Consider the following 72,089-nt stretch of genomic DNA (forward strand, 5'->3'; position numbering starts at 1 on the left):
GAATTATTGATGCTTTTTCCATAAAACATCTGTTAATAAACACTAGAGCTGTAGAATTGATGTATAAAATTTTTAATAAAGATAATACGCAAATCGATAATGAGCACTAGAGGAACTCGTGGAAGGGGTATGAGAGGTCGCGACGGAGGCCATGGAGGTGCTCGGGCTGGATCTTCGGCATCAGGCCATATGCCTAATGTTGAAGCAAGGGAGGCACCGACTTCACTTGTGACTGAGACTGGGTCACACAATCGTCCAGCTGGGGATGACGCACTATCCCAAGCTATGCTGTGAATTCTGGAAAGGGTCACTGGGCCTAATACTGGTACTGTGGGTCGTGGGTCAAAAACGGAACGACTCAGGTCTAATGGGGCTGAGATCGTCAGGGGTATCGCTAGGGTTACCCCTAATGTGGCTGAATATTGGATTGAGGCTATAGAGAGGATCATGGATGACCTCGACTGCACCCTAGAGTAGAAACTAAAGGTGCAGTATTATTGTTGCGAGTGAAGCCTATCAATGGTAGCTTACTGTAAATGAGGGTACTCAGCCCGATTGATTGACATTGGAGTTTTTCAAAAATGCATTCCAAGGGAAATATGTGGGCTCTAGCAACGTGGATGCCCGTAGGTGGGAGTTTCTGAATCTTACTCAGGGGGATAAGTCCGTGGTTGAATATGAGGCAGAATTTTTGCGATTTAGCCGGTATGCGCGAGGCATGGTGGCAACTGAGTATGAGCGCTGTGTGTATTTTGAGGACAGTCTCAGAGATGATCTACGAGTTTTGATAGCTCCACAAAAGGAGCAAAATTTTTTTGTGTTACAGGAAAAGGAAAAAAATACCGAGTATGTGAAACTCGCTGAGCGCCAGAATCGTAAGTCAGACAGGGGAAGGAACAAGAGGGTTTGGGAGCCCTCAAGTTCAGTTTGAGGCCTAAACAAAAGGCCAAAGTTGATAGGCCGATCAGAGTTGGGCCCCCTATTGCTACTTATAGGTCGCAGCCATGTGCTGTTTGTGAGAAACGCCATCAAGGCGAGTGCTGGGTACGAATAGGGGCATGTTTGAGGTGCGGATCTATGGAGCACCGTATCAGGGACTGTCTACAGAGGCCCGATCAAATGTAAGCTACTGGTATTGGAATTGTTCAGTCGCAGAGAGGTTTTCAGTAGCCATCGAGAGGCCGTGGTCAGGCCAGAGGTGGAAATGGCACGAGCCGTGGTTGTGGAGCACTGAGCAGAGGTGCTGGTCATACTGTGGTGAGGCAGTCAGCGTTGGTTTATACTGCACGTCGATGAGAGGATGGAGATGCCCCGGATGTTATTACAGGTACGTTCTTTATTCATAATGTACCTTATACTGCATTGATTAATGTTGGATCTACTCACTCTTATATTGCATGCACTATGTCTGAGACTTTGGGTATAATGGTTGAAAACACTACGAGTGAGGTTATTGTGTTGAGTCTATTAGGGCAGTCAGTAAGAGTGAATAAATTTTTTAAGGATGTACCTTTGGAGGTTCAAGGAGTGATCATTTTAGCGGACTTAATGGAACTTTCTTTTGGGGAAATCGGCATAATATTGGGTATGGACTGGCTGGTTAAGCATCAGGCAATTTTGGACTGTGCTGCAAAGTGGATGATACTGAGAATTGAAAAGAATGATGAGGTAATTGTGATTGGGGAGCGTCAGAATTATCTATCAAATGTGATTTTTGTACTTAGGGCCGAGAAGTTGGTGCATAAGCGTTGTGAGGCTTTTTTAGCCTATGTCAGTGCTTCGAGCTCTAAGGTTTTATCTGTGAGAGATATTAGAATAGTTAAGGATTTTTTGGATGTCTTTCCCGATGAGTTACCAGGGTTACCTCCTAACCGTAAAGTTGAGTTCGGGATAGAGCTCTTGCTTGGTATAGCTCTGGTGTCTATCGCCCCTTATAGAATGGCACCAAAGGAGCTTGAGGAGTTTAAAGTGCAGATTTAAGAGTTACTAGATCAGGGGTTTATTCATCCTAGTGTGTCTCCATGGGGGGCACCGGTTTTATTTATGAAGAAGAAGGATGGAACCATGCGTATGTGCATTGACTATTGATAACGGAACAAATTGACTATAAAAAATAGGTACCCCTACCAAGGATTGACGATCTATTTCACCAGCTTTGAGGAGCTTCATTCTTCTCTAAGATTGATCTCTGATCGGGGTACCATCAACTGAGGGTCAAGAAGAGATATGTTTACATGACATCCTTTAGGACTCGTTACGGTCATTACGAGTTTCTGGTGATGCTGTTTGGACGGACAAATGCACCAATAGCTTTTATGGATATGATGAACCGAGTGTTCCAACCCTATCTGGATCGGTTCCTAGTGGTGTTTATAGATGACATTCTAGTGTATTCGAGGACTGAAGAGGAACAATTGTATGCTAAATCAGTAAGTGTGGATTCTGGCTACGAGAGGTAACTTTTGATCCTCAGAAAGTTGAGGCTATATTGGATTGGAAACAGCCTAAGTCGATATCTGAGATTCAGAGTTTTTTGGGTTTGGCAGGGTATTATAGACGCTTTGTTGAGGGGTTTTCGTTGATTGCTGCACCTCTGACTAAGTTGTTGCCTAAAGGAGTACTGTTTAACTGAACTGATAAACAACAAGAAAGTTTTGAGAAACTCAAGAAAGTTCTGACTGAGGCCCCTGTCTTAATACAGCCAGAGTCTGGAAAGGAATTCACTGTCTACTGTGATGCATCACATGTTGGTTTAGGATGTGTGTTGATGCAAGGGGGTAAGGTAGTGGCTTATGCATCTCATCAGCTTAAGACGCATGAGGCGAGCTATCCGACATATAACTTGGAGTTGGTTACAGTGGTGTTTGCACTAAAAATTTTGAGGTATTACATATACGGAAAAAAGTGTATTATTTACGCAGATCACAAGAGCCTCAAGCATCTCCTCACTCAGAAGGAGATAAACCTTAGGTAGCACAGATGGATTGAGTTTCTTAAATATTATGACTGTTCAATTGAATATCACCCTAATAAGGCTAATGTGGTAGCTGATGCACTAAGCTGTAGGGCTGTTACTGATTTGAGGGTGATGTTTGCTCGTCTCAGTTTATTCGACAATGGTATTTATTGGTCAAACTTCAAGTTAAACTGAGGTGGATTAAACAAATTAAAGGTAAGCAGGTAGAGGATGACTCACTGGGTTCTCACTTCTGACAAATAGAGAATGGGGAAATGTCAGATTTTGGACTAAATAGTGAAGGGGTACTTTGTTTCCATGGGAGAATTTGTTTATCGAAAGATATTGATTTGAGGCAATCTATATTGCAAGAGGCACCTAGTAGCCCTTACGCTATGCATCGTGGTAGGAATAAGATGTACCGAGACCTTCGGTAATTATATTGGTGGCCAAGTCTTAAGTGGGAAGTTACCGACTTTGTGAGTAAGTGCCTGACTTACCAGCAGGTTAAGGCGGAACATCTGTTGCCTTCGGGGTTGCTTCAACCAGTTAAGATTCTATTTTGGAAGTGAGAAAATGTAACTATGGACTATGTTAATGGGCTAGCCCTAACGTCTTCTAAGAAAGATTCGGTGTGGGTCATTGTGAATTGGTTGACCAGGTCTGCCCATTTTATACCTATTCGTTCTAATTACTTGTTTTAGAAACTGCCTAAGCTGTATGTGTCTGAAATTGTGAGACTGCATGGGGTATCGATTTCCATCATATCCGATAGAGATCTTCGCTTCATGTCTCGTTTTTGGAACAAGTTACATGAAGCATTGGGTACAAGGTTGGACTTTAGTACTATGTTCCATCCTCAACTAGACTGTAACACCCCTTACCCGTTACTGTCGCCGAAATAGGATATATGGTATTACCAGAACATAACACATACCATTAAACATAACCGAGATATAAATGTCATCCAATTTGATAGTGCATCGTATAACATATGTCTTGAACAGTATTAGCCAACTTTAATGGCTTGTACAAAGTAGCTGGTTGAGTATTGTAACTAATATTTTAAACCTAGACAAATATGACACGTAACAAAATAATTAAGCCTACTATACATGCCATAATTCAAAACGTTTAGTTCAAATACCCTAAAGTATGATAGTGCGGGTAGATCTTCACGATCCTTAACTCCTGAGCAAGCCGAAGAACACTATAAGACAAAAGAGAGAAACAAAGTAAGCTTATAGCTTAGTAAGTAAGTATGTAAATACTAATTAAAAAAAATCTAACATGTTTACACAACAATTCAAGTATATCTACTTTAACTTCACTATTCATTCCACTTTGATTAATTTGTCTCTGCTGCGTCATATTAACTAAATAAATCATAACTCGAGTTACAAAACTCAAAATTCAAATCCGTAAAATTTCCCTGAATCTAGACTAATAAAGCTTTTTGCTAATTTTTTCTATAATTTTGGTTCAGCCGATTAGTACAGTTTATTAGTTAAAGTTTCCCTGTTACACAGCTCGACTGATCTGACCTCTGTTCACTACGAATTGAATTTCTCTCAATACACAATTCAAACAACCCTGATGTCTATTTCATTTAAAACTAGTCTCAATAAGGAATTTAGGCATGTAAACTATATTTCTTAATTTGCTTTGTACAATTTTTAATGATTTTTCAAAGTTGGAACAGGGATCACGTATTCATCCTGAGCAAGTCACATACAATTGTAAATATCTCAAAATATAGAATTCCTTTACTTGCTCTATTTCTTTTATATGAAAGTAGACTCATTAAACTTTAATTTCACCTCTCATTCAACCTCTAATTATATTCCTCCTATTTTGGTGATTTATCAAAATCACGTCACCGCTACCATCTAAAACAGTTTTAATGCTAATTTCACTCTTTCACAAATTCTTTATGCTAACCTCATTTTATCTTATATATGTATATACCACAAATCATTTTCACCACATTTCATTCACCATAAGTGTAGGTCCAAACCACAATATCACCACAAAACCATCCCGTTGAACAATTCGGATCAATCCTCGATATTTAATGGTTTGAAGACACCCCACCATCATACTTCGTTTAGTTCGGCTCTCTTGTACACATGGTGAACACTTAGTACCACTCATGCGACCTAGCCGATTTGTCTCGTAGCTCTCTTGTCTACATGGTGTCCGTCACTTGGAATCACGCATGCGACCCAGCTACATTTATCTTTCACGTAGCTCTCTTGTCTACATGGGATACATCCCGTATCACACATGTGACCTAGCTACTACATGGTGTCTCGTAGCTTTCTTGTACACATGATGTGCACTCAGCATCATACATGTGACCTAGCTACGCTCCCTCTATTTCATTCGATCTCTCAGAATGTTCAACAGGATCTCTCTCTATATTTATTTCCATTCTTCCAATAGTCGATTTATATTTTAACATCAGCTAGTGTATTTATATAATAGGCTGAAATATAAGAATGTACATGAAATTATTGTAATATTTACATACAAACTTACCTTGGTGCAAAATGTGGAAATTTTGCAATTTAGTCCAAAACTTTTTCCTTCCCCGTTCAAGATCAATTCGCGTCTTTCTTGATCTATAATAACACATTTAGCTCATTTAATACTCATACTATTTATTTCAATCCAAAATCACATCATGGAAAAATTACATTTTGCCCCTAACTTTACAAAATTACAATTTTGCCCCTAGGCTCGGAAATTTAATTTCAGCCCTTATTCTTATGTTTTATGATATGCTGAACATTTTCTCTTCTACAACAACATCAAATTCTCACTCTATCATATAGTTTTGAACAATAGGTATTTTTACCGATTATCTTGGTTTTACTCGTTTTCACTTAAAACCGAGTAGCACAAGTTATTTAACATAATTTAAAACCTCATATTCTATCATAAAACATCAAAATACACAAATTTCACCTATGGGTATTTTTCCAAATATGAACCCTAGGTTAAATTATTACTAGCATAAGCTTAATCGAGCTTCCGGATTCCAAAAACGTAAAGAACATTAAAAGCGGGCTTGGAATCACTTACTATGGAGCTTGAAAATTGAAGAAACCCTAGCTATGGAGAGAGGAGAATTGGCAGCAACTAAGGAGGATGATGATCAATTTTGTGTTATTTTTCCTATTTTATTTCATTTAATATCCAAATGACCAAAATGCCCCTCCTTACTAAACTTTCAAAAATTCCTTCCATGTCCAAATTTTGTCCATGAACTTAAAATTGGTCAAATTGCTATTTAAGACCTCCTAATTAATATTCCAAAACAATTTCATACTAAAACTTCGGGATGCAAATTTTGCAACTTATTCGATTTAGTCCCTACTTTCAATTTAAGCACTTTAGGTATAGAATTCCATCACGAAATTTTCACACAATCATGCAATCATATCATAAACCCCAAAATAATTATAAAACAATTATTTCTATCTCGGATTTATGGTCACGAAACCACTATTCGATTAGGCCCTAATTCGGGTTGTCACAATTCTCCCCCTTTTGAGATTTTCGTCCCAGAAAATCTTACCGATAAAGAGGTTTGGGTCTTGTTTCCTCATAGCTTCCTCGGGTTCCCACGTAGCCTCTTCTATCCCATGTCCGTGCCACAATACTTTCACTAAAGCTATATTTTTATTTCTTAAGCTGTTTAACCTCTCGAGCCAAAATCTTTATTGGTTCCTCCTCATAGGTCATATCCGATCGAATCTCAATTTCGTTGGGAAATCACATGTGAAGGATCGAACGATAACGTCGCAACATTGATACATGAAACACGTTATGAATTCTTTCTAACTCTGCGGTAAGGCCAACCGATATGCCTGCTTGGTCCAATTCTCTCATTAATCTAAATGACGGGCCAATAAAACGCGGACTCAACTTGCCTTTTCGACTAAATCTCGAATCTTTTTCCATGGTGACACCTTCAAGAACACTTTATCACTCACCGAAATTCAATCTCTTTTCTTTTTAAATCTGCATATGACTTTTGTCGATCTGAAGCGACTTTCAAGCAATCCCGAATTACTTTTATTTTCTCTTGGTTTCTTTAACTAGATCAACTCCATGAATCATTTCTCACTAAGCTCGGTCCAATATAAAGGAGTCCGACACTTACGACCATACAAGGCTTTCATGCGGTGCCATTTGTATACTTGATTGATAAGCTGTTATTGTAGGCAAACTCAATCAAAGATAGATATTTCTCCCAACTACCTCCAAATTCTAAAACACAACATCTAAGCATATCTTGAGTACGGATTACTCTTTCCGTTTGACCATCTGTTTGTGGATGAAATGCGGTACTAAAGTTCAATTTTGTACCCAAAGCTTCTTGTAACTTTTTCCAAAATCTCGAGGTAAATCTTGCATCTCTATCGATATTATAGACATAGGTACTCCGTGCAACTTCATAATTTCAGCAATATATAATTCGCTAATTTATCAAGTGAGTAATCGGTGCGTCTTTGGTATAAAGTGGGCTGACTTTGTTAATCTATCAACCACTACCAAACAAACATCCTTCTTTTTAGGAGTTAAAGGCAAACCGGTTACAAAATCCATGGTAATCTTGTCCCATTTCCACTCGGTACCATTACCGGTTGAAGTAATCTGAAGGCACTTGATGTTCAACTTTTACTTGTTGATGATCAAACACTTGGTTACAAATTCGAAATGTCCTTTTCATACCGCCACCAATCTGACTTCTTTAAATCATTATACATTTTGTGCTACCGGGATGAACGATAAATGCCATTGTGCGCCTCATGTAATATTTTACGAATCAATTTATCGTTTTTCGGCACACATATCCTGTCTCGAAACATCAAACAGTCATCTGGTCCAACTCGAAAATCTGAGTCGTAACCTGATTCGCATTGAGTTCTCTTGATCCGTAACTCACTATCATTCTTTTGAGCATCACAAATCAACTGGAGAAATAACGGTTTAGCTCTCATCTCTGCTAAGATTGACCCATCATCAGACAATGCTAACATCGTGTTCATGGCTCTCAAAGTAAAAAGAAATTTTTTGCTCAAGGCGTCAGCAACTACATTTGCTTTTCCCGGATGATAATCAATCACTAGATCATAATCCTTTAATAATTCAAGCCATCTTCGCTATCGTAGATTCAGATCCTTTTGATTCATCAAGTACTTCAAACTTTTGTGATCGGTAAAATTCGGCATTTTCACCGTACAAATAATATCGCCAAATCTTCAAGGCAAAAACAACAATGACCAGCTCCAAATCATGTGTAGGATAGTTCTTCTCATGCGGTTTTAAGCTGTCTCAAGCATAAGCTACCACTTTACCCTCTTGCATCAACACACATCCAAGGCCTGTCAATGATGCATCACTATAAATTACGAACTCCTTTCCTGACTCGGGCTGTACTAAAATTGGTGCTTCAGTCAATCGTGCTTTCAACTTTTCAAAACTTTGTTGACATTTATCAGTCCATTCAAACTTAACATTCTTTTGCAACAACTTAGTCATAGGAGAGGCAATCATCGAAAATCCTTCAACAAAACGTCTATAATACCCGGCTAAGCCTAAAAAGCTTCTAACCTCGGATACATTCTTGGGCGGTTTCCAATCAACGATCGCAGAAATCTTGCTTGGATCCACCCGAATACCATCACCTGAGACTATATGCCCCAAAAATCCGACTTCACGAAGCCAGAACTCACTTTTACTAAACTTGGCAAGTAGTTTCTTTTCTCTCAAGATCTGCAATATAGTTCTCAAGTGTTCGGCATGTTCAGACTCATCTCGAGAATAAATTAAAATGTCATCTATAAACACTACTACAAACTTATCCAAATATGGCCGGAAGATCCGATTCATTAAGTCCATAAATATAGCTGGAGCATTTGTTAAGCCGAAAGGCATCACAAGAAACTCATAATGTCCATACCTTGTCCTAAAGGCGGTTTTCGGCACATCTGACTCCTTAACTCTCAGCTGGTAGTAACGGACCTCAAATCAATCTTTGAAAACACTTGTGGCCCTTTAACCGATCGAATAAATCATCAATCCTCGGCAATGGGTACTTGTTCTTTATAGTCACCTTATTGTCGTAGCGGTAATCAATGCAAAGTCTCATTGAACCATCCTTCTTCTTCTGAATAATATAGGAGCACCCAGGAGAGAAACTCGGTCTCACAAATCCCTTGTCTGTTAACTCCTGCAATCGAGCCTTCAATTCTTTTAATTCATCGGAGCCATTCTATATGGAGCAATCGAGATCGGTGCGATGCCGGCAACAAATCAATGGCAAAATCTATCTCTCGTTCGGAGGCAACCTAGGCAATTCCTCCGAAATACATCCGAAACTCACGGACTATCGATCGATTCAAATTTCAGTTGAGGCAACTCAATATTCATTACATAAGCGGATAAGCTTCACACCCTTTTCTCATGTATTTACGTGCAGACATATGCGAAATCACCATAGGCAATTTATTTGATTCATCTGTTTCAACCCACGAATTTCTCCATTTTCACATTTCAACTCTAGTGTCTTTTGTTTACAATCTACCTTAGCATCATACAATATTAACGGTCCATTCCCAAGATAACGTCAAACTCACCAAATGGTATGACATCAAGTTGGCCGGAAAAGCAGTGACCTTGAATCATTAATGGGCAATTCTTGCAAACCTTGTCAACTAGCACATATTGGCCTAAGGGGTTCGACACTTTAATCGTAAACTCGATAAATTCAACAGCAACTTTTATTGGATACTAAATTCATGCAAATATAGGAATGAGTGGACCCGGATCAATCAATGCAATAACAATAGTATCATAGAGAGAAAATGTACGAGAATGACATCGGAGATGATGCATCTTCTCGGCACGTATAGCATAAGCTCTAGCGGTGCTCTAGCTTACGATCTTGCCGTTAAATCTTTCATCACGGTTTTACTACTAGTCCCACCTCCAGTATTCTCGGTGGTCTACCTCTACTAGCGGTGGTATTCATCTAGCACTCAAATCTTTCTTCTTTAACTTTCTCCGGACAATCTCTAATAAAATGCTCACGAGAACCGCTTTGAAACAAGCTCGCTCATTCCCCAACACTCACCATAATGTTGCCTACCACATTCTCGACACTCGGGCTTTCTAGGTCGCACATTACCCACACTTGCCACAAGTACCTTGAGCTTTAGACCCGAATATGCTCTACCACGATCTCTGTGTGAATCCCCAATTGAAACTGTCATTCGAGGGTTTGTCTCTTTGGACCTCTTTGGTTGAGATTGAAATGGCTTGCTTATCTGTCTTTTTCGACATCTCGAGCCTCAATAGCGACTTTTCTTCTTTCTTTGTTCAATTCTTGACTTTAAGAGCTCGATCAACCAATACTACAAATTCTTTCAACTACAAAATTCCTACAAGCACTTTAATGTCTTCATTCAGCCCATCTTCAAATCTTCTACACATAATGGCCTCGGTGGACACACATTCCCGGGCATACTTCTTTGAGTCTTACAAATTCGCGTTCATACTGCTACAGACATTTTCCCTGCTTCAATTCAAGGAACTCCTTCCGTTTTTGATCAATAAATCGCTGACTTATGTATTTCTTTCTAAATTCTTCTGGAAGAAATCCCAAGTAACTTTTCTTTTGGCACCTCTGAACGAAAGTCTTCCACCGGTGGTAAGTCGAATCTCTCAAAAGTGATACAAGACACTTTAAGTATTCCTCGGGTGTACATGAGAGCTCATCAAATACACGGGTAGAATTTTCAAGCCGTAATTCCGCTTTCTCGGGATCATCATCAACCTTTGCTCTAAACTCTTGCCCCTTGTTTTGAATCTTGTCAACCGGAGGCTTGTTCATTCTTACCAAATCTATACCTTGAGCACTCTGAGAATCGCCCGAGGTATAGGAGGGGTGGAGGAGGTTGAGCATTTGGATTTGCTCGAATAAATTTAGTATACCAATTGTTTATCATTTGGAGAAAGGCATCCGAGCCTCATCTCCTTGTCTCAATGTCTCAGTCTACTTTCCACAAAGTGCGGTCCCTTGTGCGGAGCGGCGCATTACTAGCAAACATCATCACCGCAGTTCCTTGGGATCCATTACTATATTAAAACAAAACACGCTTTAGAATAATCGAGTCACCACACTATCACAATATTTTTATGGCATGTATAGCTAGACTTTTACACACACTTTATTAGTCCGAGAACCGACTAAACCATAGCTCGATACCACTAAATGTAACACCCTTACCCCATTCGTTGTCGTGGGAATAGGATACAAGGTATTACCGAACATAACACATACCATTAAACATAACAGAGATATAAATATGTCATCCAATTTGATAGTGCATCGTATAACATATGTCTTGAACAGATTAGCCAACTTTAATGGCTTGTACAAAGTAGCTGGTCGAAATCTTTGTAACTAATATTTTAAACCTAGACAAATATGACACGTAACAAAATAATTAAGCCTACTATACATGCCATAATTCAAAACGTTTAGTTCAAATACCCTAAAGTATGATAGTGCGGGTAGATCTTCACGATCCTTAACTCCTGAGCAAGCCGAAGAACACTATAAGACAAAAGAGAGAAACAAAGTAAGCTTATAGCTTAGTAAGTAAGTATGTAAATACTAATTAAAAAAAATCTAACATGTTTACACAACAATTCAAGTATATCTACTTTAACTTCACTATTCATTCCACTTTGATTAAGTTGTCTCTGCTGCGTCATATTCACTAAATAAATCATAACTCGAGTTACAAAATTCGAAATTCAAATACGTAAAATTTCCTGAATCTAGACTCATAAAGATTTTTGCTAATTTTTTCTATTATTTTTGGTTCAGCCGATTAGTACAGTTTATTAGTTAAAGTTTCCCTGTTACACATTTCGACCGATCGACCTCTGTTCACTACAATTGAATTTCTCTCAATACACAATCAAACAACCCTGATGTCTGTTTCATTTAAAACTAGTCTCAATAAGGAATTTAGGCATGTAAACTATATTTCTTAATTTGCTTTGTACAATTTTTAATGATTTTTCAAAGTTGGAACAGGGGATCACGTATTCATCCTGAGCAAGTCACATACAATTGTAAATATCTCAAAATATAGAATTCCTTTACTTGCTCTATTTCTTTTATATGAAAGTAGACTCATTAAACTTTAATTTCACCTCTCATTCAACCTCTAATTATATTCCTCCTATTTTTGGTGATTTATCAAAATCACGTCACTGCTACCATCTAAAAACAGTTTTAATGCTAATTTCACTCTTTCACAAATTCTTTATGCTAACCTCATTTTATCTTATATATGTATATACCACAAATCATTTTCACCACATTTCATTCACCATAAGTGTAGGTCCAAACCACAATATCACCACAAAACCATCCCGTTGAACAATTCGGATCAATCCTCGATATTTAATGGTTTCAGCACACAGCCCCACCATCATACTTCGTTTAGTTCGGCTCTCTTGTACACATGGTGAACACTTAGTACCACTCATGCGACCTAGCCGATTTGTCTCGTAGCTCTCTTGTCTACATGGTGTCCGTCACTTGGAATCACGCATGCGACCCAGCTACATTTATCTTTCACGTAGCTCTCTTGTCTACATGGGATACATCCCGTATCACACATGTGACCTAGCTACTACATGGTGTCTCGTAGCTTTCTTGTACACATGATGTGCACTCAGCATCATACATGTGACCTAGCTACGCTCCCTCTATTTCATTCGATCTCTCCGAATGTTCAACCGGGATCTCTCTCTATATTTATTTCCATTCTTCCAATAGTCGATTTATATTTTAACATCAGCTAGTGTATTTATATAATAGGTGAAATATAAGAATGTACATGAAATTATTGTAATATTTACATACAAACTTACCTTGGTGCAAAATGTGGAAATTTTGCAATTTAGTCCAAAACTTTTTCCTTCCCCCGTTCAAGATCAATTCCGCGTCTTTCTTGATCTATAATAACACATTTAGCTCATTTAATACTCATACTATTTATTTCAATCCAAAAATCACATCATGGAAAAATTACATTTTGCCCCTAACTTTACAAAATTACAATTTATCCCCTAGGCTCGGAAATTTAATTTCAGCCCTTATTCTTATGTTTTATGATATGCTGAACATTTTTCTCTTCTACAACAACATCAAATTCTCACTCTATCATATAGTTATGAACAATAGGTATTTTTACCGATTATGCCGCTTTACTCGTTTTCACTTAAAACCGAGTAGCACAAGTTATTTAACATAATTTAAAACCTTATATTCTATCATAAAACATCAAAATACACAAATTTCACCTATGGGTATTTTTCCAAATATGAACCCTAGGTTAAATTATTACTAGCATAAGCTTAATCGAGCTTCCGGGATTCCAAAAACGTAAAGAACATTAAAAACGGGGCGTGGAATCACTTACTATGGAGCTTGAAAATTGAAGAAACCCTAGCTATGGAGAGAGGGAGAATTCGGCAGCAACTAAGGAGGATGATGATCAATTTTGTGTTATTTTTCCTATTTTATTTCATTTAATATCCAAATGACCAAAATGCCCCTCCTTACTAAACTTTCAAAAATTCCTTCCATGTCCAAATTTTGTCCATGAACTTAAAATTGGTCAAATTTCTATTTAGGACTTCCTTATTAATATTCCAAAACAATTTCATACTAAAAACTTCCGGGATGCAAATTTTGCAACTTATTCGATTTAGTCCCTACTTTCAATTTAAGCACTTTAGGTATAGAATTCCATCACGAAATTTTCACACAATCATGCAATCATATCATAAACCCCAAAATAATTATAAAACAATTATTTCTATCTCGAATTTATGGTCACGAAACCACTATTCCGATTAGGCCCTAATTCGGGTTGTCACATAGACGGTCAGTCAGAGAGGGTAATTCAAATATTAGAGTATATGTTAAGGAGTTGTGTGATTGACTTTGAGGGCACTTGGAAGGATTATTTGTCATTGGCAGAGTTTATGTACAATAATGGTTACCAGTCCAGCATACAGATGGCACCTTATGAGGCATTATATGGTCGTAGGTGTCGTACTCCTATGTGTTGGACTGAGTTGAGCGAGTGGCGTGTTCTGGGTCCTGAATTGATTTTTGATACAGAAGATAAACTTAGATTGATTCAGGATCGACTGAAGGTGGCATCTAACAGGAAGAAGTCATATACAGATTTGAAGCATAAAGAGATTGAGTATTCTGTGGGGGACTTGGTGTTTTTTAAGGTCTTGCCATGGAAGAAGGTACTGCGATTTGGTCGGAAGGGCAAGCTAAGCCCTTAGTTCATTGGGCCTTACCGTATAGTGAAGTGCGTGGGACCAGTTGCCTATCAACTTGACTTACCTCTAGAGTTGGATCGGAGTCATGATGTGTTCCATGTCTCTATGTTGAGGCGATATCGCTCTGATCCTGCACACATCATCTCGACAGAGGAGATTGAGGTTAGGCGTGATCTGTCTTTTGAGGAAGGGCCGGTTCAGACCTTAGACAGTGATATGAAGGTCCTGAGGAGAAAGTCTTTTCCACTAGTTAAGGTACTTTGGCATAATCACAGTTCTGAGGAAGCCACTTGGGAACCTGAGGAGGGGATGCGACAACAATACCCTCATCTGTTTTGACTAGGTAAATTTCGAGGCTGAAATTTTCTTTTAAGGGGTTGAGTTGTAACGCCCTAAATTTTTAGTGATTAAATTGTGTGTTATGTTGCATGTTTGGCTTGCTTGCTTGATGTATAAGGGTCTTAAGAGGTGTGAGAAGTCCGATTTCGTGGGCTTAGGTCGTTTTGGCCCACGTTGGGCTGAAATGGGTTGTGTGGGCCCTACGGGCTCGTGGGCCCTGCACGGGTGAACCACACTGTTGTGTGGAGATAATCAAGCTGGCTATGTACTATACACAGCGAAGGCCATTATTTGGGCTTATTGGGCCACACGAGCGTGTGGGCCCACATGGGTCGTATTATGGGCTTTTGGGCCCATTTTCACTGTTTGACTGTTAAGGTCGCATGGGTCGCCTAAGATGACTGTGGGCCTATTGATGGGTCAGTAAGTACACTTAGACCCCATATTGATAAGATGACTTGTAACACCTCCTTACCTGAGACCGTCACCAGAGTCGAGCATGAGGCATTAACAGACTTAAATTACCACTTAAACAATTTCAAACAATTTATTTCACCTTTCGTAATAAACTGCCCATCTACGTCACAGTCTCTAAAAAAAATCATATCTTGGGTTAAGAAACTCAAAATTAAAATCCATAAATTTTCCCTGAAACTAGACTCATATATCTATTTATTAATTTTTTCCAGAAGTTTTGGTCGAGCCAATAGTACATTTTATTAGTTAAAGTTTACCCTGTTTCAGTGTTTGACTGCTCTGACCTCTATTCACTACGAATCACTTTTCTCTCTGTACAGAATTTAAATGACTATAACCTTGATTTCTATCAAAATTATACTCAATAAGGAATCTATACATATAAAGTATGACTCCTAATTATTTTTGTACAAGTTTTAGTGAATTTATAAATTAAGAATAGGGGATTCAGAAATCGCTTTGACCCTATTTCACTAAAACTCAAATTTCTCATAACATACAACTCATTTACCTGTTTTGTGTCTTCCATATGAAAATAGACTCAATAAGATTCAATTTCATATATTATTCATTGTCTAATTATGTCTCTACTATTTTTAGTGATTTTCCAAACTCACATCATTATTGTTGTATGATATCGTTTTATAGCAAATTTCACCTTTTTATGAATTTCCATGGATTAGATAGCACATTAAGTATACATAACACCAAATATGATCTTGATTAGCCGTTCCAATGACTAATCATTACTAAACATTTCCTTACCACCCAATAGTCATATCATAAGATCATATACACAAAATGATTATAATGCTATACATGCCATACTCAAAATATACAAGCCACTATACCAAAATGTCCACGGATAGTGTAAGCGAGCCTCCGACCGTTCCCAATTTTTGAGCTGGCTTGTCAAAATTATAAAGAATGGAAAGGAGGGAGTAAGCATAAATGCTTAGTAAGTTCACATGTAAATAGCAAGTAACATAATCATGCAATCCAACATAAAACATCATTTGTATAAATATCACCAAGACATCCATGTTACATTTGCATTTACTATCTCACCTCGATTTCATCATACCAAGTTCTCAACCCGAGGGTTTAAGTGCATACCTGTCCAAATTTTCTCATTCACCACACTTACCGACATGTCACCTTCGTCTTAAGTATTCTTGTTATTCACTTAAGATTCACCCGTTGAACACATCAGAATATAATTTGGATACATGGATTGCATGCACATAAGTGCCATACCCGTAGCTAGACAAACTCAATAGCCTGTGGAAATTATGTAGCCAAGCTACCATGTAACCTGCCCATAAGTGAACTCAGACTCAACTCAACGAACTCGAGCGTTCGCATACATAAGTGAACTTGGACTCAACTCAACCAGTTCGAATGCCTAGTTACATCTCACGAACTCGGACTCAACTCAACGAGCTCGGAACTCAAATATCCTAGTGACATGTCACTTGTATCCTAATCTATTCCCAAGGTTCAAATGGGATTTTCCTCAATCAAACATCTTTGCCATCTTCCAAGGAATGTCGAAATCGATACTTGGTAGCATTTCATATTTATCAAGTAGCTCACATAATTTGCATATTACTCAATTTTAACCACAAAGCATAATATTTCATCATAATAATCATCATATCATATAAATAACATTAAATTACTTTAAATGACAATTATTTTACTACATTTACACATGAGCTTACCTCGGTAGAAAATGGTAGAAATCGAGCCTATTCCTCATAAACTTTATTTTTCCCTCGATTACGACTCGAATCTTGTTTCTCTTGATCTAAAATAAAAAATTTAGCTTATTTAATACTCACATTTATTAAAACAGTCATTGACTCAAACTTTGGAAAAATTACATTTTTGCCCCTAAATTTTTACATATTTACACTTTTTCCCCAAGGCTCGGAAATTAAAATTCATCCTATTTTCTATTGTTTTATGACACGCTGATCATTTTTCCATTGTATGACAACATCAAATTCTCACTCTAACATGTACTTATGAACATTAGGTATTTTTACCGATTATGTCGTTTTACTCGTTTTCACGTAAAATAGCTTAGCAAAAGTTGTTTAACACAATTTCAAGCTTTATATTCTACCATAAAACATCAAAATAAACACATTTCACCTATGGGTATTTTTCCAAATATAAACCCTAGGATAAATTATTGCTAGAATAAGCTTAATCAAGTTACCAGGACTCCAAAAACGTAAAGGACATTAAAAAAACGGGGCTAAAATGGACTTACAATTGAGCTTGGAAGCTTGAGAAACCCTATCTATGTCTTCCTCATGTGAAATTCGGCCACGAGGTTGAATATGGACAAAAATTGGCTTTTAATTTTATTTTTAATTCATTTTAATGACTAAATGACCAAAATGCCCTTAATTAAAAACTATGGTGCTTTATCTTCCTTTAGGTATTTTTTTCCAAACTTGTATAATGGTATAATTACTATCCAAGGACCTCCACTTTAAAAACCCATTACTCACAAGTACTTAGTACCTTTTGTGAACTAGAACACACATTTTAAAACTTTTACAATTTAGTCCTAAATATCAAATCAGACCCTCTATCGTTAAAATTTCTAAACGAAATTTTCACACAATCATGAAATCATGCCATAGACCTTGAAATGATAACGAAATAATTATTTCTATCTCAAATTTATGGTCCCAAAACCACTATTCCAATTAGGCTCTCATTCGGGATATTACATAACTGATATACCCCTATGCTATATTTGACTGTAATCGAGCATGACATATTGCATACACTTATATATTATGACATGACATGTTGCATAGGGGTGGGTTAGCAATATTTGGAGGAAGTGTACTATACTGCAGCTCTGCTGCATATATTGTTTAGTGCCGCAACTGGTGCAATATTTTGGAGTGTAAGGATGGGTGGGTCGATTTTATCCCCACATGGAGTGTAGAGGATGGATGGGTAGGACAATTGCTTGCATCTCTATTACTGTACTGAATTGGGCTAAGGCCCACACTAATACTGTTACCGTAATGGGCTGAGGTCCACACAGATAGTACTATTGATAAGGGCCTAGGCCCAGACTATTTACACTGCATGATTTTCTATCTGAAAAAATAGGGATTACACACTGAGTTTTAATAAACTCACTCTTTTGATTATCTGTGCAGGTAATCTTTAGGCGGGTCAGTGCTACAAGGAACTCGGAGGTGACCACACCACTGTTTACGTTTTAGTTTTTGATTTCTAGTAAAGGCAGTTTTATTTGGGTAAATTTTATGTAATAAGGCCATTTTAAGTTTTATTTTTATTTGGGGATTTATTTCAATTTACTTAAACCTATTAGCAGTAGGACTCGGGTTTTCAAAAAGTAAATGATTTTCAGCTACCATACTATGTAACTTGTTTTAAAAGCTTCACAACGAAAAAAAAAGTTTTAAAGTGTAATTAGAGTTTAGTATAGAGCATGCTTTGCTAGACAAACTTGTAATCTAACAAGTGGATAAAATAAGTTAGCTTCTCATAAAGATTAGAAGTGAGGTTTTACTCAAATGGACTTTTCTAATAGAACTTTGTTTTTCAAACTCACTCCAATGTGACATCATAAATTCGGACATAACGTTTAGGCTGGGTTTAGGTTGTTATAGAAATAAGGCATCTTAAATTTTTAACTTTTAATTTGGGATTTTTTTATTATGATGCATATTTTCTAGAAGTAGGACACGAGTTTTCAAAATGATAAATGCTTTTCAAAATACTGCAAGTACGTATTCTATTTCAAAAAGCTTCCACAAGCAAACAAATAACTACGATCTAATTGATTAACTATTTTGCTAAAACAACTTGTGTTTTAACACTGAACAAGACGACCTAGATACTAGCTAAGATTTTGAAGAGGGTTAATATAGAATGGGTCTTTTTCAAACGAAATTTCATCTTATGAAAAAGACTTTCATGTGGCACCGCCAGACTCGGCCATAACATCTAGGCCGGGTTTAAGGTGTTACAACATGTGTGGCTGGCCAAGGGAGGGCTCTTCGGCTGATAATTTTAGCTATTTTTAGTAGCATTCTTCAACTACAAAACCCCTTAAGCTAATCATTTGAATCACATCCCATTCATTCATATCTTTTCTCTCTTCTCTCCACTTTCTCTCATTTTCCCATTCGAAGTTCCTTGCTCTTTTGCCGATTTCTCCTCTTGAGAAAGGGATCTTCTTTAGCCATTTTGGAGTAGGAATTGAGTGTTCCTAGCAGCCCTGATCAACGAGAACAATAAAGAAGGAAGAACTGAGCAACCTAGTCAAGGCACGGAAAAACACCAGATTTGATTCTTGTTCCCTATCTCTTTAAATTTTGTTGTTTTTGTGATGAACACATCTATTAATATTTATGTTGTTGGATTGGTTAATTTAATTATCTTATCTTGAATTTAATTGTGTTGGGTTCATTGCATTTCGTGCTCTTAAATTATTAAAATTGTGTTTATGCTATTATAGGCCTTGGTAAAATTCTTGACTAAGTAAAATCATTTCTAAGTTATTCTTTCATTATAATTGTGAGGGAACTAATGAATTAATTATTTAAACGGATTGAAATTGTAATTAATTGACACAATACTTAATTAGTCCATGTTTATTCTTCTAAGGTAACTGATGGCTAAATTAGCATTGTATCTGGCGATATATTTGTCTTGCATAACATGCAAGATTATTGTGATTAAACTATTTCAAGGTAAGGATACCTTGTTACCTCACATAGTCTTTTATGTGCTTATTAGACTTAATTAAATTTTTGAATTAACATAGGAATATGCAAGAGATTTGTTCAATTGAATGAGTATGTATGTGCAATAACATGTTTGCTTATTAGAATCTGTTTAATTGATTGAATTAAATAGGGATATGTTAAGAGATGAATGGATTTGTGTAGGTGAGTATGTTCATAAGTTAGCAAACTACCGAGTTGTCGTGAATTTATTTGTAACAACATAAACATGAGTTTAATAATTCTAAGTTAAAGAAATGTAATTAATCCAACACAATTATGTAATCTTGATTAAATCATATTTTGAAATCATGCATTAGAACTTTTATTTTTATTCAGTTTAAAATCTTATATTTTTAATCACCCTTTTTGAAAACAAAATATTTTTTTTTACCAAAGTGTTTTAAATTGTATTCATAAATAATTCTTTTCACAGTCTCTATGGGTACAATAACTCGAAATTTACTTGTCATTTTGTGGTTGTGTACACTTGCACATTTCCGTCGTTCCAAGTCTTTGGCGCCATTGCCGAGGACTGTTTTAGAAGACATTATTTGTGAAATTGTTAATTATGCATTTTGGTCTACTTTTTTTTGTTAAATTTTAATTTCATTTTTTATTTTTTGTGTTTGTTTCAGGTGTTAATGAGTATTTATCAAACCACTGACTTACTCCACGTAAACCTTGAAACTGAAAGGAATTTCTAAGAAAGGAGAAGACAAGTGAACCAAAGAAGGATCGAAGGTATGAATTTCAAAATTCCAAACCAAAATCTAGGAGGAACATTCACTTATAATATTCACAATCCGATTATTGTCGCCGATGATAGAAACTGTGCCATTCAAACAATATGCCATTCCTCTATTCAACGAGCTCAATCCGAGTATTAAGATACCTGAAATTGAGGCACAACAATTCAAGCTGAAGCCAGTCATGTTCCAAATGTTGCAAAGTATGGGTCAATTTAGTGGGATTCCTACTGAAGATCCACATTTTCATCTTCAACTATTCATGAAAGTGAGTCATTCATTTAAACTAGTCGGGGTGACTGAAGACGTCTTGAGATTGAGATTATTTCCAAACTCCTTAAGAGATAGAGCACGAGCGTGGTTGAGCTCCCTACTGTCCGGTTCCATAACTACATGGCAAGAGTTGGTTGAACGATTCTTAATGAAATATTTCCCTCGATCTTTAACTACCAAGATCCGAAATGAAAACACTTCATTTCAACAACTTGATGAAAAATCTTTATTTGAGGCATGAGAGCTGTTCAAGGAATTACTATGAAATTGCCCTCATCACGGCTTTCTTTGTTGTGTTCAAATAGAGACTTTCTATATTGGTCTCAATATTCATACTAGAATGATGGTGGATGTTTCGGAAAATAGAGCCTTTCTTTCTAAGTTTTATAACGATGCTTACGAGATTATTGAAAGAATTGCCAGCAATAATGGCCAGCCAACTGAGTAGCCTCAGAAAGATGAGTAGTAGAAGTACATAAAGCAGACACACTTGCTTCTTTGGCAGCCTAGGTATCCCTTATGTATTCTATGCTTAAGAACATAACTGTTAATGGTTTCAATAGTAATCTAACAGGTCAGCAATTGAACCAGTTCAAGAATATTTCTTGTGAATACTATGGAGATGGCCATTTCTTTGAAAATTGCCCATCGAATCAAGAGTCAACTTATTACATGGGAAATCAGAATTGGAATGGTCCGCAATCAAATTTTTACAACTCTTCATGGCAGAATCATCCAATTTATACATGAAGTAATCAATGGGCAGACTATAGCGACTTTGTTATTCCATTTCGACCAAATTATCCGTCGAAATTTTCTCTGTGACAGCCCAAAATTGACCCTAGTCGGAAGGTGGTCTCGGGACCACAAAACCGAGGCATAAAAATATTTAAAAATTTACTATAAATTATCCAGAAATAATTAGGAGACATACCTTATATGTACAGATTCCATTTTGAGTCTAGTTTCATTAGAAACAAACGGCACCAGCATTAAAGCCCTGTACAGAGATATATTCAAGTTATACCGCGCGAAGGTCGAGCAGTCGATCCCTGTAACATGGGTGACTTTAACTAATAAACTGTACCAATTGGCCCGACCAAAATTCTAGAAATAAATCCATGGATGGATATATGAGTCTAAATTCAGGAAAATTCTGAAACCAGTTTCCGAGTTTTTAAACTCGAGATATGATTTTAAAGGCGACAGTGACGCAGTTTTTCCATTGACCGAAATGTCCAATGGATGGGCAAAACAAGTGAACTTGGCTTGCTAACCCCTCGTGTCCGATAACGGCGATGGTCTCGGGTTCGGGTGTTACAATTTTATTGGTATCGAGCCACGGTTTAGTCGATTCTAGGACTACCGTGAGGTGTTTGGGGTCTAGCTATACATGCCATTAAATGATGAATCGATAGTGTGGTGATTTCGACAATTTGACTTTGAGTTTGTTTATAGCAATGGATCCCGATCCCAACCGAGCAATAGCTGATGATGTGGAGAGTATGGCGCTGCTCCAAGACAAGGGACAAGTGGCCATGGACTCTCAACCTATGGCCGACAATCCGAATGATGAGGCTAGGCAAGCCTTTTATAGTGTGATGAGCGAATGGTTTAATCAATACATTCGAACTAACACGGTTGTCCCACAACCTCCATTCCCGACAAATGCAACCCCGCACCTACAATACCTCCGTGAATCGACCAAATAAGGTCAAGTAAGCCCCAATCGATAGGATTCGAAAACATGGGGCCCTTTGAATTTAAAGCTACGGATGATGATGATGCGAACGAGCTGAATTTTGGTTGGACAACACTATCCGGTGCTCGATGAGCTATCTTGTACACCCGATGAGTGCTTAAAGTGTACCATCTCCTTGCTACGTGATTCCACCTACTATTGGTGGAGTACTCGACTTCGTGGTACCTAGAGAGCAAGTGACTTGGGAATTCTTTCAAACCAAGTTAGAAAAAAAAAAAAGTATATCATCGAGATTCATCGACCAAAAGCGAAGGAATTTCTTGATCTTAAGCAAGGTTCTATGTCGTTTACCGACTATGAACGAAAATTTGTGAGGCTTAGCGATACACGCGAGAATGCATTTCGTCCGAAGCTATTATGTGTAAACGCTTCGAGGATGGGCTGAATGATGATATAAGGATGTTCGTTGGCATTCTCGAAATACGAGATCGTAGTACTTGTTGAAGCGAGACATCTCCGACTTTGTTTGAGATGTTTAATATGTCAACAAGTGAAAGCGGAACATCGGTGCCTTGAGATTACTTGACCAATCACGATACCGAGTGGAAATGGGATCGAGTCACAATGGACTTTGTATCCGGACCGCCATTGTCGACAAGTAAGAAGGATGCGGTTTGGGTCGTCAGAGATCGATTGACTAAGTCGGCCCACTTTGTCCCCGTCACGCACGGATTTTTCAATTGACAAATTAGCTAAATTATGCGTTTCTCGGTTGTGAGATTACACGGGTGCCTATTTCCATCGTGTCGGATAGAGATCCGAGATTTACCTCGCGATTTTGGAAAAAGTTGCAAGAAGCTTTGGGTACCAAGTTGCATTTCAGCACCGCCTTTCACCCCCAAACCGATGGTCAATCCGGCGGATAATTCAGATACTTGAGGATATGTTAAGATGTTGCGTCCTCGGGTTTAGTGGTTTATGGGAGCGGTATTTGCCGTTGATTGAATTCGCTTACAACAACGACTTTCAATCAAGTATTAAGATGGCACCCTACGAGGCCTTATGCGATTCGTAAATGCCGTACACCATTGTTTTGGATGAGCTCGGTGAAAGCAAGATTTTCGGGTGGATTTGATTAGGGATGCTGAAGCAGAAAGTGAAAGTAATCCGTGAAAGTCGAAGATAGCCTCCGATCGTCGAAGTCGTGACGCGGACCTAAAGCGTAAGGATATCGAGTATCGGTGGGTGATAAAGTGTTTCTCAAGGTATCGCCTTGGAAAAAGATACTCGATTCTACCGTAAGGGCAAGTTGAGCCGAGGTTCGTTGGGCCATATGAGATATCCGGCGAGTCGATCCGGTGGCATATCGTTTGATTTTGCCCCCTGAACTCGAAAAGGTTCACGATGTCTTTCACGTTTCGATGCTTCGACGCTATAGATCCGATCCATCGCACATGATTAGTCCATCAGAAATTGAAATTCAAGCTAATATGAGTTATGAGGAAGAACCGATTCGTATCCTATCACGAGAAGTGAAAGAGTTGTGAAACAAGCGGGTTCCGCTAGTAAAAGTGTTATGGCTCAAGCACGGATAGAAGAAGCTACTTGGGAGACCGAGAACTCTATGAAAGAGCGATATCCAAACCTATTTACGGTAAGATTTTCGGGACGAAAATTTCTTAAGTGGGGAGAGTTGTGACAGCCCAAAATTGACCCTAGTCGGAAGGTGGTCTCGGGACCACAAAACCGAGGCATAAAATAATTAAAATTTATTTTGATGCCTATAATATATGTGTGCTCATGTATGACATTTTATGATGATTGATTTAGTGTTATAAGGGTGAATTCCACAAGAAAGGACTTAGTAATGAACTTTGAAAGTATGATAGGAAATGTGTGATGACTAATTAAAGCATGCATGCAAAATAATGGACTTGCATGTCAAATTCCCCTTTATAGGTGGTGGCCGGCCATGACAAGGAGGATGGGCTAAACATGTCATGAAACATGTTTTGTTGGTGCATTAGGGTGAAATAATAAACAAAGGTGTATGGGTGATAAAAATGAAAAAAATGTGTGTGAGTGTGGTAATCCCCCCATTGCCGTGAGTTGTAGAGAAGGAAAGAAAAAATTTTGTTCATCCTTTCTTTGAGCCAAAACTAAGGAAGAAGGAGGATTTTTGCTTCATGCTTGGTTTGGAAGAGATCTAGAAGGAGATTTGGCTAAGTTTGCATCAAGATTAAGGTATGTATGAGGTTGTGTTAGGAGTTTCATGCATGTTTTGGTTGCTAACTTGATGTGCATGTTAGCCATGGCTCAAATCTTTGTTAAGCCATGGAAATGGTATTTGGCCAAAGTTGTTATGGTGATAAAGCCATTGCATGCTAAGTGTGAAGCTTGATGATGATGCATGCAATGATGGATTGTCTACTCTTGAGTAAGATTTTGAGCTTTCTTTTGTTTTATCATGATTGAAGTTGAAAAGGAGCATGATTGTCATATTCGCCATGATGCATTCATGAGCATGGTTCATGCTTCTTGCATGTTAGTTAAAATTTGTGTTTTGGATGGCTATGGACACCTTGAAATTCGCCATGCTCATATATGTATATATATGTTTGCACATGATGTTTTGGTTATGAAGGAAGTGATGAATAAGTTTGTTTAAAGAAGAAGATGTTGAAGAATAATTGTGAAATTGTAAGCACATTCTGCCTAGCACACATATGAGTGCTTGATGCTATATTGTAAGTTTTGAGCTACAATATGCAAAGCATTAACTAGTAAAATGCATGCTGTTTTGTGTGGTATTAAGTGCATAATTGGCCTCAACATGGACAAGTATATTCGGCCTTGGGTAGCCTATTGAAGGCCTTAGCTTTTCCTTGATGCTCGAATAAATTGTATTGAATTGCTTGATGTAGTATAAAATGTGCATGACCATTGTGTATTCAAGCTAAAGGGTGGCCATATGACCATTTAAATTCCTTGTCATATTCGCCATAAGCTAGCACAATGAGGTTTTGATAAATTGAATTTGTTTGAATTAGCTCAAGAGCTAAGAGGGCCACAATTGGACAAGGGAAGGAAAAAGTAATCGAATAGCCGTAAAAGCCGTTCGACAACATCCGAGGTAAGTCCTCAAGAAGTGACCTTACTTGAATTATGTGGAATGAAATATGGATGTATTGATTATTGATTTATGTGTGTATGAGTATTGAATGATACCGGGCTAAGTCCCAAGGCGATTATGTTAGTGATTATAATTGTGTTTGAGCCTTAGTAACGAAAATAAATATGTATGTCCAATGATTATTGATGTATGTGTGCATGAGAAATTGAATGATATCCGGGCTAAGCCTCAAGACAATTATGCTGGAAATTATAACCGGGTTAAGACCGAAGGCAATTGTGCTAGTGGCTACATCCGGGCTAAGACCAAGGCATTCATGCGAGTCATTCTATCCGGGCTAAGACCGAAGGCATTTGTGCAAATCGTGATATCCGGGTTAAGTCCGTGAGGCCTTGGTGCAGTTACCATAACGGGCTATGTCCCAAGGCGATTGATCGAGTAGCGACATCCGGTTAAACTCGAAGGTATGTGATTTGAAAATTATAAGCTTGCTGGAAAATTTCAGCTAATGCACTTGTGAAATTTCCCAATGACAAGGTAAGTGCGGTGTGTGCTTATGGCGCTAGGAGTAAGAGCGTGTGAATATCCGCTCCTATGATGGAACGAGTTATCGGCCTTAATGAAGCCGTTATTTGTGTATGAACATATGATTATGTGAATGTGCATTAATGAAATGATGCATTTAACTATGTGAATGTATTGCTGTAATTAGAGTTGATTATATTCCTTGAGACTTACTAAGCATAAAAATGCTTACTCATTGCTTTGGCTCTCGGTTTTCTAGATTTCGCTCGATAGCAATCAGATTCGGGATCGTTGAAGTGAAGTCATCCACACTATCAAGCCCCCATTTTGGTATAAATTCTTGGTTGAACTTGAAATGGCATGTATAGGACTACCCTTGTTGGTTTAAATATGTTATGATGTATATGTGTACGGCCATGCGAAAATGGCTCGTAATAGTGAAGTATCAACTTAAACTATTTGCGGTTTGTATATATATATATGGTGTCATGATGTGACTATGAATTGGAAATGGGAATGTTGGTCACATGATCAGCCATTGGCATGGTTAAAATGATCATATGTGGACCTATGTAAGGCAAGACTAGTTGGTTCATGGAGACTACAAAATAGGTAAGACCTACCTTAAAACAGATGCTGCCAGCTGCAGTAACGTGAATGTGAAAATCACCAAAATTTGTAGGAATGGTATTAAATAGTGAATCAGCTATGTAAATGAACATTGATGAGTCTATTTTCATATGGAAGAAACGAAATGGTCATAGGAGTTACATGTTAAGAGATATTAAAGCTATTGTGAGACAGGGCCAGAACGGTTTCTGGGTTCCCTGTCGCAACTTTAAAATTTATTATAAATTATCCAGAAATAATTAGGAGACATACCTTATATGTACAGATTCCATTTTGAGTCTAGTTTCATTAGAAACAAACGGCACCAGTATTAAAGCCCTGTACAGAGAGATATTCAAGTTATACCGCGCGAAGGTCAGAGCAGTCGATCCCTGTAACATGGGTGACTTTAACTAATAAACTGTACCAATTGGCCCGACCAAAAATTCTAGAAATAAATCCATGGATGGATATATGAGTCTAAATTCAGGGAAAATTTACGAAACCAGTTTCTGAGTTTTTAAACTCGAGATATGATTTTTAAGGCGACAGTGACGCAGTTTTTCCAGCCTGACTGGAAATGTCCAATGGATGGGCAAAACAAGTGAACTTGGCTTGCTAACCCCTCGTGTCCGACACCGGCGATGGTCTCGGGTTCGGGGTGTTACATTCTCAACAAGTGCAACAATCCCCACCAACTGAATCTTCATGTGATCTTGAGAATCTGCTGAAGGCATACATACTGAAGAATGATACCAATTTAAGAAATCTGGAAAACCAAATGGTTCAGCTAACCGATGAATTTTGAAATAAACCCCAAGGTATTTGGCCATGCAACACAGAATATCCAAAAATTTTGGGCAAAGAACATTGCAAAACAGTCTCTTTGCCAAGTGGAAAGACATTGGAGCCCAATGTGGTTGAGGTTCAAGATGGCTCAAGACAAAGAGGAAGTTCAACGAAGTGTTGAAACTCTTGTATTACAGAAGTTAGATTCAATGATCCTTGATGAGGAAAACTCTAAACCAATTAGTTCTGATTACCTAACAACCTTGTTGGATACAGAAAAATTTCCATAGAAGAGTTGTCTGGTTAAAGCTAAGATTCCACCGCTGCCATATCCTCAACGATTCTAGAAGCAGTAAAATGGTGCTCAGATGAAAGAAATCTTTGATGACGAGGTGAATTTTAATGACTTCGATGCTGCTAAATCCTAAGATATAGTTGAAGACTGCTCTGCTATTTCGAAGATGGAATCGTTGGCTTCTACAGAATTAGAGCTTAATTCTTTAGACGATCTGTTAGAACATATTCTATTGGAGGAATCACCAAGTGATGATGAAGACAATGAATGTTTGGTTTGGTTGGAAGCTAATTCGAAGGAATTCACTCAAGAAGTTCCATTTCAATTATTAGAGCTATCATCTTAGGAGTATACGCAACCAAAGTTGTTGATTGAAGAGCCAGTTAAATTGGAATTGAAGATTTTGTCTCCGTATTTGAAATATGACTATTTGGGTCTATCTTCGAATTTCCCTGTCATTATTTCAGTTGAGTTCACCAAAGATCAAGAAGAAGAGACACTTGTGATTTTTGAAAGGCACAAGAAGGGTACTGGATGGATTATTTCACATATTAGAGTCACGGGTTGGACGATTTATAGGAATTATAGGAAGTTAAACAACGCCACCAAGAAAGGTCATTATGGGTTTTCTTTCCCTAATAAGATGTTGGCAGATTTGATGGGAAAGAATATGATTACTTCTTAGATAATTATGGTTGGTATGACAAATGGCCATTTGACACCATCATGGTCAATAACGATCCTAAATAAAATGGAGTTCTCTTCACTTTCTCATTTGAATAAAATGGTAGACTTAGATAAAATTTTCTTTAGTTCATTACATTAATTAAAACTCTATCTAGGAGATTAGGACTTAAGCGGGACCATCCGTGACCCCTCTAGTCTTTCCTAGAAGTTTAATTTAATGTATTTTTTCAAAGAAAATATTTTTCTAAGTAGCCCAAAGAATTTAAGTATTTGTTTTGTTAAATAAAGGGTCAACTTTTAACCTAAGAGCTAATTTCTTTGAGTTTTTTTTTTTAGTTTATTTCTAGTATAGGGAGCTTAGGATCCAAAAAATAGCTGCCATTGGGCTTAAGATGCTACTAAGAAGGGAAATATTCAACCCTTTTATGCAAAAACCTACATCCTTTACCTTGCTCCACCACCATTCCTAAGTAGCCCAATAGTGCATCTCACTTAACCCTTTAATGTCATCAACTACTGCACCTAAACTATCCTTAAAATCGCCACTCTTTTCAACTCTAAACCCTACCCTCAGCTACTCACCCGCTTGCCCAAAACTAAAACCACCCTTAACAAATTTCCTAAGCTTGATGCTGAGAGTCCCTTTATCTAGCACCATTCCACAAAGTGATTAGTTTGGTATAATGGCTATGATGCAACACATGTAGTTGCAGTAACAAGATTATTGGAGATACTCAAAAATACGGGATGACTCAATCAGAGATGCATTTAAAATATATATCTCATAACCCGTTTATTTTTGTGGATGAATTTCAAAAGTTTATACTTGAACCATGGACTCCAATGTCGAGGAAGGAAAAAGATGAGTCAGATTCTAAGGGATCTGCAAATAAATAAAAAGGGGGGACCTTTACTTTATTTCCTTTTTTTCCGAGGTTATTTAATGTTTTAGGATTAGGTTATATTATGATTTTTCTATCTCGTATAATAAAATAAGATGCGGAAGTCATAAATAAAAATGAACAAGTTGTAAAGTACAAAGTGTGGCAATAGATATATACATGTCTAGGAATGGATTTAGAGTGACCTTGGTACTTAAGCAGTCAAATTGACTCACCTCCTCTTTTCTAGACTCCTACTTGGTGTATAGTATCTATTCATTTTTAACAATGAGGAAATTGTTAGTCTTAAGTAAGGGGATCGAAAAATTGAAATTATTTCCATTCAATATAAATGTTTCTTTCAGTTATGATTAGGTTATATTTTGTTCAATAATTTGAAATGTTGTTAAGTATGCTAAACTTCAGTATAAATAAAGTTCAATTATTTCAATAATTGTTATGTTAGTTTAATAATGACATAAATGTATTTTTAATAAAGCATACAAATCATGCCATAAAATTTTAGTTCCTTAGGAAAGTTAGGCATGCATGAAAGTTTAAGTCTTTAGAATTGACCTAGTAGTTTCTTGAGGCGAAATCTTAGAAAGCATGCAGCGTTGAAAATGATTTAGGCAACTGTTGTTTAGACCGTTTGAGCCTTTCAAGCCAACCATGATGAAATTTTTATCCTTTGAAACCTAACTTTGAGACTATATGGCCTAATTTTATTTGAACCCTTGAAAATTTAGCCATCACTTCTCTCTTAACTATCTTAAATTTGTCCCAAACACTAGACTCAGTACTATTCAAAGTATTCTTTGAAAATAAGTTTGAAGGAGTTGAAAAGAAGTACCAAATGTTCTAAAAAATTATAGTACATATAGTAAAACGCTCGAAATAAAAAAAAAGAAGAGCATGAGTTCTTAAAATAAGATGTACAAAAGAGCATGTGAAAGCAAAGAAAGTTGATGTATTCAAGGTAATTATTTCGAAGGTCCGATGCAAGCTGATTCTAGGGTTTTTAGCCTAAATTTATCTATATTTTACCTACCCCTAAGCCTAGCCACGTTATAACCTTGTTAAAGACCAATTGATTCAAGTTCCAATGCTACCTACATTAGTGGAGAGAAATTGCTACGTGCAACATATGAAGGCATAAGTTAAACTTAATGATTGCAGCTTAATCTTGAATGAAGGAATAAAATTAAATTGGTAAGGGTTAACATTACTTTATTAGGAAACATTTAGTCTAGTTTTTGGCAATCATAAGAATGATTGAGATTAATTTGAATTATATGTATACTTAGATAGCATAAATATCAAATTTCTTGTTCTTGACCTAAGTATACCAAATTCATGATTGTTGGGAAGAATATCGTTCTGAAGGAGTTTTTTAAAGATGTTTTCGACAAATTCTTTTCAAATTTGTGCATTACTCGGGACGAGCAATGAATTAAGTTTGGGGGTGTGGAAACATGAAAATTTACACACATTTTCATGCCCTTTTTAACTTAATTCATGCAGTTTCGATAAAATTCCTGTCGAAAAATAATTAATTTTTATAAAATAATTAAAGTGTACTTAAAATACGAACATGATTAATTTTAATTAATTTTAAAATTAATTTTGATGAATTTTAGTTATTTTTGATAGATTTGCAGAAAGGGCAAAAAATGGCTTGGCAAACATTGCTAGAAGCACAAAACCGAGAAGCAATTTGAAGTATCAAGGCAAATTAATTTTCAGCCTTAGATGGTCCAAAATTATGTGTATTAATTCATAATATAACTTATTTTAATTTATATCCAATTTAATTTGGGTTAATAAATTATTATTAATAAATTATGAAAAGTGATCTAGTTGAGCCGAACCGAGTGAACCGAACTGACCAAGTAATGGACAGTTCATAAGCTCATTTGGGTTGGAAGCTTTTTGAAGCTATATCACACTATCCATTGGCTCTTTTGGTACTTCTGGTTATTTAATTTAGTTATAATGGCATGTATAGGTTAATTTGGCCAATGTTGACATATAAGTGTTTTGTTGAGATTAGTCACTTATTTGACTTGTGTTTGGTTTATTTTGATGTATATATATATGTGGCCTTATCATATTGAATGAGTGTTTGATATGGTTGAATGATGGAAAGTAAAATGTGGTTTGAATATGCATATAAGATATGTTATATACCTTGGTCTGATTTAGTGTTTTGTTATAGAAAACTTATAGGTATATTGATGTTAATTAGAATGGTATATTTTGGTACCACTTGGAAATGTTGGTATGTTTTGGTAAGTAAGTTAAGCGAGATGTAATGATGTAAGATGATTTACCTTGTGAATTGTTATTTTGGATACCAAATAGGTGAGCTTGATAAATGACCTACATGATAGGTTTTGGGACAATTATGCATATATGTATTTGGTCACTTAGGTAAATTTCGATACATAGTTTACATATTTTCATATTGTCATTTGAGGTGCCTAAGGCATATTGGTTGTATGTGATGAGTTTACATGTTTAAGGCTTGTTTTTGACTTGTTTTGGATGCCTAATTATGACTTGTATAAATGCAAAATGTTGAGTGTAGGTGAATGTCAAATTGGGTGAGAAATGTTGTAACACCACAAACCCGGCCTAGATGTTACGGCCGAATCTGGTGTGTCACATTACCTACCACTAACCAAGTCACCTAGTTTACTCAAGTATGGGGGAGCTTTGCAAAAACCATTAATGAAGTTTTAAGAGAAATGTTCCGATTCACTAGTGTGAGTCCTATCCATTATCGATTGTTAAGGGTTTAGAAAAACGTGACTTTTGATGCACTTTGTAAAGTTTCGTTTCGAAGACGTTTGGTTGTCGTGTCGATTTGAAACAAATAATTTTTGATAAACCCAGAGTTAACCAATTTCAAGGAATCAATTTAAGTGATGTGAATCTCAAGTCGAAAACGATTTAAGTAATTTAAAAAACTAAAATAAAAATAATAAAGCGACCTTATTACAACTTTAACCAAAATAGAAATAATCAAAAATAAATGCGAAATTTAAAAGGAAGCTACTTGAAACTTATTTAAAACCAGAAATTTAATCTTCATGGCCACTCTGAATCCCGCCCAGCTCCAAGTCCACCAACTAAGGCTCACCTGCAAGGATGAAAGAGAAAGGGGGTGGGTTTGGAAAACTCAGTGTATATGGAAAATCCATCCAAAGCCCAAGTCAGCTCAAGCCCATTGGGCCTAAGCCCTATTCAGATAACCGCGGGTACTGGGCCGAAGCCCTTTTCAAACTACGATAAACTGGGCCTTAGCCCCTTTTCAGATAACAGTATGGCCCGTAGGCCCATTCCAGAACAGGACAAACATATTCATGTATGCAAGCCCAGCCCAGCCTACAACGAACCGCTACACTCCACCCGTACCAGCCCTCCACTCCATGTGGGGAATAGCTCAACCCACCCAGCCCTACACTCCACAGTTGCAGCATAGATGCTCAGATATCAGTAAGTTGAGGCAAAGCCTCCAGTACATGGTCAAGCCACTTTCAGTACTTCCTCCATCAATAACCTAGTCCCATGCATCAGATAATAATAACATAGCATGCAGTAAATAGTAACAGTCAAACATGCATTCAGGTCAACCTTAACCCTAGGGGTATATCAGTAATTTTGCTCCTAGGGGTAAAACTGTAAACTTTCCACCTATAAAGGTATTTCAGTATTTTTATCAATTTTAAGGGTTCTCATGAATGTTACGGTCCTTACTAGCCTATTTGTCATCACAGTAATTTATTTATCTCAATTTCACAATTTTAGCCATTGGGCCCTAAAACCCTTAATGGCCCTACAATGTCAATTAGCAATTTAAGCCCATTTAACTCAAGTTTTATGACCAGTTTACCGGTTTAAGCGGTTTCAATTCTACAGTTTCAATTCTACAATATTATATATTTTTATTATTTACCCGTATAGGCTCGTAAGCCCATTGGGCCTAGTTTTAGCCTATCGAGGCCTAATTACCGAACTGCATGAAATTTCACACACGACTAACTTACCACTTTGCGATTTTAGATCTAATGACTTCTAAACGTCTTGTGAGCACTCGAACACTCACAAGCCCACGAAATGTCAAAATTTCGGCATTTCGGCTTTTGCCGAGTTGAACTATGAGAGGGTGTTCGATATACACCTGTTTCGCGACGACTGCTACTGAGATCCCTTATGATGTCCTACAATTGATTACCACAATTCTTAGATTGCAACCCACAATAACCAATCCCAATATTTAGCAACCCATATTCGAACCATGCCCCTAAAGCCTTTAGAATCTTACCTTTTTGTCGAAAACCGATGACTAGCTCTAAGTCTAGTTGTTCCAAAGATCCAAGCCTTCAATCAAACCTCTTGAAGACACTAATCACCAAAAGAAATAGTCGATTAAAGACCCTTAAATCCCTATGCCCAAATCGATAGCCTCCCTAGATTTTAGGGACTTCGACTTTTCTGAATTGTAAAATAAGACTAGATCTGAGGTGATGAGCACTTACCACTTATTCCTCTTTGATTTCTACGCAGCTCTGATGCAGATCTATCCTCTAAACGATAGTAGAACTCGAATCCAGGAGATCTGAAGTTTCAGCTATGAGTCCTTAAATCTATGGTATATCGGCCTTTTAAGTGATGAAAAAGATGACGATTTGAGGCTATAACTTTGAAGTAATGTTGCCGACAGATAATAAGGGTTTAGAGAAGATGAAAGTTGATCAAAAAGAACAAAAATAACTGAAGGATTTTGGCTTGGAGAAATCGGCACAAGAAGTGAGTTTTCGAGATTTCCGCTTTTATGGCAATCGGCTATGGAGGTTTTGTAAAGGATGGGATTGACAGAGGAGGTGAGTAAGGTGATCAGAAGGTTTTGGCTAGAAGAAAAAGCAAAAAGGAAGAAAGAAAATGGAGGAAAAAGAGAGGAAGAAGAAATCGGCACGAAGGAGAAGGAATTTGCGTTTTCGGCTTTTGTGAGAACTCAGAATGGATGAATGGCAGTGAAAGCTTTCAGGTGGCTAACCCTAATTCTCCAGGACAGAAAAAGAAAAGAACCTAATCCTAACATCACCTAAAACAATCGGCCCAACCTCCCTAAGGCCCTTGCCAAAATTCACTTAAGTGATCACATGCCCGGCACATACCTAAAATTAAAAACAAATAATAACAATATGCCTACCTTGCAACTTGAACCCTAGAGCTTTAATTCTTTCCCAGACGCCATTTTTTTAGGAACTTAGTGGTGCCACCTTGCCACTTTACCAAGGCCTTATTTGTTTCGTAATTTACGAAGTTCTTCTTAAAAGCCCACTTAATCAAGTCTCCTATTCACTTAAAATCCAACCTTGATATTTTACCGTGTTTAACTTAGGCTTGGGCCTTCTAAAGGCCCAGTAACACATTTAAACACAATTTCAATATTCAGAACACCAAAATTTCAAAATTTACTAAAAATCATAGAAACCCGAAAACTCCCAAAAATCAGGGCGTTACAACTCCACCCCCTAAAAAAAATTCGGCCTTGAAATTTACCTGATCCAAATAATTAAGGGTATTTTTGACGCATAGTCCCTTCTGACTCCCAAGTAGCCCCTTCGTTTCCATGATTACACCACAGTACTTTCACCAACGGAACCGACTTCCTTCTTAAAACATTAACCTCTCGATCTAAAATTTACACGGGTTCCTCCTCAAAGGTCAAATCAGTCTTTACTTCAATCTCCTCCACTAGCATAACATGTGAAGGATCCGATCGATATCGTCTCAACATGGACACATGAAAGACGACATGGATTCTGTCCAACTCCAGTGGTAACTCTAACTGATATGCTACTGGCCCTACCTGTTTAAGAACCCGATAAGCCCCTATAAACTGCAAACTCAGTTTGCCTTTCTTGCCGAACCTCAAGATCTTCTTCCTAGGTGAAACTTTCAAGAGAACCATATCCCCAACAGTGTACTCAATCGCTTTACGCTTTAGATCTGCATACGGTTTCTGTCTATCAGATGCCTCCTTTAATCGATCTCTTATCAACTTAACCTTACTTTCAGTATTTGCCACTAATTCCGGTCCAAGCACTTGTCATTCACCCAACTCTGTCCAACACATAGGCGTACGACATCTTTGCCCATAAAGTGCCTCATATGGAGCCATCTGAATGCTTGCTTGGTAGCTGTTGTTGTACGTAAACTCCACCAATGGCAAGTAGTCCTCCCAACTACCACGAAAATTGATGATACAACCTCTTAACATATCCTCTAAAACTTGAATAACCCTTTCCATTGTCCATCATGCGAGGGTGAAAGCGATACTAAAATCCAATCGTGTAACCAACACCTCCTGCAACTTCTGCCAGAATTGAGATGTAAACCTAGGGTCTCGATCAGAAATAATCGACACTGGCACCCCATGCAGTCGCACTATTTTCGTCACATACAACTTGGCCAACTTTTGCAGTGAGTAATCAGTACGAACAGGTATAAAATGGGAAGATTTCGTTAACCTATCCACAATTGCCCACACAGAATCTTTCTTGGTAGGTGTCAAAGGTAGCCCACTCATGAAGTGCATAGTTACTCTCTCCCACTTCCATAGTGGAATTTTCACCGGTTACAGTAATCCAGAAGGCAATTGGTACTCGGCCTTAACTTGCTGGCACGTCAGACATTTCCCAACCAATTTAGTCACCTCTCGTTTTAGTCCAGGCCACGAGTACACCTCTCGCAGGTCTCGATATAACTTATTTCCTCTAGGATGCATAGCACAAGGTCCACCATGAGCCTCTTTTAGAATTGACCGCCTCAATTCAGGGTCTTTCGGAGTACAAACTCTTCCATAGAAGCACAGAACTCCATTAGTATTTAGTCCAAAATCCTCATTCTAACCATTCTTAACTTGCCAAAACTGAAGAACTAACAAATCATCTGTCAACTGTTTTTCTTTAATCAATTAAGTCTAAGTAGGCCTCAATGCAATTCTGCCAACAGACTTCCATCGTCGAACAGATTCAAATGTGCAAACAAGGCTCTCAAATCAGCAACAACCCTTCGACTCAAAGCATCAGCCACCACATTAGCCTTACCTGGGTGGTACTCAATCGAACAGTCGTAATCCTTAAGCAATTCTATCCATCTTCATTGCCTAAGGTTTAACTCCTTCTGAGTCAACAGATACTTTAGGCTCTTATGGTCTGTGTATATAATACACATTTCTCCATATAGGTAATGTCTCCAGATTTTCAACGCGAAGATCACTGCTGCTAGCTCTAAATCGTGCGTAGGGTAGTTCACTTCATGAGGCTTAAGTTGTCGCGAAGCATAAGCGACCACCTTTCCCTCTTGCATCAGTACGCATCCTAACCCCACATACGACGCATCGCTGTACACAGTGAAGTCCTTCCCAGAATCTGGTTGAATCAACACTGACGCCTCAATCAATACCTTTTTCAACTGGTCAAAAGCTTTCTGTTTTTTTCAATCCAGACAAATGCTACTCCTTTCCTTAACAGTTTCGTCAATGTTGTAGCAATCAGAGAAAATCCCTCTACAAACCTTCTGTAATAGCATGCCAGACCCAGAAAACTCTGAATTTCTAATACTGACTTCAGTGGTTTCCATTCCAAAACTGCCTCAATTTTTCGAGGATTCACTCTAATTCCTTCGGCAAAAACCACACGACCTAGAAAAGTCACTTCTCATAACCAGAATTCACACTTACTAAACTTCGCATAAAGTTGCTTCTCTCTTAGCACTTGCAACACAATACGTAAATGCTCATCATGCTTCTCCTCAGTTTCCGAATATACCAGAATATCATGGATAAAAATGACCATGAATCGGTCCAAGTAAGGTTGGAATACTCGATTCATCAGATCCATGAAAGCTGCAGGTGCGTTCGTCAACCCAAACCGCATAACCAGAAACTCGTAATGACCATATCGAGTTCGAAATGTCATCTTATGAATATCCACTTCCTTTACCCTTAGCTGATGGTATCCAGATCGAAGGTCAATCTTGGAAAATACTGAAGCTCCTCTAAGTTGGTCAAATAGATCGTCAATTCTAGGTAGTGGGTATTTGTTCTTTATCGTCAGTTTATTCAACTGGCGATAATCGATGCACATACGCATCGTCTCATCCTTTTTCTTCACAAACAGGACCGGTGCTCCCCACGGAGACACACTCGGTCTAATGAAGCCTCTATCCAACAACTCTTGGATTTGAGCTTTCAGTTCGACTAACTCCTTCGGTGCCATCCTATACGGTGCGATGGACACTGGAGCTGTTCCAGGTAGCAAATCGATTCCAAACTCGACTTCTCGATTCGGAGGTAATCCAGGAAGCTATTCTGAGAAAATATCTCAGAATTCTCTAACAGTTCTGACTGTCTCCACAGTCAGATCCTCAGTTTCAGCTTGTCTTACAAAAGCCAAATATGCCTCGCATCCCTTACGCATCAGTTTCTTAGCCCCCAAAGCCGATACTACATTGGACAAGTAATCTCTTCGTTTTCCAATAATCATTACCTCTTCATCCTCGACAGTCCTTAACACCATCCTCTTGGCTGCACAATCCAGAGTTGCCCTATGCTTGGTCAACCAGTCCATCCCTAGAATCAAATTGAATTCTCCGAATGGTAACTCCATCAAGTCTCCACAGAAAATCCTACCTTGAGTCTCTAAAGGCACCTCCCTAAAGAGTTTCTCTACCTTAACCGAGTGACCTAAAGGACTTATCACAGTTACCCCACACACAGTCTCCTCGAAGTGTACACCCAATGCCCTAGAAATGTCACATGCAACATACGAATTAGTTGACCCCACATCTATCAGAGCAGTATAAGGTACGCCAGAGATAAAAAATGTACAAGTTATGACATCAGGTGCGTCACCCTCTTCGCGACGACGAGCAGCATATACCAAAGTTGGCTGACGAGCCTCAGCATTAACAACACCCTTGCCAGGTGCCCCACGTCTACGGCCATTGCCACCTTAACCTTGTCCATGACCTATCGGCGGCAGCGGTCCACCTCGCGCTGGTTGCACAAGTTGCACAGCCCCCTGTTCAACCACTTGAGTCTGGGCTAGCCTCCTAGGACAATCCCTAATCCTATGTTCCTTTGGCCCACAATGAAGATAAGCCCCAGTACGCTTCCAACATTCCCCCGGCTGCACTCTGCCATAATCTCCACAAGCATGTGGTTTAACTGTGTTCACCGGAACTACACGAATTGGCTCCTCCATCCTAGCTCTCTTAACATTTTGATTTGCAGCACCAGCTGATCCAGCAACCCTCCTGAATAGGTTTCGATCTGTATCGCAGTTCTTTCATTCGGCTTGCTTCACCTCTTCGGCTATCTTAGCCTTCTCTACCAGTGCAGCAAAATCGCGCTCTCTCTGCGGAGATATCAGCACCCTTAACTCATCCCTGAGGCTATCCTCAAAACGAACACTGCGCTCATATTTCGGTGGAGACAATGCCACTAGCGTACCTGCTCAATCGCAGAAACATTACCTCATTTTCAGCAATAGTCTTACTACCCTGGGTCAAGTTCAGGAATTCTTTTCTTCGTGCATCCACATAGCTAGCTCCAACATATTTCACCTTGAAGGACTGCTTGAACAACTCCCATGTTACCCTCTCAGCTGGTGTACCCTCTCTCACAGTGATCCACCACTGATACGCCTCTTCCCGCAGCAACGACATCGCTCCTTTTAACTTCTGCTCCACTGAGCAGTCCAGGTCATCCATAATCCGCTCCGTGGCTTCCAGCCAGTACTCAGCCACATTTGGGGCTACTCCAAATACGCCCCTAAAAACTTCTACTCTGTTGGCCCAGAGTCGCTCAGAAATGGACCCCCTATTCATGGGCCCGACATTAGCTCCGGCCACCCTTTCCAAAACACTCAACATGGCCTGGGACAGAGCGTCGTCCCCTGCGGCCCGATCATACGACCCATTATCATCTACCGGTGGTGGTCGTGCCTCACCAGCTGGCATGTGTTCAGAAGACAAAGATCCAGCTTGAGTACTACCTCGGCCTCGACCACAGCCTCTTCCCCGAGCAACTCTCGTACTCATATCGATTTATCTGATTATGAATTTTATGACATTAGTTTACTGTTTCAATTGTTTATTACAGAATATCCTATGAACAAATAAAGTTTCAGAGTTCTTCTTGTGCAATCGCAGTTTAGCTACTGTCTCAGTTTCCTAGGGCTTAGTTTTCCCTACAGTCTCAGTTTTGTAGCCTTAATACTACCTTATCTATAACAATATATCTATGGCTCAGTACTATCTATAGTATTATTTTCAGTATAGTACAATATATATAGAGAGCAGAAAGATACTTACAGACTTGGTTCTTGGGATTCAGTGTGCCACCTTATCAGATTTCAGACAAATGTAAAAGATTTAGGCCTTTTTAAAATTCATTTCTCAAATATTTGATTTAAAGAAACCAAGTTTGAAAATTTATCTCCTTTGACCAGAAAATTTGTTTTCAAAAGTTGAATTTTTCCAAAAATATCCTCTTTAGGCCTAAAGTTTTGAAACCCTTTTTGGATCCGATCCACAGTCAAGTTGTTGCAACCGGGCTCTGATACCACTAAATGTAACACCACAAACCTGACCTAGACGTTACGGTCGAATCCGGTGTGTCACATTACCTACCACTAACCAGGTTACCTAGTTTACTCAAGTTTGGGGGAGCTTTGCAAAAACCATTAATGAAGTTTTAAGAGAAATATTCTGATTCACTAGTGTGAGTCCTATCCATTATCGATTGTTAAGGGTTTAGAAAAACGTGACTTTTGATGCACTTTGAAAAGCTTCGTTTCAAAGACGTTTGGTTGTCGCGTCGGTTTGAAACAAGTAATTTTTTATAAACCCAGAGTTAACCAATTTCAAGGAATCAATTTAAGTGATATGAATCTCAAGTCAAAAACGATTTAAGTAATTTAAAAACCCAAAATAAAAATAATAAAGCGGCCTTATTACAACTTTAACCAAAATATAAATAATCAAAAATAAATGCGAAATTTAAAAGGAAGCTACTTGAAACTTATTTAAAACCAGAAATTTAATCTTCGTGGCCACTCTAAATCCTTGACTCCAAGTCCACCAACTAGGGCTCACTGCGAGGATGGAAGAGAAAGGGTGAGTTTGGAAAACTCAGTGTATATGGAAAACCCATCCAAAGCCCAAGTCAGCTCAAGCCCATTGGGCCTAAGCCGTATTCAGATAACCACAGGTACTGGGCCAAAGCCCTTTTCAGACTACGATAAACTGGGCCTTAGCCCCTTTTCAGATAACAGTATGGCCGTAGGCCCATTCTAGAACAAAACAGACATATTCGTGTATACAAGCCCAACCTAGCCTATAACTAACCGCTACACTCCACCCGTACCAGCCCTCCACTCCATGTGGGGAATAGCTCAACCCACCCAGCCCTACACTCTACAGTTGCAGCATAGCTACTCAGATATCAGTAAGTTGAGGCAAAGCCTCTAGTACGTGGTCAAGCCACTTTCAGTACTTCCTCCATCAATAACCCAGTCCCATGCATCAAATAATAATAACATGTCATGCGGTAAATAGTAACAGTAAAACATGCATTCAGGTAAACCTTAACCCTAGGGGTATATCAATAAGTTTGCTCCTAGGGTTAAAACTGTAAACTTTCCACCTATAAAGGTATTTCAATATTTTTATCAGTTTTAAGGGTTCTCATGAATGCTACAGTCCTTACTAGCCCACTTGTCATCACAGTAATTTATTTATCTCAATTTCACAATTTTAGCCATTGGGCCTTAAAACCCCTAATGGCCCTACAGTGTCCATTAGCAATTTAAGCCCATTTAACTCAAGTTTTATGAATAGTATACCGGTTTAAGCAGTTTCGATTCTACAGTCTAACAGAACATACTTATTTCCTATTTTTTATATTATATATTTTTATTATTTAACTATATGGGCCTGTAAGCCCATTGGGCCCAGTTTTAGCCTATCGAGGCCCAATTACCGAAGTGCACGAAATTTCACACACGACTAACTTACCACTTTGCGATTTCAGATCTAATTGATTTCTAAACATCTTGTGAGCACTCGCACACTCACAAGCCCACGAAATGTCAAAATTTTGGCATTTTGACTTTTGCCGAGTTAAACTATGAGAGGGTGTTCGATACACATCTGTTTCGCGACGACTGCTACTGAGATCCCTTACAATGTCCTACAATTGATTACCACAATTCTTTGATTGCAACCCACAATAACTAATCCCAATACTCAGCAACCCATATTCGAACCATGCCCCTAAAGCCTTTAGAATCTTACCTTTTTGCCAAAAACCGATGACTAGCTCTAAGTCTAGTTGTTTCAAAGATCCAAGCCTTCGATCAAACCTCGTAAAGACACTAATCACCAAAAGAAATCGTCGGTTAAAGACCCTTAAAGCCCTATGCCCAAATCGACAGCCTCCCTAGATTTTAGGGACTTCGGCTTTTCTAAATTGTAAAATAAGACTAGATCTGAGGTGATGAGCACTTACCACTTATTCGTCTTTGATTTCTATGCAGATCTGATGCAGATATATCCTCTAAATGATAATAGAACTCGAATTAAGGAGATCTAAAGTTTTGGCTATGAGTCCCTAAATCTATGGTATTTCGACTTTTTAACTGATGAAGAAGATGACGATTTGAGGCTATAACTTTGAAATGATGTTGCCGACAGATACTAAGTGTTTAGAGAAAATGAAATTTGATCAAAAAGAACATAAATAACTGAAGGATTTTGGCTTGGAGAAATCGACACAAGAAGTGAGTTTTTAGGATTTCGGCTTTTATGGCAATCGGCTATGGAGGTTTTGTGGAGGATGGGATTGACAGAGGAGGTGAGTAAGGTGATCAGAAGGTTTCAGCTAGAAGAAAAAAAAAAGGAATAAAGAAAATGGAGGAAAAAGAGAGGAAGAAAAAATCGGCACCAAGTAGAAGGAATTTGCGTTTTCGGCTTTTGTGAGAACTCAGAAAGGATGAATGGCAGTGAAAGCTTTTAGGTGGCTAACCCTAATTCTCGAAGACAGAAAAAGAAAAGAACCTAACCCTAATATCAACTAAAACAATCGGCCCAACCTCCCTAAGGCCTTTGCCGAAATTCACTTAAGTGATCACATGCCCAGCACATGCCTAAAATTAAAAAATAATAATAACAATATGCCTACCTTTCAACTTGAACCCTGGACCTTTAATTCCTTCCCAGACGCCATTGTTTTAGGAACTTAGTGGCGCCACCTTTCCACTTTTCCAAAGCCTTATTTGTGTCGTAATTTACGAAGTTCTTCTAAAACGCCCACTTAACCAAGTCTCCTATTCACTTAAAATCCAACCTTGATATTTTACCGTGTTTAACTTAGGCTTGGGCCTTCTAAAGGCCCAGTAACACATTTAAACACAATTCCAATATTCAGAACACCAAAATTTCAAAATTTACCAAAAATCACAGAAACCCAAAAAATCCCGAAAATCAGGGCATTACAAATGTGGCTTGTAATGTAACAACCCAATTTAGGGCCTAGTTAGAATAATGGTTTCATAACGACGAATCTGACTTCGTAAAACTTGTTTTTATTACATTTTTATGGTCTAAAATTTTATGGAATGATTTTGTGAAAATTTAGTTCGAAAATTTTGACGTTTGAGCACTCAACTTAGCAAAAAGGACTAAATTGTAAAAAGTGCAAAAGTTGAGTTCTACATGCTAAAGGCGTCTAATTGTTATGAAATTTTAAATTTAAGTTCCTTATATGGTAATTAGACCATTTTTTAAGTTAGTAGACGAAAATGGATATAAATTAAGAGAAATTTTATGTTTTAAGTTAGGGGCATTTTGGTCATTTGACTAATAAATGGATTAAAAATCAAATTAAAAGCCAATTTTTGTCCATCTTCTTTCCATGGCAAAAATTATTAAGGGGGAACCATAGCTAGGGTTTTTTCATCTTCCAAGCTTGATTGTATGTCCGTTCTAGCTCGTTTTTAATGATTTTTATGTTTTTGAGGTCCTTGTAACCTAATCTAGCTACTTCAAGGACTAATTTGAAAGAAAATCAAAGTCTAAAATTTTACCCACGAAGAATATTTGTGCATTTTGATGTATAATGGTAGAAAATGTATGCTAGATGTAAGATAAACAACTTTTGCTAGGTGATGTTTGATGAAAATGTCAAAAGGACCAATTTGTAAAAAAGGCCAATTTGTAAAAAGGTTATAAAATGTGTGTAAAAGTGTGATTAAATGAAAATTTTGGGCTATTGTAAGCATAAAATAGGTTCTTATAGGCTTGGGAATCAAAGAAATTGAATCTATTTCAATTTACAAGCCTAGGGACCAAAGTGTAAAAATGTCAAAGTTTAGGGGCAAAAATATAATTTTTCCATAATGTGATTTTTGAACTGATTTGAGTAATTTGAATAATAAATGATTTAAATTTACTATTATAGATCAAGATAAACACGGTTCGGACCTAGATTGGGGAAAAATAAGGTGTTTGATGAGTAGGTCCTATTTCTACTATTTTTGTACCGATGTAAGTTCTTATGTAAATAATGCATTGTTTTAATTATGTTTTAAATGCTTTATTATTGTATGAATTTTGATTGACTCATGGACGTATTCGACAAAGTTACGACAATAGTGAAATCTCGTTTGAACCTTAGGAATAGACAGGATACAAATGTCATGACATTAGGGTAACTAAGACAATGTGTAAGACCATATCTGGGATATGGCATCGATATGAAACTTTGTGTAAGACCATATCTGGGATATGACATCGATGTGAGATTTCGTGTAAGACCATAGCTGGGCTATTGGCATCGATACGAGATTACATGTAAGACCATATTTGGGATGTGGCATTGGTATGGTACCTTGTGTACGGAACTCCCGAGTATCCTTTAGTATTCCAAGTGTTTCAACGAGTAATTAAATAAGTATGTCAAATATGAATTGTGTGTAAATCCAATTCGAGATGACTCAGGTATGTACAAAAAACTCATACATGATGAGCTCGTTATGTGATGAACCCTCGGTAAGGTTATGATTGAGTAAGTTATGATTATAAGATCTTAATAGTATTTATGCCAACTATCACCATGTTAATTGTCTGTTAAATGTTGGTTTATGATGCCTATTATTTGCAGTGGAACTTACTAAGCTATATAGCTTACTCCCCTTTCCTTTCCCTTGTCTTATAGTGTCACCAAGCTAGCCTATATTGAGTTATAGCATGTATAGGGACTTGGTTATTTTTTTATGTGTCATAATTGAATTGGCCTAATGTGCTAGCCTATATTGGTTGATAATTCATTTTGCAAATGACCATTGAAAAATTGGCTAATATTGGTTTAAGTATATATGCATATGATAATGTTTTCATGGATATGGAAATTTGCATGGTGTAAGATGATAAGTATGTGATGTTTGTATGTGGTAAATGGTAGTATGCGAATGATGTCTGGATGTCTTAATTGTGGCTAAATTCGTTGAATGTAATTGCTTGGATTGGTGTTATGTTTTGTTGTGTAGGTGTGTACATATAAGGGTGACAAAAATGGCTTGGTAAATAGCTTTGTTTTTGTCCACACGGGAAGACACACGGGCGTGTGTCTAGGCCATGTGTGACACATAGCTTGCCCCATGGGCGTGTGTCCCCTGCACCTTAATTGTTACAAAACAGAATGCTTAGAATTGAGCACCTGGACAGAGACGCGGGCATGTGTCTCAACAGTGTGGATGACACGACTTCAGGCACAGGCGTGTGCCTAGGTTTGTGAAGTCTGCATCTATTTTATGAAAAATCATAAATTTTAAATCGAGCACACGACCTAGCACATGGGCTTGTGACTTGGCTGTATGACTTCAATTTGTTCTTGGGTGACAAACAGAGAGTTACACGAGTTAGGGACACGGACATGTCCCAAGACACATGGGTGTGTACCTCTTAAAAACATAAAATTTTTTTTAAGTGTTGTGAAATTTTCTAAAGTTCTCAGTTTAGTCCCGAACCGCTCCCTATGCATGTTATGAGGATTTAAATTCGGATGGAAATTTATGTCTTGATTTTGTATGATTGCTTGTGTATAAGTCCAATAATGTCTCATACCCTATTCTGGCGTTGGATATGGGTAAAAGGTGTTACATTAGTGGTATCAAAGCTACGGTTTAGTCGATTCTCGGACTAACGTAGCATATGTAAGAGTCTAGGTATACATGCCATAAATGAACTGTGATAGTGTGATGACTCTTGACAATTTTAAATTGTGTTTTCGTATAGTAAATGGATCACAATCGAGCTGAGGCTGGTGACGTTTAAAGTAATGCGCCAGCTCCCACTCAAGGGGCAGCGACATCTGATAGCCGACCCCTAATGGTTGGTCAAGGAGAAGAGGGTAGAGAATCCTTTCTCCACATGATAAATGAGTGGTATATGGAGTTTGTTCGAACAAACCCGAATGCCCAACCTCCTCCACCCTCACCTATTCCTCGACTGGTTTCCATAGCTCTACAAGGTATAGAATTTGTAAGAATGAATAAGCCTCTGGTTGATAAGATCCAAAAGCATGGGGTTGAAGATTTCATAGCTAATGTGGATGATGATATTGAGAGAGTCAATTTTTGGCTCGAAAACTCATATTTCGAATGCCCACATGGCCTAAGACATGTACGTGTCTACTCATACGACCGTGTGGCCCCTACAAATTTGAAATTTTAAATGTTTCCAAAATATTTATGAGTTTCCAATTTAGTCTCGATTTGTTTTTAAGGGGTATTTTGGGCCTCGAGGGCTCGTAATAGGAAACATAAGCATGATTATGATTAGTTTCTGAAATGAATGTTATATGTTATGAAATGTTTTAATTTTTGTCTGTCTGATCTGTATATTCGATAATGCTTTGTAACCCTGTTCTGGAGATCGGTACGGGTTAGAGGTGTTACAACCATCATTGTAGGATCGATATTTGACAAACTCACATCTGTCTACTATACTTTCATCGACAGTGTATGCTTGCACATTATTACGGTGATGTTAAACAGCCGATCACGATTTCATGCATATCCAGGGCAGTTTTAGTCCTCTCCCTCTCTATTGATATTGTGCTTAAGATGTCTTTATATTTATTTTTACATTGACGACAATTTACATCTTAAGTGTGTGGAGATTGTTTATATAATTGTGATAAAATCCTAAAATTATTTGTTGTGTTTAAGTAATTTTCTCATACCTACATTAGAGTATTTTTTTTTAATTTGGAATTTTTATTGATGTTGTTTTGGACTTATTTGTGGATATTTGTGCATTGGTTGATTTAGTCTTTAAGACACGAGAGAGTCAAGCATGATAAGTTGTTTGTCAGGAATTAGAATTATTTTGAAATTTTGAAATTTCAAGTTTGACATCAAAACCATAATTTTTTATGAGATTTTGAGCCTCTAGAGCATTTTTTTCTTGCTCATTTTATTATTGTTTTTAAGGGTGTAAACTTATTGTAGAACTTGCTTCGATTATGCATGTCGAGACTACACCATTGATTTTATATACTGAGATGATAGAGGCACTTAGGTTTTAACCCCCTGAACCTGTAAAAAACTTACCTATTGAATTAGCCCTTAGTAAACCCGTTGATCCTAACACATTTTTTTGATTAACTTGTTAATGTTAACCCATAACCCATAACCTAGGCCCTATTAGAAACTTTTAAAGACCTCTTGATTGGTGTGTCATCTCATTTTATAGTGGTGGAGATTTTACTTTCAAGCAAGCCTATGGTAATAACATTTCTCATTTGACTATTGAGTGTTTAATATTTGAACCATGAACACTTTGAGTGCTTTAAGTGAATCTTTAGTGAGGATGTCCATCCTTGTTGATTTAGAATTTAAGGTAATTATTTAGATAAGGGGAAACACCTATATTTTTGCGCTTTAAAAATTTCGGCTTGGATTGTTTGAATCTTTAGTGTTCTTTCAAATGAATTTCCAATACATGATTGTTTACAAATTATCTTGAAACATTATTGATGAAAATAAAAAATTGAGAAAAGTTAGCTTTAATGTGGGTTAAGAATTTTTCTTGAGGATAAGCAAACGCTTAAGCGTGGGGATATATGATAAGTGTCAAAAGTAGCTTCTTTTAATCTTGTTCTGAATGCCTTTTTGAATGATTAATCGATACAAAATAGTGAATGTTATGCTTCTAAAACTTTCAATTCAAATTTTTATACTTAAGAGAGCATTTGGGAGCAAAATGAGCGAAAACAAAGCGAAAATCAGAAGGTTTCTCTGGCATTCTAAGACCTATAAATACCAAATATAAGAAGAGGGGAAAAGAACCGTCAGAGAACATTGAAGAAAACAACTCAGAAAACACCATTGACACCGATTTGGAAGCAAATTTCCATCAAGATTAAAAATCTGCTTTTAATTTCTTTGAACTTTATTCTGAGTTTCTTTATTTCTTGTGGTTATACTGACTTTGAGATGTTTTTATTAGTGATTATGAACTAATTTTCTAAATACCTAGGGGAGATGCCTTATGATGAATTTATTCATTTCATTTCTATTTTACACAATAAATACTTGGAACTTGTTCTCAATTCTGTGTGCTTAACTGTAACACCCCTAACCCGTATCTGTCATAGGAACTGGGTTACGGAGCATTACCGAAGTTTACAATTCAAACGGATAGAAAATTTTCAAACATTTTAAATCATATTAATACACATATTAAATCCAGTTCAAATCATACATGTGGTCCCTTATTCGAGCTTTTAAGGCTCTAAATATGTATGAGAAACAAGTTGGGACTAAATAATAAACTCAGAGAATTTTTTAGAAAATAGTAAAAATTTTGTAAGGCATAACATTGATACTAAACCCTAAATTAGCCAAAACATTATTAATATCTAGGCTACCAATTAAACAGGGAATCATAAAACTCCCTGGATCTTTCAATTTGTTGGCCAACTTATTCTACAGTATGGCTGAGTAAACCGCATTTAGCTCCATATGTGACGCCTCATCCAACTTCCGCTTATTTGTTAAAAGCTCCTTTAGGAATTTGACTGCGTTTGGCTTCTGCGAAAGAGCTTCAATAAACGGTAAGTTAATATGTAACTTCTTTAATAATTTAAGCAATTTACTGAATTGTTCGTCTGTGCGGTCTTTCCTTGTCGCATTGTGGTATGGTACACGAGGTTTGTACTCTTTACTTACCGATTTCTGGTCATTGTGGTCCACCTCACCTTTACCTTTACTTACCATAGTTTCTTGCCTTGGTTCTAGTTCAGGTGCAACTAACCCTTCCTCATCTTGAATGGTAATTGCATTGAGTTGCTCCCTTGGGTTAGATTCAGTGTTACTCGGCAAGCTACCTTGTTGTTGTTCAGATATTAATTTAGCGAGCTGACCTATCTGAGTTTCGAGCCCTTGAATCGATGGTTGTTGATTTTTAAGTGCTATCTCAGTATTCTAGAAATGATTTTATGACACCAAGATGAGTTTTGTTAGCATCTCCACAAGGTTCAGCTTTTTCTCTTGCTGGTAAGGTTGTTGTTGGAAGCCTGAAGGTGGTGGTGGTCTCTGATTCCCTTAGCCTCCCATGAGAAATTTGGGTAGTTCCTCTATCCTGCATTGTAAGTATTAATACCATGTAATTTAACTGCTCGTTCTCCATGTTGTGGCCATAGGGTAGGCATTTTGAATTGTTGGATCCACCTCCATTTGCTTCGCACTACATTATTGGGTGAACCTATGAAAAACCAAGAAAACTGTCAATTTTTCTATTTAAAAGTTCTACCTGATTAGAGAGCATGGTGACCGAATCGACGTTAAAAATGCCGGTTGTTTTCGTTGGTTTTGTCCTCATGACTTGCCACTGTTAATTATTCAGTGGCATCTCTTCTATAAATTCATAATCATCCTCAGGTGTCTTATTATTGATTGTTCCGCCAGCGGCTGCGTCAATCATCTATCGAGTCGAAGGATTCAGGCCATTGTGAAACGTTTGAACCTGTAACCAGAGTGGTAACCCATGGTGAGGGCACCTTTTTAACAGATACTTGTATCTCTCCCATGCATCGTAGAGTGTTTTTAAATCCATCTGCACAAAAGAGGAGATATCATTACGTAATTTGGATGTTTTAGCCGGCAAAAAATATTTTAATAAAAAATTTTTGGTCATTGGTTCCCAAGTAGTGATTGACCCTCGTGGTAACGAGTTCAACCATTGTTTAGCTTATTCCTCAACAAAAAGGGAAATAACCGAAGGCAAATGACATCATTAGAAACGCCATTGATTTTAAAAGTGTCGAAAACTCTAAGAAATTTCCCAAGTAAGCGTTGGGATCCTTGTCCTGCAAACCATCAAACTGAACAAATTGTTGGATCATTTGAATGGTGTTAGGTTTCAGCTCAAAATTATTTGCAGCAACAGCAATCCTAACTATGCTCGATTCAGTTCCTATTAAAAAAGGTTTAGCATAATCATACATAGTACGTGGAGCAGGATTCTACTTAGTAGCAATTGTAGGAGGTAGCGAATTTTCTTGGTTTTTAGCCATCTCCTCGGTTGTGGTTGAATTATCATCCTCTTGCTCTTCCTCTGCTTATCGTACGCCTTATTTCTCTTCAGTTTCTACGAACTGTGTGATCGATCTCACTATGAAATAGTAATGGTCCCGACGGGTTTCTTCTAGTCATACACTATAGAAACATGCCAGGAGCGAATAAAAGAAAAATTAGGAAAGAAAATAAAAATTTAAATTACAAATAAAGTAAAATGGCTAAAGTAATAAAAATCGAGTGTTCCTAATATCTTAGCTCCCCGACAATGGCGCCAAAAACTTGAAATGTGATATTCGTGATAGGTTTTAAAAATTTATAATTAATCGTTCTTGAAACTAACTATTATCACGATAAAGGCAAGTGTACCTATCGAACAATAGTATAGTTTTAGTAAGACCGGATTGTCGAACCTAAAGGAACCAAGAGTAGTAGTAATTACTTTCTTTTTATTATCAGGCCTAAAAATTAAGGGATTTGTTTATCTAAACTAATTAACTAAACTAAGAGTGCACAAAAAGAAATTGGGGAAAAGATTTTGGGAAAATTCGATTGATTAAGACAATACCTAAGGAAAAATACATCGAGACTTCACTTGTTATTTGACTTTAAATTAGACGATTTATTCATTTGACTTGATCCATGGAAATCCCTAAGTTATATTATTATCTCTCTCAAGACTAATAACGTCTAACCCTAGGTTGATTAATTGAAATCTCTTTTTAATTAACACCCTAGTGTTGCATTAACTCGATCTATGGATCCCCTTATTAGGTTTCACCCTAATCCGGCAAAATCTTATCACCCTATATCTAGGCGTGCAATCGACTCCGCTTAATTATGACAAATTTACTCTTAGACAGGGTCTTTTCCTCCTCTGAATAATAGCATTAACTTGAATCAATATCCTGGAATATTAAAACAAGAATTAAGAACACATAATTAAGAACAAGTCAAATATTTATCATACAATTCAGATAATAATAACAAGATCTGTCTTAGGTTTCATTCCCCTTAGGTATTTTGGGGGTTTAGTTCATAATTATAAAAGAAACCATCTCAGAAGAATAATGAATACAAAACATAAAGAAAAACAAAAACCCCTGAATGGAAATTGAAGGGAGATCTTCAGTCTTGATGATGAATTCGGCTTCTGAGATGGACCAATCGGCTTCCCTTGAGTAATTCCTTGCCTCCTACTTCGCGTCCCCTTTCTAAGTGCCTCATCCAGTGTTTAAATAGGCTTTAGAATGCCTAAGAGCCATCAAAAGTGGCCTTTTCCAAATAGGGTATACTTAGGCTGGGCAGGGACACGCCTGTGTGCGATTACTCCAGCCCGTGGTCAAGGCTGTTGAATAGGCACGGGCGTGTAGTCTACCCGTGTAGTCATGCTTCGATCTTACCAAATGGACACGGCCATGTGACACGCCCGTGTGAGGAAGTCCAACCCGTGTTGATTTCCCATGTGGATCCATTTTCTTCGTTTTCGGTCCGTTTCTCGCTCTTTTTACTCTCCTATGCTCACCTAAGTATAAAACATGAAATTAAAGGATTAGGAGTAACGAATTCACCAAATCTAAGAAAAAACCATCCATAAATGTGCTAAGCATGGGATAAAAATATGTGTAAATTACGGTTTATCAATTCATTAGCTACCTCACAATTGTAATGCAAGAATAACTTAGGCATGATTTTACTTAATCAAGCACTTTACTGAGGCCTATAATAGTATAACCATAATTTTAACAATTTAAGTAGATGAAATGAAATCAAACCAACATGAATTAAATTCAAGCTAAATTGATTAAATTAACCATTACAACAACATAAATATTCATAGATATGTTCATCATAAAAACAACAAAAATTAAAGAGATAGGCAACAAGAATCAAATCTAGTGTTTTTCTGTGGCTTGACTAGGTTGCTCCTTCTTCGTTCTTTATTGTCCTCGCCAATCAAGGCTACTATGAACAATTCAATGGAGCTCCAAAATGGCTGAAGAATAACCCTTTCCTAAGGGGAGAAATCGGCACAAGATCAAGGGACTTGAAATGGAAAAATGAGAAGAGAAAGTGAGAGAGGAGAGAAAAGATGTGAATTAATTGAGGTGTGCCTTGAATGATCAGCCAAGTTGGTTTTTATAACTGAATGTGGAAGATAAAATTTGCTAAAAATAGCAGCCAAAGAGTCACCCCTTGGCCGGCCATCTATGTGGCAAAGTTGATGGCTTCAACTTTTCTACTATGGCTTGGGGAAAATCCATAAAGCCACCAATTGTGGAGGGGCCTGAATGCAACTTTGACAAGTTTTCAAGGGCTTTTTTTTAAGCTTAATTAATCAGCTAATAAGCTCATTTGGGTCAGCATATGGACGATTTTGGGTTGCCCAATCCTTGCCCAGTTCAGTTCAATCGGTTCGGTTCAGCTTAATCACTTTTTCCATAATTAATTAATAATAAATTATTTAGCCCAAATTAAATTGGGTATGAATAAAATTAATTTTATTATGAATTAATATACATAATTGGACCTTCATAGGCTGTAAATTAATTCACCTTGATACTTCAAATTGCTTCTCGGTTTTGTGCTTCTGGTAGTGTTTGTCAAGCCATTTTTGGCCCTTTGCGCAAATCTATCGAAAATAACCAAAATTCGTAAAAATAATTATAAAATTAAATAAATTTCAACATATTCATATTTTAAGTGCACTTTAATTATTTTATAAAAATTAAATATTTTTCGACAAGAATTTAACCAAATTCGCATGAATTTAAGTTAAAAAGGGTATGAAACAGTGTGTAAATTTTTGTGTTTCCAGTCGTGTAACAGCCTGACTGGCAACCCTTTGAAAGCTATAGGGGAGACACAGCCGTGTCACCTTGCCTTGTGTCTCAACCTTGTCTCTACCCGTGAAGAAGAAAATAGGCCATTTTACAAACCATTTTTCTCACCCAATTTGGCATGTACCTACACACAACATTGCACATACCCACAAGCCATAACAAGGCATCCAAACCAAACATAAACAAGACATATACATATGGTATAACTTCATTCAACAAATATACCTTTAGGCACCTCAAATGACAACATGTAAACATGTTTAATCATGTACTCTATTTTTCCAAAATACTCAACTAACTTATAAGCACATTAGCATCAATATATATCATTTAATTACCTTACCAAAGCATACCATACCAAATATACCACTCAACAACAGCTGATGATGTTGGAGCAGAGTCGGGAACTAACGAGCAATTCGAAGACCATGCAAAGCCTAAAGAAAAGAAAAGGAAGCACTCCAAGGATCAAAAATGAAAGAAGGAGGAGAAGAAAAGAAGGAGAAAGAAACATCATGCAGCCACGTCGACGGTTGTGGATAACTGAGTAAGCTTATTTTAAGCTTTAGTTATAGTATTCATGCATTACATGTAGCTATAGGTTTTATTTTGAAAAGTATACTTTGTCATTGCATTTTTTACTATCATTACATTTTCATGTTAGTGCATTAGGGATAATGCAAACTTTAAATTTGGGGGAATGCACATGGGGCTTGGAAATGCACCCACATTTCAATTTTTTTTCGAAAATGAAGCATGAAGGTTTAATTATAGTTAATGAAAATTGTTGAAAAATTTTTGTTACATTCGATGCTTAATTCTTGAATCTTGTAAATTATCAATAAATGAGTTGGATAAATTTAATAGAAGGTTGTAGCTTCAATTCTTTGATGAATAGATTAGGTTACATTACTAATGGATGACTGTTACCATTCCTTAAATCTTGAATGAATCTACTTTTTATAGCTGCTTGTATATGTATATATAGTTATAAATTAGAGACACTCTAAAATAAGTGTAGTATGGAATGCTAAAAAGGGAACATTCCAATACAAGCGCTAGAAAGGCTGTCGTTGCATGAGTATGTGTAGGCGCAATTACGTACTCCTTAGGGGTTTGTTACACCCCATCATTACTTCTCAGGAACAAGGGTACAGTAATGCAATACTATCCCTTATTCCAAAGAAAATAATATTTATATATATTTATAACATATAAATACTTAGTATTGTACAATAAATGTTGTAATGGTAGATAAAACTTAGGTTTGAAGCTTGATGCTAGCATTCATGAAGTTGCAACCTTATTCATTCTTGCTTATGAATTGTCGATGCAATATTCTTCCATTTGAATGTGATTCATCCATTGGGAATTTAAAGGGTTCAAGTTGCTCGAATGATCATTTTCCTTTGTAAAATATTTGTAGCCTTGCTAGTTTCTATTTTACTCAAGAATAAGTAAAAACTCAAGTTTGGGGGTGTGATAGCACTAAAAAGAATATAGGTTTCCCCCTTATTGGTTAAATTGTTTGCATTTAGTTATCTTTAGCATAGATTTTAGCATTTTCAGTTTAGTAAATTGCATTTTATAACTCAGTGAATCCTAGCCTATTTTATCCTAAATTTTGCTATCTTATTACATTAATGTCGCTGCATGAGTAAATTCTAGATTGCGTCAAGAATTGTCTCCGCATCTAACAGCTATTCAGATAAGAACTATAACTACATGACATGTCCGGTCTGGTATAACCAACTTGCACGTACAAGGATAGAATAATTTTGAGGAAATGGCACCTGTACTGATGAGGAGGACATAAAAGGTGGATGTGAGAAGAAAAATGAGAGCATTTATTCTCAATCATCATCTTCATCATCCTACCTTAAAGCTTGCGACCATGGCAGCTTAAGCCTCTCACAGGTGAGCCAACGTGAAAACTAGATGTAGACTTGCTTTTGACGAGGAGACCTAAATGTATGACAAAAGGGAATAGAGAGATTCAGTCAAGTTGTGTATGAATAGTATTCTACACTCGATTCTTTCTTATTTATTTTTAAATGCTGGTGATTACTCTCTATTTTCTATTTGTATGGAAGTACACATGAATTCTTGGTTAAATGTTATCTTATTAAGTCTTGCTTTTATTGTTTAATCTTGGGGTTTGAATTTTTTTAACACAGAAGTCTTATTGCAGTCACTGACACTGGAAAGTGCAATGACAGTTTAACCACCAAGCATTACAATGGAAGTTGAGTGAGGATTAGAGGAATTTAATCCACTTGTTCTTAATAGTGTCATATTACCATCATTGGAAGGTAAGGTTAGTATGAATGTTTAAGTGCTAGATTAAATAGAGGAGTGATGTTGGTAAGTTATACATTGAAATTTATTGCCTCGACAACCACTTATCTTTTTATACCTAGTGAGCACTTTGTATTCTGCTGAATATTCATGTTGGGGATCCTAGATTATCGCTATCATATTTTTTTTATTGTTTTCAAGTTATTGCATTGACAACTATTCTCACGATTTCTCTTGTTTTTATCTAGTTATTGCACCAACATAAATAGACAAAAGACTACCATCCTTGTGGGGTCGTTATCTGACAAACTCACATTTATCTACTATACTTGCATCGATAGTGTAAGCTTACACATTATTACTGTGACATTAAATAGCCAATCACTACCTCTGAACAATAAACAATCATCAGGTCCTATCTGAAATTCTAAATTAGAAGTCGACTCACACTATGCTTGTTTAGTTATCAAATCATCATCACATTTCTTAGCTTCACAGATCTGCTGTAAATACATTGGTTTAGTTGTCAACTCAGCTAAGATAGAACAATCATAAGATAATGTTAACCACGTATTCATCGCTTGCAGAGCAAATAAAGTCTTTCTACTCAGAACGTCTATAACACCCCTGGCCTATATCCGTCGTCAAAATAGGGTTACAAGGCATTACTGATCAGTACACAACATTCACAAATATTTATTCTTTTCAATAACAAAATATATTCATCTCAATCATATTTTCCCTTCTAAGGTCCTACGAGACCTTCAAACATGCTTAGAAGTGATTCGGGACTAAACCGATAACATTCACAAACAATGAGAAAGTTATAAAATTTTTAAACTTTAAAAGGTCACACACCCGTGTGAACTGGCCGTGTGCCTCATAAGGTTATCAAACACGCCCGTGTCACAGACTGTGTGAAAACAGGGCATACATACTGACTTGTACCACACGGCCGAAGACACCCGTGTGCTATGCCGTGTGAAATCTAAGGGGGTTACTGACTTGGGTCACACGGTTGACCACACGCCAATATGCCAGTCGGTGTGCCACACACAACCAATAGACACACCCGTGTGTCTAGGCCGTGTCAAAATTGTATGGTATACTAACTTCAACTCGAAGGGCACCCCAGTGGACACATGACCATGTAACATGACTGTGTGTCACACACGGGGCTGAGACACACACCCGTTTCTCTGCCCGTGTGGACAAAAATAGGCCATTTATAAAGCCAATTTGCCACCCTTTTATCATTCATACCTAGCCATCAAAATGATATCAATTCATCACAAATATGGGCAGCCAAAACATGCCAATTCACAACATTTCATGACATTTCATAATCAACCTTTTCACTACTTAAATTCTCAACCAAATTCATAACAAAACAATATACCAAAATAATTAATCTTGCATAACTCCTAAATGCATTTCATCATCACCTTATCACCTATTTCATTCCACAAAACTTACCATTGCAATTATAATACTCCAATTTACAACTAACCATAATAGCAACCACATACCAAACCAAAACAAAGCCAACAAATAAGACATTATATACATCTCATGTATCACATATTAAGCCCATAATTCAACCCAACTTAAATGGCCTTAAACATCAACATTTACAAGCCAAATCTTATGGATAATATTATAATTCCAAACATACCAAAATGACACTAGCCTATACATGCCATATGCCATATATAGAAAGCCTCAAAAGTAACAACAAGTAGTCGATAGTGTGATGATGGTTATTGATGATTGCCAATGTCCGAGCTAGCTTTGATAAGCTATAAAACATGGAAAGAACCCACAAAGTAAGCTTTAAAAGCTTAGTAAGCCATATACAAATAAAGTAATCACATGAGCATTTACTTATTAATTCAAGTATGTTTAACATGGTTAATCTCATTCAAATTCACAATCCTTTCTCATTGAACATATATTCCATGTCTTAATCAAGTTCATCAAATATTTTCCCTTTTCAATACTCGTATAAATCTTGTACGTACCTGAGTCATTTAGCTCATTCACATATTCATTCTCGACTTAACTTTGCCCGTTGAACCGTTCGGAATCATTAAGGATACTCGAAAATAACATAAGCTCGTACAATGCCATATCCCAGATATAGTCTTACATGTTATCATATATCGATGCCACTATCCTAAACAGGGTCTTACACGAAATCGATCAACGATGCCAATGTCCCAGACATGCTCTTACACGTAATCACAATACAATGCCAATGTTCCAGACATGGTCTTACATGTAATCACGACTCGATAACCTAATGTCATGACATTCGTATCCTACACTATTCCTAAGGTCTGTATGGGACTTTCGGATATCATAACTTTGTCGATCCTTACTCGTATTTTCCTGTTCAACATTCATAGCATTTCAATGACAAGTAATTACATATATTTCATTATAAAGACATTTATTTGCATATGATTTACCTCGTACTCGAAATAGATAGACTGGATCAACTATACATCAACTTTCGATTTCCCCGATCTAAGTTCGATTTCTTTTGTTCTTGATCTATATCTATTCAAAATTAACACTTTTATTCTTCAACACATTCAATTTCATCCACAAACACATATTTCAGCATTTTTGCACTTTAGCCCCTAAAGTTACACATTTATTCAATTTAGTCCCTATTTCATAAATACAAAAAATTCACAAAATTTGACATAACCCATGCTTAGCCAAATTTTCTATAGGTCCCTAGTAGCCTATATTTTTCATTTATTTCACAATGTAATCCCTAATTTGACATTATTGTCAAAAAGCACTTAACAAAACTTTAATATCTATCGTAAAGCTTTCAAAATTCCTCAACAATCATTCAAAAGCTCAAGCATTCATCAATGGCAACTCACAAATTCATCAACAAATTCAGAACTTAGGGTACGGGCTAGCTAATACTCAAAGCAACGATCACAAAAACATAGAAATCATAAAAAATCGAGCTCAAAACATACCTTAATCAAGATACACAAGTCCCAAACCCTAAATGTTCTTCAAAGCTTTCTTTTCTCCTTAATATTCAACTAATAAGAATAAAATGAAGCTTAACTTTTACTGTGTTTTAATTTATGTTAAGTTATTTAACATTTTACAAATTTAACCTTAATTAAAACCATTATAAAATACAAAATTCAAGGCCATTTATGTCCATCTCCACTATCAATGGTCTAGTTAAAACATAAGGTGTAACACCCCTTACCCGTACCCGAGGCCTGGATAAGGTACGAGGCGTTACTGGACAAACATACAAACATTAAACTAAAATGCGGGCCATAAAATTTCATTCATATTTCAAAACGTTCATTCACTTACACATAGTCCCTTATTTGAGTCTACGAAGCCCAAAACATACTTTAGAAAGGGTTCGGGATGAAACTGAGAACTTACGAAAATCTTGAAAATTTCATGCATTAAGGCTCCACACGCCCGTGTCCCAAAGTCATGTTCCATACACGACTGAGACACATGGTCGTGTCTCTGCCTGTGTGGAATATACCTAGACTATTTTCCTAGCTTTGGTCAACCTTAATCTCTTACACACTTATACAAAATCAAAAGCATATAACATGGTATTCATTTAATGATTAAATATTCTCAATTAAACCACAAACATAGCATTTGTATATCATCATACATGTGTCTCTCATACTCTACCTTGTTTATTATAGTACCACTTATACATTTATAGCAATATTATCATCTTACCAAATATCTTCAGCTTAATCATCAAGCATTCATATTTAAAACTAGATCATATCTTTATAAAATACCACAATTCAGATGCGCAAATAACATGTTTGCCTAAAACATTTTAATTCAACTCCATCCCTACAAGCATTACATTGAGACTAGTCATATATATATATATATACATGTCATGATACATATCATTCTCTTTCTGTTTTCTTATAAACACATATCATTTATTTCATTATATCAATATTTCATATACCATAGTTTCCATGTATTCCACATATATTTATTTTCCTCCTCCTCCTCTCTATTCCACATCCTTAATGTATATAGCATTCTTGTAAGTACGATTTCACAATTTACTAATAAATGCTCACATCAAACTGTCCACACAAGTCATTGTCACTTACTTATTTATAATTCGAGCTACAGAGCTCCAAATTAAGATCCGTAAATTTCCCCTGAAACTAGACTCGCAATCTTTGTACCATAAAATTTTCATAATTTTTGGTTTAGCCAATTAGCACAGTTTATTCATTAAAATTTCCCCTGTTTCACATTCTGACAGTTCTGACCTCTCTTAGCTAAAAATTAATTATCTCACAATAAAAAATCGAATAATGTTCTTGTTGATTTATATTGAAAATAGACTCATTAGGGATTTTAAAAATATAATTTTAAGCCTCTAATTATTTTTATCCAATTTTTTTGTGATTTTCCAAAGTCAGAACAGGGGATCACGTAATCATTCTGAACCAGTCTCAAAAAAACATAAATATATCAAAATATAGAACTGCTTTTCTTGTTCTATTTCTTCTATATGAAAATAGACTCATTGAGCTTTAATTTAATATCTCATTCAGTTTCTGATTCAATTTCTACTATTTTTGGTGATTTTTCAAAATCACATCACTGCTACTGTCCAAAAAATAGTTTTATTGCTAATTCACTCTTTCACACTTTCTTTGTATTAACCTCATTTTAACATACATATCACAAATCATTTTCACCACATTTCATACATCACAAGTATAGGCCCATTATCACAAGGTCACCATAAAATCATCCGCATGTATAACTTACTTGTTTATAACCTTACCACATCCTAGTCATTTAATAAACACATTATTCACATAACCAAGTTCATGCACTTATTTATCACAAAACTCACAAAGCAATACATAGAGAGTCTCCCGTTGAACACTTCAGATCAATCCTCAATACTTAGTGGTTTTAGTATATAGCTCCACCCATCACAGAGTTCGGCTCTTTTGTACACATGGTGAACACTTAGTACCACCCATGTGACCTAGCCAATTTATCTCGTAGCTCTCTTGTCTACATGGTGTCCTTCACCTGGAGCCACGCATGCGACCTAGTTACATATATCCCGTAGCTCTCTTGTCTACATGGTGTACACATAGTATCACCCATGCGACCTAGCTACATCATAATGTCTTGTAGCTCTCTTGTACACATGATGTGCACTCAGCACCATACATGTGACCTAGCTACATACTATCTGTATCATCCAATCTTTCCGAAGGTTCAACCAGGATTTCTCTCTCTTTTCCAACAATTTCACCAATCAAGTAATTATCCACAAACATATTTCCAATGTTATTATAAAATATCATAATACAACTAATATTGATGTATTACTTACATATAAACTTACATCTCATTTAATATCAAGGCAATAACATTAAATTACACATTGCCTTACTAAAAATCATATGAACTTACAATTTCCCATAATATCCATAATCATAGAAATCACATTTATGTATGATAATTCAATGCACTTCATGTACCATAGACATATTTTTAAATCAATTCATAAACTTGGCACCATAATCATTTAATTTAACACAATTCAATTAATTCACTAAATTTAACTTTCAAATATAAATTACAAGATTATTTGTATTATTATCATAACAACTTACATACTTTCAACACCCCAAAATTATAATAAATATATCAATTTTACATTGAAACATGCATAAATTAATGCCTATTATACATATGAACTTAACTCGATACTAAAACGATCATTTTACCAACTTTCCCAATTTTCGATTTTTCTCTCATTCTAGGTTCAAATCTCATTTTCCGGGATCTAAAACATCATATTTTACTTATTTAATTAATGTACTATTCAAAACAGTCCTTAACTCAAACTTTGGAAAAATTACAATTTTGCCCTTAAACTTTTGCATATTTACACTTTTGCCCCTAGGCTCGGGAATTAAACTTCATCCCTTATTCTTATGTTTTATGACATGCTGATCACTTTTCCCTTCTATGGCAACATCAAATTCTCACTCTAACATATACTTATGACTATTAGGTATTTTTATCGATTGAGCCCTTTTACTCGTTTTCACTCAAAACCGAGTAGCACAAGTTGTCTAACATAATTTAAAACCTAATATTTTATCATAAAACAGAAAAATAAACACATTTCACCTATGGGTATTGTAATACCCCGAACCCGAGACCGTTGCCTGTGTCGGACACGAGGGGTTAACAAGCCAAAACCACTTATGGCACCGACCAATTTGACATTCCCAGGCAAGCTGGAAAACTGCGTCGCTGTCGCCTTAAAAAGCATATCTCGAGTTTCACAACTCAGAAACTGATTCCGTAAATTTTACCTGAATTTAGACTCATATATCCATCCATGGATTTATTTCTAGAATTTTTGGTTGGGCCAATTGGTACAGTTTATTAGTTAAAGTCGCCCATGTTACAGGGGTTGACTACACTGACCTTCGCGCGTTACAACTTGAATATCTCTCTGTACAGGGTTTCAATACTGATACCATTTGTTTCCAATGAAACTAGACTCAAAAAGGAATCTGCACATATAAGGCATGACTTCTAATTCATTCTGATAATTTATGGCAAATTTTCAAAGCCGCGATAGGGGACCCACAAACCGTTCCGGCCCTGTCTCACGAGAAATTTAATATCTCTTGGTATACTGATCATATGATCGTTTCGTTACTTTCATATGAAAATAGACTCGTCAAGGTTCGATCACATAATTTATTCACTATTTAACACCATTCCTACAAATTTTGGTGATTTTTCACATCCACGTCACTGCAGCTGGCAGCCTCTGTTTTTAAGGTAGGCTTTACCTATATTGTAGTTCCCATGGACCAACTATAGTCTAGTCATACTTAGGTCCACATATGATCATATTTAGCCATTCCAATGGCTGATCATGTGACCAACTCTCTCATTCAAACCATAATCACATCATGAAACCAAATATAATTACAAACCACATATGGTCAAATTCCATACTCCACTTTTACGAACCATTTTCGCATGGCCGTACACATATACATCACAAGTACTTAAAACAACCGAGGGTGGTCCTATACATGCCATATCCGAACTCAACTAAAGGAGTACCAAAAGGGCTTTGATAGTGTGGTTGACTTCAACTTCTATGATCCCGAATCCGATCGCTAACGAGCAAAATCTATAAACAGAGAAACAAAGAAACGGAGTAAGCAATTTATGCTTAGTAAGTTTCGAGCCATAATATACACACAACCAAAGCATAGCATTCAAGTAGCTAAACAATAATTCATATGCACAATTTCTCAAAGACATGCTTACTTCACAATCCCAACTCTTATATTCATACGGAAATAATGGCCTAGTTAATGCCGATAGTTCATTTATCATTAGAGCGAATATTCGTATGCATTTACTCATAGTGTGCAAAGCACACACAAAATATACCTTGTTGTTGGGAATTTCACATGTGCAATAACTGAAAATTTTCTAGCAGCTTATAAATTTCAATTCACATACCTTCGGAGTTTATCCAGATATAGCTACTCGTTCAAAACACCTTCAGGACATAGCCCGGTTATGGTAACCCGCACAAATGCCTTCGGGACTTAACTCGGATATCACAACTCGCACAATTGCCTTCGGGCTTAGCCCGGGTATCATATCTCGCACAATTGCCTTCGGGCTTAGTCCGGATATCATAGCTCGCACAATTGCCTTCGGGCTTAGCCCGGGTATCATAACTCGCACAATTGCCTTCGGGCTTAGCCCGGATATCACTCGAACATTCATACACATCTTTGTTTCATTTTCACAACAAAACTTTTATGCACAATTCACTTAACAAAATATCATTTCGGCTCAATGGCCATATACAAGGGCAGAATTTCGATTGCTTATTACTTCATTCAATCGAATCAAAATCTAAGTTTCGATACTCGAAAACTTACCTCGGATGTTGTCGAGCGATTCGATGGCTATTCGACTACTTTTTCCTTCCCTTTATCGGATTTGGTCCCTCTTTGCTCTTGAGCTTAATTTAGCAAATAAATTGATTCAATCATTTGAGTATCAAAAAGAGGAACTCAAGGCACTTAGCCCACATATATTCACTAGACATTAAAGTCACATAAGTACGGAATTCATGAATCGACTCAACACACAAAGCCTTCAACATGCTTACTCATGGCCGAACAACACAACCTCTTAGGTACTCATTCATGGGCCGATTATGCTTGTTGATGTTGAGGCCAATTACATGTTTAATACCACACATGCATGGCACACATTTTACTAGCTAATGCTTTACATATTGTAGCTCAATACACATCTATCATTTGCTTCATAATCAAAACACAATCACATGAAAATACATACTTTGAGGTAGTATATATGTCATTCCAACACATCATGTGCAAACATATATATATATATAGGTGCATGGCCGAATCTTAAGGGGTTCATACCCATCCAAACACAAATTTTTACCAATCAAGTAACAAGCATAAATCATGGTCATGAATGCACCATGGCCGAATACATCACAACCATAGCCTTTTAACTTTGGTCATGGTTAAACAAAGAATTCAATGTCCTACTCAAGAATACTAAAAAGAAATTTCAAGAGTAGTAAATCCATCATTACATGCATCATCAACAAGCTTCACATTTAGCATGCAATGGCTTTAACACAATATCAACCTTGGCCAAATACCATTTTCATGGCATAACAAGGATTTGAACCATGGCTAACATGCACATCAAGTTAGCAACCAAAACAAGCATGAACCTCATGACACAACCTCAAACATACCTTAATCTTGATGCAATTATAGCCGAATCTCCTTCTAGTTCTCTTCTAAACCAAGCATGAAGCAAAAATCCTTCCTTTTTCCTTAGTATTTTCGGCCAAAGAAGAGAAAAATGGATGAACAAATTTTTTTTCTTTGCTTCTCTTTCACTCACGGCAAAAGGGGGGAAAGGATGAGCAAATTTTTGATTTTTTTGTTTCTCTTCCTACATGCTTAATTTTTTTATCATTTATCACATCATGCATTAACAAAACATGTCATAACATGTTTTCCTTGTCCATATTCCCTTGTTATGGCCGGCCACTATACCATCTTTGGGGAAATTTGACATGCAAATCCCATATTTTTGCATGCATGATCAACTAGTCATCACACATTTCCCCATCATACTTTCAAAGTTTACTACTAGGTCCTTTCTAGTGAAATTCACATTTATAATTCTAAATTGAAACATCAAAATGTCATACACAAATTAACACATATCATAGGCATCAAAATAAATTTTAAAATTATTTTTATGCCTCGGTTTTGTGGTCCCGAAACCACATTCCGACTAGGGTCAATTTTGGGCTGTCACAGGTATTTTTCCAAATATGAACCCTAGCTTAAATTCTTAATCAAATTATCGGGATTCCAAAAACGTAAAGAACTTGAAAAACGGAGTTAGAACAGACTTACTATTGAGCTTGGAAAGCTTGAAAACCCTAGTCATGGTTTCCCCCATGCTAATTTCGGCCTCCATGAAAGATATGAGTAAATTTTGGCTTTATTTTCCCTTTTTATTTCTTTTAATTACCAAATGACCAAAATGCCCTTCGTTACTAAACTTTCAAAAATTCCATCCATGTCCAATTTTTGTCCGTCACTTAGAAATTGGTCAAATTGCTATTTAAGATATCCTAGTTAATATTTCAAAGCAATTTCATACTAGAAACTTCTAGAATGCAAGTTTTGCAACTTATTCAATTGAGTCCTTAACTTCAAATTGAGCACTTTATGCATATAATTTCTTCACGAAATTTTCACACAATCATGCAATCATATCATAGACCTCAAAATAATCATAAAATAATTATTTTTATCTTAAATTTTGTGGTCCCGAAACTTCTGTTCCAACTAGACCCAATTTTGGGCTATTACATAAGGACCTTTCATTTAATAAGCCATAGCAATTAAGCACTTTTAACTTATAACATGCTACTTTTACATTTTACACGGTTAATTCCTTTTTCTTAAACGATAAAATTAGTTCACGAAATTTTCACACAAGCATATTCACATGCTATAAACACTAAAAATAATATTAAAATATTTTTTTGACCTCAGATTTGTGGTTCTGAAACGACTGTTCCGATTTAGCTAAAATGGGTTGTTACAACTCTCCTCCATTAGGGATTTGTGGTTCTGAAACCACTATTCTGATTTAGCTAATAAGTTTGGATATTGCTTTCTCATAGTATCCTCCATTTCCTACGTAGCATCTTCAACCCCGTGTCGATGCCATAACACTTTTACTAATGCTATTCTTTTATTTCTCAACTCTTTGATCTCACGAGCTAAAATTCGGATCTGTTCTTTACTGTACGATAAATCTGACTGAATCTCAACTTTGGTTGGGGAATAACATGGAAGGATCAGATCGGTATCATCAAAGCATCGATACATGAAATACATTAAGAATCTTTTCTAACTCAGATGACAATGCTAGCTGATAAGCCACTGGTCCAACTCCTTCGATAATCTCATACGGCCCGATGAATCTCAGACTCAATTTGCCTTTACGACCGAATTGAAGTATTTTCTTCCATGGAGATACTTTCAAAAAAACTTTATCCTTGATTTGAAATTCAATATCTTTCCATTTCAAGTTTGTGTATGATTTCTGACGATCTAACGTTGCTTTCAAACTATCATAGATCACTTTCACTTTTTTTCTATTTCTCTAATCAGATCAACCCTATGAATCTTATTCTCACTTAACTCAGTCCAATACAATGGTGTTAGACATTTCTGACTGTATAAAGCTTCATAAGGTACCATTTTAATACCCGATTGAAAACTATTGTTATATGCGAATTCAATCAATGACAAATACTTTTCCCACGTACCTTCGAATTCAAGAATGCAACATCTCAACATATCCTCGAGTATTTGTATAACTTGTTCGGATTGACCATTCGTTTTTGGGTGAAATGCAGTACTAAAATATAACTTTGTACCCAATGCATCTTGTATTTTCTTCCAAAACCTTGATGTGGATCTTGGATCTCTATCCGAAACAATAGAAACAGGTACTCTGTGTAATCTCACAATCTCAGAGATATACAACTCAACAAGCTTATCAAGCGAATAATCCGTTCGTTCCAAAATAAAATAAGCTCATTTTGTCAACCTGTCAACAATAACCCCGATTGCATCTTTCTTACTCGGAGATAGGGGCAAACCCGAAACAAAATTCATAGTTACTCTATCCCATTTCCGCTCAAGAATCATAATCGGCTGTAATCGTAACACCCCGTACCCGAGACCGCTGCCGGAGTCGGACACGAGGGGTTAATGGCTTAAACCATTCATTTTCACAGTCCATTTTAAAAATTTTCCAGGCAGTTGGCTAACTGCGTCACTGTCACTTTAAAAATCATATCTTGAGTTCCAAGACTCGAAAATCAGTTTCGTAATTTTTCCCTGAAACTAGACTCATATATGCATCTACAAATTTTTTTCTAGAATTTTTGGTAGGGCCAATTAGTACAGTTTATTAGTTAAAGTCTCCCCTGTTACAGGGTGCGACTACACTGACCTTCATGCATTACGACCTGGATATCTCCCTGTACAGGGCTTCAATACTGATTTCGTTTGTTTCTATAGAAACTAGACTCAAATAGGAATCTATACATATATGGCATGACTCCCACTTATCCCTGGTTAATTTATAATTAATTTCCAAAGTCGAAACAGGGAATCCAGAAACCGTTCTGGCCCTGTTTCACGAAAACCTAAATATCTCTTAACATACAACTCATATGACCGTTTCGTTTCTTTCATATGAAAGTAGATTCATCAAGGTTAATTTACATAATTTATTCACTATTTAATTCCATTCCTACTATTTTTAGTGATTTTTCACATCCACATCGCTGCTGCTGTCAGCATCTGCCTTTAAGGTAGACTTTACCTATTTCATAGTTTCCATGATTCAATTAGCCCTTTTTGCATACATAGCACAAAGTATAATCATGATTAACCATTCCAATGGCTAATCGTTTCTATACATTTCCATACCTCTTAGTGATCAACATACAAAACGATTATAGTACTATGCTAAAAACGTATATAAGCCATTTTCGCATGGCTATCCAAATTTACACAAAATCCATGGGTACATGACCAATAACAAAAGCGGGTAGTCCTATACATGCCATTTCAAAGTTCAACCAAAATTGTACCAAAGGGGCTTTGATAGTGTGGGAGACTTCGACTTCCAAATATCCCGAGTCCGATGGTGACGAGCCAAAATCTATAAAGCAGAGAAACAAAGAAGCGGAGTAAGCAATTTATGCTTAGTAAGTTTTGAGCAAGGATTCAGCACAACAAAAGCATAGCATTCAGTATAGCTAAGCGGATAATTTCATATGCACAAATTCTCAATATCATACTTACTTCACATTACCAACCCTTATGTTCATACACAAAAGATCAACTTAGCCAAAGGCGGTAGCTCATTTATCAAGCGGCGAATACTTATTTGTAAGGGCTCGACTAATTCAAAGCATATCTGAAACATACCTCATTGTCGGGATTTCACAAGCGTATTAACTGAAATTTTTACAGCAAGCTCATTCATTCCCGAATCACGTACCTTCGGAGATTAATCGGATATAGCTATTCGTTCAAATACCTTCGGGACATAGCCCGGTTATAGCAGCTCGCACAAATGCCTTCGGGACTTATCCCGGATTTAGTAACTCGCACAAATGCCTTCGGATCTTAGTCCGGATTTAGTAACTCGCACAAATGCCTTCGAATCTTAGTCCGGATTTAGTAACTCGCATAATTGCCTTCGGATCTTAGTCCGGATTTAGTAACTTAGCACAAATCCTTCGGGACTTAGCCCGGACATCATTCGAAGAACCATGCACACATATATCAATAAATCATGACACATCCATATTTCATTTTCATTACCAAAGCTCAACACAAGACACTTATCATATTTACAATTTCGGCTCAATAGCCACATACAAAGAGCATGATTTTGATTTACTTAAGACATAATTCAATCGAATCATAATTTAAGTTCCATTACTCGAAAACTTACCTCGGATGTTGTCGAGCGGCTTCAATGACTATTCGATTACTTTTTCCTTTCCTTATCCAACTGTGGTCCCTAAGCTCTTGAGCTAATTCAAACAAATTTAACTTATCAAAGTCTCATTTTGCTAGCTTATGGCGAATATGACAAGGAGTTTGATAGGTCATATAGCCACCCTTTAGCTCAAATACACAATGATCATACGCATTTTTAATCACATCAACAATTTAATACAATTCATTCGAACATCAAAGAGAAGCTCAAGGTACTTAGCCCATATATATAAATTAGACATTAGAGTCACATATATACGAAATCACGAATCGAATTCAACATACTAGCTAATATTTCCCTTAGCGAATTTTCTAAGTCAAGCTAAAGCCATCAATAGGCTACCAATGGCGAACATACACATCTATGCTAAGGCCGATTGCAACACTTAATACATTCTACAAGTATGGTCACTTGTTTTGACTAAACACCATTTGTTTCAAGTTCAAAACTTGGCTAATACACATATATACACTATTAAAGCATCCTCTCCTTTACACTAATTCAACACATGCATTACCCATAATATACCAAATTACATTCGGCCTTAGCACACAACTTGCTAGGATTCGTCTCCATCTAGCAACCAATGCACATCTGAGCTCATTTGTTAGACTCTACTTCATCTAACAACAACCTTATTTCTCTTCTATATCCTACCATGGCCGAATGCATTACAACACCTTACCATTTCAATTTTTGGTCATGGTTGAACAAGGAACTTAATGTCTCACTCAAGGATGCTAAAAAGGAGATTCAAGAGTTATCAATCCACCATCACATGCATCATTAACAAGCTTCACATTTAGCATGCAATGACATCAACACAAAATCCACCTTGGTCGAATACCATCCCCATGACATAGCAAAGATTTGAACCATGGGCTAATAAGAACATCAAGCTAGCAACTAAAAACATGCATGAATCTCATGGCACAACATCAAACATTCCTTAATCTTGATACAAGTATGGCCGAACCTCCTCCTAATCCTCTTCTAAACCAAACATGGAGCAAGAATTCCTTCCTTCTTCCTTAGAATTTTCGGCCAAAAGAAAATGAAAAGGATGAACAATTTTTTTTTTCTCTTTTCTTCAACTCATGGCAATGGGGGGGATCACACACCTTCTTTCCTTCTTTTTTTTTTTCCTTTCTTTATTACCCATACACCTTATTTTATTTATTCCAACATACACCACTTACACAACATGTTTTATGACATGTTTTGCCCATCCCCCTTTGTCATGGCCGGCCACTAGGCTTTAATCTAGGAAAATTTGACATGCAAGCCCATCATTTTCACATCATGCATTAATAGGCCACTTTACATTTGCCTAGCACATTTCTAAATTTTCTCACATAAGTCCTATTTGATAAAATTCACTTACAATTAACAAAATTCAAACATGAATTTTTCACACATGCATATGTACATATAATGAGCATCAACTATGACGGCTAATTATTTTTATGATTTCGATTAAGTGGTCCGAGACCACTTTCGACTAGGGTCAATTTAAACATCACAAGAATAAACCAGATGACACTTGATGCTTAGCTTTGACTTGCTGACAAATCAAACATTTAGAAACAAATTCTGAAATGTCACGTTTCATACCATGCCACCAATATAGTTGTTTCAATTCGTTATACATTTTAGTGCTTCTCAGGTGAATAGATAAATGACTACTATGTGCTTCATTCAAAATCATCTGAATCAACTCTGAATTTCTCAAAACACATATTCGGCCTTTGAATCTTAAACAGTCATCTAAATCAAATTAAAACTCTGAATCAAGGTTTGAATCACATTGAGTTCTTTTAGCTAATATTTCATTATCAATCTCCTGAGCTTTATAAATCCGCAACGGTCTCGCTTTCAACTCAGCTACAATTGATCCTTTATTAGATAGAGTCAATTGAGTATTCATTGCACGTAAAGCAAGTAAAGATTTCCTACTTAATGAATCAGCAACGACATTTTCTTTTCCCGGATGGTAGTCAATCACTAGCTCGTAATCTTTTAGCAATTCTAGCCATCTCCGTTGCCACAAATTCAAATATTTTTGAGTCATCAGATATTTCAAACTCTTATGATCTAAATAAACATGACATTTTTCACCAAATAGGTAATGACGCCAAATTTTTAACACAAACACAATGGTTGCTAACTCTAAATCGTGCGTCGGGTAATTCTTTTCATGCAGTTTCAACTGCCGCGAGGCATAAGCTATGAATTTGCCTTCTTGCATCAAAACACAGCCCAGACCATTTAACGATGCATAACTATAGATCACAAATTCTTTACTCGATTCTGGCTGAACTAACACTGGAGCTTCAGTCAAAAGAGTTTTCGGCTGATCAAAACTTTTCTGACATTTTTCGGACCGTTCAAACTTTACATCTTTCTAAAGGAATCTCATCAACAGAGTCACAATCATCGAAAAGTCTTTTACAAACCATCTATATTAACCAGCTAGTCCCAGAAAACTGCAGACTTCGAATACATTTCTCGGAGGCTTCCAATCCATTATTACAGAACTCTTGCTCGAATCGACTCAAATACCCGATGTTGACACAATATGCCCCAGAAAACCAACTTCACGCAACTAGAATTCATATTTACTGAACTTTGCATATAACTGCTTATCATGCAGAGTTTTCAATACAACTCTCAAATGCACGGCATGCTCAGTTTCATCTTTCAAATAGATCAAAATATCATCTATGAACACAACAAAAAATTGATCTAGATACGGTCTGAAAATTCGGATTAAGTCCATAAAGACAACAGGTGCATTCACCAGTCCAAAAGGCATAACTAAAAAATCATAATGCTCACACCTCATTCTAAAAGCAGTATTTGGCACAACAGAGTCTTTAGCTCGCAATTGATAATAACCCGATCACAAATCTATCTTTGAAAACACTATAGCCCCTTTTAACTGATCAAACAAATCATCTCTTCACGGTAGAGGGTTTTATTCTTGATCGTCACTTTGTTAAGCTGTCTATAGTCTATACACATTCTCATCGTTCCATCTTTCTTTTCACAAACAATACGGGAGCACCCCAAGGCGAGAAACTCGGTCTTGCAAACCCTCTGTTAGTTAATTCTTGCAACTGAGCTTTTAATTCTTTTAACTCTGTCCAGCCATTCTGTAACGCCCCCACGCCCGAAACCGTCACTGGAGTCGAGCTTGAGGGGTTACCGAACATAATTTATCAAATTAAGAACTTCAAATCATTTGTTTCTACATTCACAGCTTTCTAGCTACCGCGTCACGATTACAAGAAAAATCATATATCGAGTTACGAAACTCAAAATAAAGATCCGTAAATTTTCCCTAAATATAGACTCATATATATATTTAATACTTATTTTCTATAATTTTGGTTGGGCAAATTAGTACAGTTTATTAGTTAAAGTCTCCCCTATTTGGGGTTCGACTGC

General features: G+C 36.8%; 2 non-coding genes across 2 annotated transcripts; one reads left to right on the forward strand and one right to left on the reverse strand.

The window, feature by feature from the left end:
- Positions 1-21,159: 21,159 nt before the first annotated feature.
- On the reverse strand, positions 21,160-21,266 carry LOC128292264 (small nucleolar RNA R71). The gene has a single exon (XR_008282248.1). It is a non-coding gene; the product is annotated as a small nucleolar RNA R71 (small nucleolar RNA).
- A 28,461-nt stretch (positions 21,267-49,727) lies between these two features.
- LOC128291972 (small nucleolar RNA R71) lies at positions 49,728-49,834 on the forward strand. Its single transcript, XR_008281956.1, has one exon. It is a non-coding gene; the product is annotated as a small nucleolar RNA R71 (small nucleolar RNA).
- Positions 49,835-72,089: the final 22,255 nt, after the last annotated feature.

The sequence above is a fragment of the Gossypium arboreum genome, chromosome 4, assembly GCF_025698485.1.
Source record: "Gossypium arboreum isolate Shixiya-1 chromosome 4, ASM2569848v2, whole genome shotgun sequence".
Lineage (NCBI taxonomy): Eukaryota > Viridiplantae > Streptophyta > Magnoliopsida > Malvales > Malvaceae > Gossypium > Gossypium arboreum.